Below are 72,089 nucleotides of genomic sequence, written 5' to 3' on the forward strand. Positions count from 1 at the left end.
GCCAACCCCAATCGGCTGGGCTCTCTTCACCATACAGCGAGAGGGCCTTGGCAAACGGCTACTCTAGACTGATCACTCTGACATGGCTACTAATCATTCGTTCATTCATGCTAACATACAATACTCTGCAAGAGTTGCTCATATGAGAGGATTTTTATTAGACTGAATCAAATAATTTCTATCAAATGCTTCCATAAATGCACATACCATATACCTGTAGCCATCTAAATGCTTACTGGCAGAAGAGTTTGAGGTGTTTTTTTTTTTTTGGAGAAGAGGTAATTAGTGAAGAAATGACTTTACTACTCTCTGCATTGGTCGAAATCATGATGTCACTGGAATACAAATAAACCAACACTGTCCACCATGCACCAACAAGTGTATGCCATCATTATTCGCAGCAATATGAATAATGTCTTGTCTCGCATTGCATCCAAGCTTACTGTACATACCCAATATTCATCAAAGCGAGAGGCAAGAATGTCAAATTTGTGGTCACTCCTCCTACAACCATCCCTTTTAATCAACATGCCATACACACCAATGGCACTGCGGAAGAAAACAATATCCTGATATTATTTAAAAAACAACAACGAAACAACTACACATCATCAATATCCTGATATTCTTTAAAAAACAACAACAACACTACACATCTGACATAAAGAATGATTCTTATCATGAGATTGACACAGCATGGAAACAGGGTATGCTAACAACTCTGTACAACACAAAAACATGACTTGTGACATGCACATTTTGCACATTACTCAAAGATCTACACAAAACTTGATTAGAGGGAAGTATCTTTAATAATAATATTATTCATTTTTTTAAATTGTATTGCATCACTATGTCTTTATTTCATATTTAACCTCTACATGGTCCCGCTTCATTGTTGAGCACGGGCAAATGTTCAAAACCACCCTCCGGACTTTTCTTGCCCACAGAAAGTTTTGAAATGGCCAGGCTGAGATCCAATTTATTAGCAACCAACGAGAAACTGATATTTAAGTGCATCATACGATAAAGCCGCACTATGCAAGTCTTGGTAACATTGTGACAACATAAACAAACTGTAACCCTCAGAGTGCACACATTAGCAGTTTATCACACAGCTCCATACAAATGGAAGTTGATTTTCAACAACAAACAAACCACAAGGCTACACAAAAGGAGTTCTTATGGACACAAACAATTCCACACTGGCTGATATGCATGAAAGTTTCAATAAACCAATAAAAAAAAAAAAAAAAAATGTGTAGTGTGAGAATTACAGGAAAAGGAACAATTTCCAAGTTAATTAATCAAAGCACCTGACATTTCCTTCGAGGTTGAGATTCTGACGTAGAGTCCTTTTATGGCAGGAAAGGACAGTTCTAATGAAATCTGGGTATGGTATCCTCACAGAGAAAATGAAGGAGACAAATTCATTTCAGCTTGACAAAAAGAGCGCAAGTTGCGTGTGGTCAGTTTATGTCTTTCATTGCCACTCTACGCTACCTACTACTTACATGAGAAAACTGCTTTTGATGCAATGCAAAAGATTTCAACAAGTTATCTATGGTTGTAGTTTCATAGTCAGCGAGTCATACAGTAAGCTATGACATTATCCAGTTCAAACACGACCATAAGGAACAGGTGGTATTCTCACTGGATGTACTACAGGGAAAAAGGTTACTGAATCCAGACAGTGTTCTTGCTTACTCAATGTTACTCGGTTTTTCTGCAGCACATGTATATACAAGTGAGGGAATGATGGAATCTTGTTCTTTCTTGCATATCACACTGGAAAACATAAAATGATTACATCGACACACACACACACTAAATAAAAAAACCCCAACAACTGATTGTTTGCCGACAAACATGCCTCTGAAGAATGTGGCTTATAGAAGAGCCCACACATGTACTATCAACACTGCAGAATACTGGAAATATCTATGGCAAGTACTAAACTTGGCATTCATCTTATGTTTATAGTTACACCAGTAGCTATATTCAAAAAGCCTGAATTCCCCCCCCCCCCCCCAGCATATCTTCATTCAGCACTCTTTAATTAAAATTCTATATGATTGAGGTGTTTGTAGAAACTTCGAACAAAGTGATGAAAAAACTGAATACTGGTAGGTTCCATGTATGTCGTGTCATGTCTTATTCTGGTCCTATGTTATATAGTCACGATTGCATTAACAAATCTTTACAAACTGAGTGGATACACATCCCGTTTTTCAAAATACCATGATAAGTGACTTAAAGACATACCGATGCTTGTGGACTATGACAGTTTAGGAAAGCCCCACTTTTATCCCACCTGAAATTCAATACTGCCATTGAACAATGCCCAACAGGGAAGATAAAAATGTCTCCTTTATCTTCCTACTATGTCCTTGGTAGTACTTTTGGTGTCTAAAAGTTGCCTTGGGGGAAAAAAGGTGCATATACATCTTATACATGATTTAAATAACCAAGTATCAACTGTTGTAAAATGTTTTATACATGACTCATCCATTTTTAGACAAAAGAGACTAGCCTTTGCTCAAGACACAGCTGTATAATGCTTCTTGCCCGCATGAGTTACAGGCTGTTGTAACTAAATGTCTAGTTGGTCTGGCCTGGTGTGTACGGTAGATCTTCCATGTTACTACATGCAAAAGCACTTTATTTGTATGATTGTCCAAAGTTTGTTGAGCCGTGGATATTCTGGCATGAACCCATACTAACCAATGACATTTAAGAGTTCAATCAAATATACTAAATATGATTACATCATACCACCAACTCTCCACAAATCAAGAAAAAAAAAATCAACGAGAGGAAACAACTTCATTATGGAAAAGAGAAATTAGCATAATTTCACAATACATGTAGATGATTTCTCATTTTGTAATTCTAAGAAATATGCATATAAATTATATCTTTGTATAATAACATTTCTAATTCGCTAGAGCAACGATACTGACTACTATGACTCCTGCAATCTGGCCGTTCCCAGGAAGAATTGTAGAAATCTGTCGATGATGAAAGCAGCTGCCATGTCGCCCACCAGGACTTGAAACACAAGAAATCGGAACTGTTTGAGACAGAAAGATAGAGATAGAAAGAGAAGGAAAAAAGAAATTACTACATGATATAAAAGTGGGATGATACCAAAGAGGTTATATACTCACTGCCTATAGAGGGCATACTACAAATTTGCATGTAAAATGTCTCTGATCACAAGGGGGGGGGGGGGGGGGGGTTTGAGTGCATTCCTTCAGTAGTAATGGCAAACTTCACTCCGCATGTGTGTGTGCTGTGCTCTCACACAACAATTGTACAATGCATATTTGAACTTTTTGAACTTTTAGCTGCACAGCTAGTTGCATGTGCACAAAGAGCAATTGGTAATCTGCCATAGGATAATAGGCGGTGCAGTTATTTTGTTATTTTTCGCGACATAAAACTTCCGCGAATTGTCACTGGCATTCAATGCATTGTTTAGAAATGTGCGCATTTGCTTTCGCAATCTTGCCTCCTCGCGAAATTTGCAAAAGTTTCATGCACACGAAATTTTCTGCAAAATGAAATTCAGCATTTATACTATGAAAATAAGAATTTTCCAGAATAGATAATTTTCCTATTCAAATATCAATGAGTAGGACCTGAGGGATCATCTCTCCAAATTTGGTGTTTTTATCTGCTGTGTAACGGTAATATCAAAATTTGACATTAAGCAAACTGACTATAGACCGTCATACTTGTGGCAAAAATTTTTTGGCTAACATCTCGCAATTTTGTTGGTACTCAAATGAAATTGTGTTATTACAGTGTTATTTCACACATTTCTTAGGCATATGTGAACTGTTTTGCACTTCAAACAAGAGTTATGAATACTCCTTCCTATGTATGTTGCATACACAATGAAGTAACTACTACTACAATACTTACATCAGTAGTCCGTAAACTCAACTATCTCAAACTGGTCGGAGATGTCAGGCACGACGCCGGAGACTAGGGCGAACACGGCCACGGTGGAGAAGAAGAGACTGTAGAGGAGGGGCTTGTTATCCCTCAGGGACTCCATGAATGGATGACCCTGTAGGGGGGGGGGGGGGAAACACACATACCAATTAAAACAAAACAATCCTGACAAGTTACTGTCTCCACTACCCTTATGCAGGGCTGCACACTACTGTAAAAGTGGATATTTTCCGCGACTAATTTTTTGCGCTTGGCCGGGTAAGAAGAGTTTTGCATGTTTTTAATTCTGCGGAATCAAGACATCAACTACTGGAACATACGGCAAGCAAAAATATTCGCATGCTTTTATTTTCGCATTTGTTTCTGGTTGCGCAAAATGCAAGAAAATTTCTATACCGCGAAAATTTCCACTTTCACAGCAACTGGTCCAAATTTTACTGGCACTCTTTTTCAACTGGCTCCAACAACATCATTTTTGTCATTTTACTGGTCATGATGGACAAGTAAATTTATATGGGACCATTGGATTATTGCCAGTGTTCAGCCGTTGTGGCTTATATGTAACTTGTTTACACTGGGGGGGGGGGGGGGGGGCAATTAGCAAACTTGGCAGTGGTATATAAAAAATGTGGATCTGAATGCAAGGTCCGAGAAGAAAAGTATAAAATGCAGGAACCTCCACATCTGAAAATGTGACTGGATGATAGAGATTTCAGATGCAAGTACAAACCACTTTTTGTGCAATAGAGCCCACTGTGATATATATTTTAACTCTCAAGAATAAAAATGTCATCACATATCATCTCGAGATTATAGCAAGTTTGTTCCTCGTACTTCTTCGCTGCCTCTCATGTGTCTCCTTCAATGGATGCGAAGAGATTTCAGGGGAGCCTCCCTACAGAGTCAGGGAGACTTGGCTGCTCTAAATCCCAGAAAGAAACACTTCAAACAGTGAACAAAAGACCTGCTCACCTTGTAGTTTACAGTGAACAAAAGACCTGCTCACCTTGTAGTTTACAGCAAAGGTGCTAATCTGCAACATCATGGACAATATATAGACTGTGCTGTTGACCAGGTTTGGCTCGAAATCCTTCTCTAGGTCAGCAAACTTCTCCTCCCTGCGTGGAAAAAACAAACAAGCACACATCCAAATAGATACAACTTACTGAGGTTATTTATTTTTAACACAAGTTAAAAAAAAGAAGCAACACACACAGAAAGTGACAGGTTATCCAAATACTTCAAAATCATCATTTCACAAACAGCATTAGAAGTCTAAAGTTCCACTGCAAAGTGTGAAATATTTGGTTTCATCGAGGTTTCTTTAAAGATACCCATTTCCAAACATTTGAGCAACCACCTTGTAAATCTTCTTCCCTCGTCCCTAAAAAAAATTTACTCCTGATGCTTTGAGCCTTTTCTGTCCTTCAAGCTACATTTACTTATGTGGAAGTACTTAGTAGGAGCATTTTGTAAAAAGCTATTATATTTGCCTACCCTATCATTAAATACTACAGAAAACCAATGCATTGGGCTGAACTTCTTCTTTTTTCTCATTGGGCTAAACTTGCAAGCAAAAACTACATATGACATGCCACACATATTGTGATGTATGCATAGAGCTAGGAGCATCTTCTTTGAGTTGAATTGTCCTCTTACTATTGTAAAAGATACCTGGTCCACATTACGACAGCAAACTCATTCACTCTACAGGACTAGCGAACATGAAGAAAACTAGAAATAACATAGCAGTTGTATACCTAACTTGAAATCACAGACGTACAGAATTACATTTCATATAACAAGCAAGAAATTGTGCGTTTTTATTTTAGCGCTAGCTTAAATGTTTTGCTAAATGCACAAAAATTTCCTTACAGATGGGGGAAAATGGAACTTTGCTTGAACACTGACCTCTTGGGGGACCTGGCCTTGGCCTCCTGGACAAGATACATGAGGCAGAAGAAGTGGACGGCGAACTGAGACATGACCGTCAGCACTGTGTACACGTTGAATATGTTCGGCAGGGGCCGACTCCTAGATAGCACCTTCAGAGGCTGGTGTGGGGGAAAGGAGCAACGGAGACTATAGAGTTAGACAACAATTATCCACAAGTCATATTTGAGAAAGTCAATATGCACACACATGTAAATACACTCAATAATACACAGAAACATAAAAACACAAACATTTTGATACATCCAATCACAGACAGAAACATATCGATACACACACACATACATACACTAAATCATACTCAGAAACATATGAACACAAATACATGTAAATAAGATCAACCATGCACAGAAACATATCACAATGTGCATACACTCAATCATACACAGAAATATGCAAATCACTTCATCATATACAGAAACATATAGACACACACATATTTTGTGCTGAAGAGAAACAACAATTTGGAGAAGATTTCACTGGATGTGGCAATTTGTCATTACTATCATTAATACTCCAAGTAATTTGACATCATGGCATGAACTAACCTTTGACCTTGAAATAAATAGAAAACAGCCGGCCAATAGGAGACCCTGTAGTGTGGCCTGGGCGTCGCTGAACTTGACCCCGTCCAGGTACAGCACACTCTGGCTGTAGGCCAGGATGAGAGCGTTGAGGGCCAGGATCTTGAACATCTGGAGAGTGGTGACCAGCGTGCAGCGGCCCTGCTTGATGATGTGACACACTGCAGCGAAGAGTAAAAGTGGTGCACACATATGCCAAGTTTCATAGAGATATCTTGAGCCATTTCCAAGATATGGTGAAAACAAGTAAAATCTAGTATTTTCTCTTGACCTTTCACCCCATGGTCCAAAACTTGCCCAAGAGAATCTTTATCTGGTAATGCATGTATACACTAAGTTTCAAGGAAAAATCCTTGAGGCATTACATAGATATGGGTGAAATAGGGAAATTTCAAGAATTTAACCTTGACCTTTGACCTTCAGTACATGCAACTAAGAGTTGATAGGCACAACTTTGTCCATTCATACAACATACATATGCCAAGTTTCATTTGGATTCCTCTAACATTTAAGTTCTGCTGTTCACAAAATTGATTACGGATGGACGGACGGACAGACTGAAAAAAAAAAACCACACACACAAAAATGGAAAACAGAGAAAGAACATACAGGAAAGAAAAGGGTCATGGGCGGAAAATCAAAGAATAACTTAAAAGAAATTGGTCCTCCACACATACCACATTGCACTGATGAGAGTTTGGAGGTAAATGGTGAGGCTATACTGGCATCACCTAGCTTCACAACCTGAGGCTGGTCTTGCTCCTCAATATCCTTCAGAAGGGCATTAATCTTTTTCTGTAAGGGATTGAACATGTGAGTATTAGTACCCAAAAGGTCACACAAACCCTTTTGACAAAAATAAGCAAATAAATCAATGGTTAAAAAAAAATCTATCCATGCATATTTTCATTCTAAAGGCAAAATAACTAGTTTTGTTTGTTAGAAATTGGGAAACTGCACTTAATGATATGTACAATGAACAAAAAACAACATAAAAACACATCTATGTAAAAAAAAAGAGCAACAACATATTTTAATAATTGGATGAAAAGATAAATGGTAAATGGTAAATCAGAGTAGGTATCAGCACTTATCATCATGATCAATCTTGCTCCTAACAGCATACTGTCCCATATTGATCAGTGGTTTCTCACCAAAAATGTTAGAAACCTGAAATTAGGTGTCAACCAAAACTATACAGTCCCTTTAACTAAACTTATTTGTCTGTTTGTCCCCCCCCCCCCAAAAAAAAAATAAATAAATAAAAAAAAATAAAATAAAATATTAAAAAAAAATCTTTTTTTTTTTTTGCCAGAGAAAGTTAAAGTTTCAAATGCTATCCCAGAAAAAAGAGAGATAGTTCCATGAATGAAAGATCAGGCTGTGACTAACCCTTGTGAGGTCTTCTCCCCTAGCTATGGCTCTTTGACGTGCTGCCTTGCCTCCACCAGCCCCATGCCTTCCCCCGTGTGATGGGCCTGGGAGGGCCTTTTCGGGGGCCGCTGAGTTCTTGGCCTGCTTGCCGTCTGTCACCCCATCTCCCATCTGCATTGGCGAGTGTAAAACGTACAAGTTTATGATCTTTTCACACATTTTATTGACACATGCGTATGCAATAAATCACCAGGCCCACCTCTCCCTGAGATTGAGGGAACTATGTAAGTAATACAAGATCAGCAACCAGCAGTTTGATGCATCCTGCACATGTGGCGTAATTGATAGAGACCCAAGCTACACAGGTGTATCTTGCGATGAAACTATTAGAAATTATGACAACAAATTTCACACAACACAGCAAATCTTTTTCTTTTTTCATTTATATTTCTTTTTTTTTTTTCTACTGAATGTTATCCGTGCATCAGTGTGAGAGAAAATTGTTTACAGGCACAAACTTACAGACTGATGATCTGCAAAATGTATTAGGTGTTGAACACACAGACAAACACACAGACAAACAAACAACTAAAATTGTATGGTGTACAAAGAGAGAAGAGAAAACACATTCACATAACTGTTGGACAAAAATAAAATGCATGCAAAAGCAGGTGGAACTTGTCCAGGACTTCACATGATATTTTGCAGATTTTGCCTCTAAAGAAGTGTAATATGACACCTTCCATCCATGCTGGAGCTATATTTTTGCCCACGAGATTATATTTTTCCTAGGCAGGCAGTGCTGAGGGGAAAAAAAAATTGTCTCAATGTGAAATCACAACTCCTATGGGACTGTCAAGTCAATATATAACAGAACAGACAAGGCAATATATATTATATTGTATGGTCTAAATAAATACACATCATTTCATTTAAGCCCCGTCTGCAGCCAGTCAAATTATGGAATTATATTACCTGACGTGACATTACTGCTTGCAATAATCTACAATTTTTATGCTCTTGCATTAGTCATGTGACTGCATCACGACCCAATCAGCAACCAGTATTTATGTCGCGCATTCATTATAAGCAAGTGCACATCAGACAAGCGTGAAACGTAGCCTCAGGTCTAAGCTAACGCTGTTTGGAGCCTTAATGCCCCACTCCATACCTCATCTTTCTGCTTCTTCTTGTCTTTAATCACCCTTCCTGGAATATTGGAGAGGAGAGCCACGCCTTTTGGCAAAGAAATGACAAATGATTCATTCGGGTTAAACCTATGCTTGCAAACAATGACTGTCATTTGATGTATCAAGCAATACCCATCAACTAATTCTGTATCTTTTCATTACTGCAAAGTCTGTGCATAAACAATGTACAAAAAAAGTAATAATAATGACAGCTCGGTTCTTCAAATCTTAGGGCACACTTCGTTGACATATTGACGCAACTGCATTGTTAAGAACCAGGTTATATACAGTCAGCTGGAATGCTTAGAGCTGGAAACGATACCTGTCTACAACAGTAATAACTGAGAACAACAGCCTAACATGCACAATATTTTGTCCTGCAACTGGTCCAGAAGTCTACAGGAATCAGGGCCTTACATTGTATATCATAAGGAATCACAGCTGATAGTTAAGTTGGCTTCTCCTACAACTCTTCATAACTCTGCATTGGAAAATAAAAAATCTCTTGCCAAGCTTTCAAAACGAAAGGGCGAGATCCAGCCTATTTTCAGTGGGCAAATATTTTAACCTTGCCTGAAATAGATAATCAGGATTACTGCTAGAGGTGAATGTACAACAATGATTTCTCTACTTTACACCTCTGTCACTGGCGTTCGAATATCAATATTTGAATACCATCCTATAACAGCAATGTGCGACACATTTTGGATGACTGCACATAGCCGCTGGCATCGTTCAAGTTGGAACCTGGGCAGGTGCCAAGAGAATGCACAAAAAGAACATCATCGTCACCGAAGTCATGACGTGACAGCGCACGCCCATTGACCTATTTTGAATATAAGTCTGCAAAAAGACTAGACATAGACTTACCAACGTGTGCATGTTTGAGGGCACCCACATCATTGGTACCATCTCCACACATGAGGGTGGTAAAGCCTAAACTCTTTAGGGTGGTGATGACGTACTCCTGTTAGAAAAAGAGAAAATGCCATTTATCTGCATCCAGAAGTGAGGCAGAATTAAACTACCCACATATTAACCAACCGTGTCCACACAAACATTTCTGCACTTTGATGCCTGGAATCATTCTATCATGATTACCATCATTCACTGCTAATATTTCAGAAAGTGCACGAAAATTTTTCTCTCATTCTGGCAATAACTTGGTCATATACTCAATTGCTTTTGATACAGAATTTTCAAACCCTTCACGGAATTCATACGTAATACTTCCAGTGGCAACACATTTTTAGATAAAATGCTTGCATTAATTTCTTTCCCAGATGATGCCCCGCATAAAGCATAATAATCAGATAACTTGACAGAAAAGTATCACTATATACTGTACCTTTTGTTTTGGTGCAACTCTGGCAAACACTTTGACTTTTGGCAGTATGGTGTTCAGGAAAGACTGGTTTGTGGCTTGGAGATGTGTGATGGCCTGCAAAGATTGACCAAAAGGGGAAAACAAAAATAAAACAAATGACTGATTACCATCATGCGTGTGTTTGAGTTAGTGGAAAGAATAAATGCTGCATGTCAGTATTAGCCTCTCCCGACTCTCTGCAATGTCATGCATGCCACTACTCTAAAAGAGCAAATTTGTTTGCGCACAGTTCACCGAGACAAATTTTGTGTTCTTGATTTCGCCAAAAATAAACATGCTCCTAATAACAGAACTAATTCACCTAAACAAACTACAATTACATGTACATGTTTTATCATTGGGCATATAAACATATCAACTTCATCAAATTTTACCAAACAGTTAAATTTCCGTATTCACAGAATTTTCAAAGTGGTGTAATGTATTTTAAAACCCAACCTTGGAATTCATGGGCAGAAACAAATTAAGAAAGCATAAATATACTTTCCTAAAGGAACTCTGCATATATTCTTTGCATTCATTTTAGTGCCAATGCATAAATCAAATACATACAGAAGAAAAATCATGATATTTGTAATCTCTTTTAAACAAAAATTAGATGTGTGAGGTGCACAAGCAATTTCAGTTTGAATTATTTTCATTTTCCGGAGAGCTACGTCTGGAGCATACCTCTCCTGTGAGGCAGAGATCACTAGCCAATAGCAGCCGTCTCTCTTCCTGGGAGGGGACCATGGGATATGTCACCGAGTCGTCGATGGCCTGCCAATGCCACTCATCAGACTCTGTGCAAGGGGGGAGGAATCAGGTAGACACATTCACAGGAGTGGCAACATTTACCATATCAGAGAAGTTCCAAGGAGTTATCAGGCAGATACACATGTACCTGCATGTGAAATGCACCCCAGGGGTTAAAAAGCAATGCCCAAATTGGGAAGATTTGTTTACATTTTGTTGTCAAGACATGAGAGGATATTCATGCTTTCAGGAAACTTCCCTACTCTAGATTTGATTCCTTTTGTGCAAATAATAAACAAGCCCAGAAATGGTACTCTCTGCCACATTCCAACAACCTAACAAAGTGGAAACAACACCACTACAACAATGAAAAGGTTTACTATTGCACTAGCAATGATAATCCTTAAGTTTCCACTGGTATAAAATTAAGAGTTACAGATTGAGAAATAAAACAAAATATGTTGCTATAAAAGTAAGAGTCACAGATTGAGTAATAAAATATGAATGCCATACTATCGGAACATATTTCATTAATAGCTGACCATGTAACAAATATTTTGTATCAGCGTCACTAGGCTGTCAGCCCCATAAACCAACTCAATCACAGTGTCTCCATGGTAACACCTACCCGTCTCACAGGGTGGCTTGAGGATGAGTGTGTGAGGTTTCCTTGTAAAGCGAAGCTCCTTGGCCACGTGGCAGGCAGTCAAGGGGTTGTCTCCTGTTATCATGGTAGTCTACAGAGGGGAGGAACAAAAGTTACTCATTTATGTACTTGTATATTATACTGTGCACTCTGATTACAAGGTAAAAGTTTAGGCCGGAAAATTATGTACTTGCAAGTTTTTAATTGTTCATTTGTTTGGTTATCACGAAAGAAAACTGCCGGTCCCATAGACTTCATTATAACACGGGTCCGCTGTACTTACTTTGATTTTGCTTTTGTATTTGCTTTAATTTCATTCAAATCTAATGCATGAAGCATCTGCTCATGGGACCCATGAAATATAGAAATTTTTGCTAATACTGGCAGCTGCAAGTTGTTATGAATTCATAAAGTTTTGATGTTGCTATAGCTGGATAAGAAGACTACAATAGTTTGTGACACCACTGAAGAACAATATGAAAAAATGTAAAGAGAATTCCACAAATCATCATTTTCATTTTTAAAAGAAAAGTACACATTCCTTTGACTTGTTACTGACATGTTATGAGTAATATTATACCCCCTGCTTTCTGAAAGAGGTAAGTCAAATACTTTTTCGTTATGGTAGAAAAATGAAAATGTGTTGAATTCTCTATTTTCTTTATATTGTTGTTTGGCAATGAAGTTGCAAACTGTAGTAATCTGCTCATCCAGTGATAGTGGTCTTGAAACTGAAGAATTTATATGAAACTTTTCAATGGATAGTGCAATTTTCCTCAAACTCCACTGATATGTTCTACAAATAATGCTGCATCAATTCAATCCACATGTACATTTGGGGCAAGTTCCCCTTTGAAGTCTGAATCTCTGAATAATGGTCACATGACTCACATAGTGTGAGGCATGCTGGATCTCCTTGATGGCTGCCTTGGAGTCCACTTTGAGGGGGCAAGAGATGATGACGAAGCCAGCAAAGACGAGGTCCTTCTCTACCTCATCCCGGCTAAGGTCTCGTAGCTGTCAAAGAAAAAAAAAAATGCATAGATGAGTTTGCTGACTACAATTAAAGCTTCACAGAGTTACATTCAAACTTCTAATGCTAGCCCTGTTAGCATACAACACCAACTGTAACAAATCCACACAACTAATGGGCTTGGCATTATAATAGGGTGGTCAACTGCTCCAATATATGGCTGAAAGGTTCCCTCACCTGCTGTGAAGACATATGGCCAAGTTTCCTGTGGCCCAGGGCCAGGACCCGGGCACCCTGTCTGGACATCTCTGAGTGGACCGCATCGTAGTTATCGGGGACAAATGAGAACTATGCAGAAAGGAGAGCAAAAAAAAAAAGAAGAAGAAAAAGAATTTGCATGACACGTAAAGAAGAGCCTCCCGTTCATATCTGGCTGAGCTGGTGCACAGACATATCAGAGCGACATACTCATCGGGCATGAACGAGAACTACGTGTAGGAGGGAGCAAAAAAGGTAATTGTGAGCGATGGGAAGAACTACTCGCTGATTGTATGTGAGCGACACAAAAATACAGACATAAACGTAAAATTTCTGGTCATTACGACAATTCACTCTCTGCATCCGAGTGATACTAGAAACATGGATATATATAAAGGATTATCACAACATTTAGTGCCACAGTATCAATGGTATCAAGGGAACCAACAGGCTACTTGATATACTGAAAATCACATTCATTTTTCACCTTGGAAATATATCATCTTTGCTCAATTCAATGGCATGCCAATTTTGAAATAGTTCACTTTAAATAGAAACACTGATGAACATGGCTATTCCCTATAAAAAGAATCTTATGAGAATTGGCTCCACCTGAAAACCTCATCAGCACAGTATTTTATTCTTGCCATTCCATTGCCCTTTCAGATCAATAAAGCAGATGCAAAGGATTTTACATAATGATAGTCCGATCATTCATACAGATGTACACATCCGTAACTCTGATAATCTTGAATGAGAAACAAATTTCAGTTTATCTTTATCTCTTTTTCTCAAACTTGTACATCTCAGATATATACATATTAAGGCGACATGCCTTTCACATGCTTAAATCAAATACATGTCATGGATTTGCAGACTTTTTACATCCATCTTTGATTTGTCTTTGCTGCCTACCATTGATCGGAGTGTCTCTGGAGCTCCCTTCACCGTTGCCAGGTAGGTGCAGTCGACTGACCCAGGCTCCTGTAGTGAGACGATCACGGCCATGCGCTTGAGGGCGCTGGAGAAGTGATACCGTGTGACGATCTTGAGGGGCTGGCTCCTAAATCGCTGAGGGATCACAACGTCACCTGGTGTGTGTGTGTGGGGGGGGGGGGGGAGGGTGGGGAAGATGTAGTGACTTTAAGAAAATCATGGGTGAGGTATTCAACTAAACTTTTTGCTATGCCAGTTAAAGTGAAAAACCTCCCTTCCATGATCTTTGACTATCTACAAAATCTCTGAATTCAAGCATAGACCATATTTTATGCATCTAGATGTCAGTGATACAGACAGATTACAAAAAGTTTTGCTTTAAAGACCATAATATATATCACTCAGGATTTTCCTTTACATATCCGGCCAAACTGGGATAAAATGCCAAGTGAATTCACATACCACAACAAAAACAGCAAATCTTAAGGGAAAATCAATTAAAAGCATGATTGTATCAATCCTGCTGTATACTTATGTATGTAATTATACTGTGAATGGTGACTCTTTTATGACCTTTCATTCACATGTTACAAATGACTTATTCAGAACTCTTTCACTACAATTGGCAATTATTGCAAAACTGTACAACTTTTATCAAGTTTTGACCACAACTGCTGAAATTCTACAACAGGACAGGGACCTTTGCAAAAGTTGAAAAAGGCACAGGACGCAAACTGTGATTATTTTTTGTGTCTTGCATTGGTAAAACTGACCCTTGGTGAGTGTCCAGTCCACAGCGGTCAGTGTGGCCTTCTCCAGGGGGTCCCCAACCAGAGTGTCATCCAGCTGGGCCAGGGAGTGACATGTGGCCAGGACCTGGACCGTCTCCAAGGGAACGTTGCTGATGGCACACATCTTGTCCCGGCCCCTGGGCAGAGGTTAAAGAGCACACGAAAAGAAAAGAAAAATCAGATATATATATCCAGCATCATAATTCTCTGTTTCACAATCCATGTGCCATCAATGTCCATACCACGAGAGGCATATTTTCCCACTTGTGGGTCGACAACAAAGAAGTTTCTAGTATACCACTGCTACTGGAGTTCTGTTACTTAACATCAACATCAGCTGTTTCCAAGACGACACACCCGGCAAGTACTGTATACGCCATATATTTTGCGAGTCTAAAGTTTTGCGAATCGGGAATTCCCGACGATTTCGCGAGTGGTTAAATTCGCGATCGTAAAGTCCTGCACCGAACAGAGAAATGCACATGCGCACGTCACATTCACATCGGGATCAGAGTCAATATTTTAGCATGTCTTTAATTTCGCAAATAGCACCTGATTCGCGAAATTCGCGAAAATAAAAACCTCGCGAAATATTTGGCGTATACATAATATTTCGCAGAATGAAAGTCGACCAATATTTCACAGAATGAAAATCGACCAATTGAAGAAATATCAAACTAACGGCAATATTCCAAGCAGAGGAGAAAAGAGGGATGAGTTAATAAAACTAGCATGAACCAGATTTCTGGATTTGTCTAGCCTAGTTAGCTGGCATGCACAGGTGTCGTCAATCCACCTCGTAGAAAGCTATGCGCTAAATCGACTGTCGCACTTGAACCGAATGGGGGAGCTAGGATCGTGAAATGCAAGAATTCAAAGCTATGATTATGTGTTTGGGCAGTTTGTAACATGTTGCTGCTGTTTGCTGATAACAACATCACACAGAGGTCTGATAGCAGCAGGCACATTCTACTATAACCAACATACTTCTGTTCCCAAAGTGACCACATGGAAACAAACATTATCAATCATGTCAAAAGAGAAATCGTCAAAGCACCAAAGCCGGACTGAAATTAACACCGAAATGGATCAACCACCATAATCACACAACTGAGAGAATTAGTGAAATAAACCAAAATAATATGAAGTTGTAGGTCTATCATATGAACAAATTAAACAATTAAATCAATGTACTACTTACTGTAATCCTGCTACACCCTCAACCACCAGGTTATCACTGGTCAGTGTACCGGTCTTGTCGAAGCAGCAGATGTCCACTTTGCCAGCAAATGGAATGCGGAATGGCTCTGTGCAGTAGACACCTGCAAGTCACAAAGAATGACTGAATTAGAATTTGTCATTGTCTCCTTGAATAGCAAATGCAATATATTTTTATAAAAATGTTTAGACTAATATCTAATTTCTTTTTCACTCACTGGTACATCATGCAGTGAGGAATATCAACATTGCAGTCTTCCAGGTACTACACATGAAAATAAGAGAATGCTACAAATGCCTTTCTCCAGTTACACTTCTCCATAGTGCATGCAAGTAATATACCCATTTCATCATGGACAAATATATGGAGAAAATGTAATAACACTAATGCTGGGATATCTTGCTCGGTCCTTTGTAGTAATTTGCTTTTTAATACCCCTATACTGTTAGGATGTTTCTACCACTACTAAGGAACAAATACAACAAAATTCCAAACAACATCTTCAGGATTCTTTGATGTAACAGTACCATGTGAGCATCTAGCTTGGGGAATTGGGCAAGGGTTGGAGAAGAGGGAAGGTGAAATAGGAGGGGGGAAGGGGGAAGGGGGAGGAAGGGGGAGAGGGAAGGGGGAAGACATGGAAATAGGGAAGGGGAGGAAGAGAGGGAAAAGGGGAAAGTGCAGAGAGAAAAGGGGAAGGGGGGGGGGAGGGAAACCTGCGAGGGCTACAGGTCATGGGCACAAAAAGAAGAGAGTGTATGAAAGTGATAGAGGGGAGTGGCTAAAAGGGGGAGAGGGCGAAATAGGTATGTGATGCTCATGTGATGCTCTTCATTGGCTTTCCAAACTTGCCTAGCTTCGTGAGGGCCAGCAGAGAAGAGTTGACAGCCAAAGACAGCTCGATGGGGAGCTCCGGGGGGACGACGGACGTCAGTATGAGGGTACACTCCAGGAACAACTTGTACTTGTTGCGAGTCGGGTCCTTGGTGCCTGTGACAAAGTGGAGAGGATCTTCAATACTACTTCATCTAAAAAAGCCATGCATTCCACATTCATTATGATATGAACTGTGGTGGAAAGTGAAGGACAACTATAGACTCTTGTGTCATAAAAATTACCAGTGTATTAATGCTCTGATTCCATGCAGCACCAAACTAGATATATCGCTACGGCGACTGATATGCCTCCGCCATAAAGCATGGTTCTCCTAATAGGTCTATAGTACAATGTCTTGACAATGTGTGATGACAGTTTCACACAAGTGGCAAAATATTAAAATGACAGGTTTGCCACAAATGTGCTGAATGTTCACTTTCCTAGAACTAGGTTCAATTGGATGAATGATTGAAATGTCAGAGTGCAGGTATTTGGGGAACTGATGATTTTTACTTGACTTTTGACCCTTTTATAAGTTTATGCATTGAGTAATTTTCAAGGTATTGAGAAAAAGTATAATTTCAGTATCAAATGGGAAAATAGCATTATCTAAACCTGGCCTTTGACCTTTGACCTCACAGTTCCAAAGAGAATCACTGTTAGGTTGAACATGCATAAATATGTAAGTTTCATGATGATACCTTGAGTTACTTTTGAGATATGGGGGAAAAATTGCAATTCAGCACTTTCACTTGACCTTTGACCTTTTGACCTTTGACCTTTTGGCAAGAAACTTCCCACAGAATATATATTGGGTAATACATGCATACATCAAGTTAAAACAAAAACAAAAACCTTCAGGCATATTGCATTTTAAGGAAAGTGGTGATATTTTGAGGAGTTGACCTTGACCTTTGACCCCCTGACCTTTGACCCATGACCCCAACTTCCCTAGATAATCACTGCCCATCGGTACAAGCATATATACTAAGTTCCATGAAGATATCTTGAACCATTTGCGAGATATGGAGAAAAACATGAAATTTCAAATTTTTTTTCACAAAATAATCTGTGACCTTTGACCTTTGACCCTGTGACCCTAAAATCCACACAAAGTATTATCCCCCAAGGATATACCCTCATACCAAGTTTGATGTAAAACCACCACACGGTTCTTGAGATATCGACAAAAACAAAACGGGACGGACGGACGTACGGACGGACGTACACACGGACGGACGACCCGAAAACATAATGCCTCCGGCCACTTCGTTGCGGAGGCATAAAAAGTGAAATCACCAACGCCAATTACTATATTTCCCTTTGCCTCACCTACACAACAATTAGCTGTGGGCATTTTAATAATTGCCATGGTGGCTGGCTGAAAGTAAAGGGTTGCAGTACACTCTACCTTGAACAGCTGCACACTACAGTGTAACAGTAACTTGGATGCAGGACTTCAAAATTTTCAGGAGCTGAGGTGTATACTGTACATGTCTGCTTCACAATATTTGTGTGGGAAAACACCGCAGGTGTCTCTACTTGAGTTTATTCAGCAATTATGCAATGAAGAACAAAATTGGGAAATATATTTATGAACATACTTTGCAGGACAAAGACAGAAGAAATAAGTATTACAGTATGCATAAGAGCATGGAGATAGTGCCATATAAACCCCTCAAATTGATGATGTCATATAAACCCCTCAAATTATATTTACATCAAGTATCCCAGGGGTTCAAAGATTCAGTCATAACTAAATGCTCATTATTTTAACATTTCAATAGAAATCTGAGAGATGTTTCACTGAATCCACATGCCACTGAGGGACAAGTGGTGTCATGCCAACAATCCCAGACAGAATCTCTACCCCCCCCCCCCCCATGATGGCAGAGACAGAATATCATCACCCCATTCTTTGCCCACAAATAGGTAGAAGTTAGCAATTAGAGCTGACCTTCGATCCAGACGTATGAGGCTGCCGCGATGGCGAAGATGAGGAGGAAGAGGATGAAGAGAAACGTCTCCAGGTTGTTGGCCGTCACCCGCTTCACCCCAAAGAGGATGGTGCTGAGGAGTTTCCCCTAAGATGGCAGAGAGGGAGGGATGCACCACAACATCAGACCACAAAATCCATTCTGAATGACCCATCACTACTTTTGACGTTCATGCCTGAAGAGGTTCCGTTTCAAGTACAGCACAACCTCGTTGTTGAGGGGAGGTCGGATATAACAAAATCCTCCTATAACAAGCTGGTTGAGCAGGTTCTAACACTATACATCTCTTTGTTTCTGTACTCTGATATGGTGAGTAACCAGATATAACAAGATTATTGCCATGGTCTTTAAGTCCTCATTATTATAACAAGGTTTCCTTGTTCTATATTAAAGTCTGATGACAATAGACTTGGCATTGAGGTTTACCGAACATATCTTTTTGGCATGTTTAAATCACTGCGTGCAGGCATTTAGTGTTGCATGTACAGAGCCTATGGGATATTACTATATCTAAGATGGGATGAGTTCGTGTTGCAAGTCAAGAGAGCATTTGTTCCATGGATTTTGCCTTTTCTTTAACCCTAACTAGGCCGGGGGGGGGGGGGGGGCCTCCGAGCCCCCCCCCCTCGACGTTCCGCGCGATGTATCGCTAACGTGATAAGCTATCGCCGCGACGTTTCATGACTTTTTTCTGCCGAGTCTCCCGCATCTTTTGACACCAAATTTGCGATGCCCGGGCGTGCGGTTCCGAAGTTTCGCATAAATATGTACATGCATGTCAGACCAAAAATTGCTCAAAAACGTGAATTCGTGTACAATTTCAATGGAAACTGTGCTTACAGTCAAATTTCATAAAAGCATGATTATTTTGGGGTTTTATTAATTAAAATCAACTAATAACATATTTTCTTGTTCGAAACAATGTCATGGACAAGTTTCATCGAAAAAATAATGAAAAACATAAAGTCGAAAAAACAAAGAAATACAACGTACATAAGAAATTCAAAAAACAATAAAATACTTAAGAAATTTTTTCGGATGGCTCAATTTTTTTCTCTTATATTTGCTTAGGACACTAAAAAGAATATTTACAAAAAAAAAATGTGCCCATTTCGAGCTTTATTTAGTGATTTATACCAAATTGTCTGATTTCATGCATCATTATGCATAAATTAGCATAATTTAGCATAAATGAAATTTTTTTTTTAAAAATCTAACTTCATAGTAATTTAGATTACATTGTAGGCAATGTGTGTGCCAATTTTCGTCGCGATCGCGTGGTCAACGGCCGAGATCTGGAGGGGGGGCCTGGGAGGCCCCCCCCCCCCCCCCCGGCTCTATGATCTACCTAAATAGCCCGGCCTAGTTAGGGTTAAGAATAACAAGTGATGGTATGAAACTTGATCAAATTTTTAGGCCTTTCTAGAAATCAAATCAAGCACTTTCAGCTCTATTCAATTAGAATAATTTACCCGACAGACAGATAATTCTCAAAAGTCCTTTAAAATATGTTTTTCAACAAAACCCCACATCCAAAACATACCTGAGAAGTATTGAAGCCAGTGCGCAAAACGTATGCTATACATCCATTGTCCGTAGCTGCCAAGACAAACAAAAAACATTGGATTCCATGTACACCATATGTTACATTGAGTGTTAAGACAAGCTGGGCAAACTAGAAGAAGCCTTTAAACATAATGTTACAAAGATGAGCGGATGAAGTTACTGTTACATCAAATCTCCTACTTGAAGTCACTATATCTGAGAGGGAAAACTCATATTGTGTGGTCTATTACAATCCAGCTGATTCAATGTAAATATCCATGTATACATACAATACTCTTGAAGTTCCAATGTTTATTCATTCAACTTAACAGTGTGGACATTATTTTTAGGCCTAGGAAACCCAAATTATGTCTCTATGTCTGAAGTCTCTGGCACACATCCTAAGTTCATCAACAGTCCAAAGTATTAAAGAGGAATACTTTTTTTACCTTTGAGTCCCGGAGCCGATTTGCTCGGGGGCGAGTGCTGGACCACCTTGGTGCCCCCAAACAGAACATGCAGCTTGCCGTCCATCTGGAGGTCCAGGACATTGTCTGGGTCCAGGCCCTCCACTGGCTCCTGAAATGGTCAGAGAGATTTTAATGAGGGCCATCTTTGTTTCTCATTTGCCTTCAATAATCAATGCTAAGATAAGCAAATATGGCATTTTGTTTACAAAGAGGTTTGATTGTGATAGTGCACTAAAAACCATGGTAATGCAATTTTCAAAGATACACAAACCAGTGTCCATACATACCGAATTGATTTATTCTCAGTGGCAGAGCATTCCAACTATCACAAGTCATATCCACCAAGACTCTCAAGAGAAATAGAAGTCAGCCATCCTCATTACCTCTAGCACATACATTGTAGTTTATTGGCTAGCACTTGCTAATTTGCCTGTTAGCAGTCTTGATCAAAAAATTAAGAATGGATTTTAACAAGATTTTCAGGATAAGTTCAATGTTGAAGTTGGAACAGATGATTTCTTTTCTACATTCTACACGCATGACATTCAAGAACCACGGCCTTTGTGGAGGTTTGTGCTCATTCAACGCTTCTACTTCCAAATATCTTTGTATGCCAAGATCAAGGGATAGCTTACTTCACAGAGATGGGTTAGGGGGGACAAAGAAATTAACTGCCAGTTATGAAATAAATCACTGTGAGCATTAGAGCAGCTGATGCTGAATAATCCCTGCTGCTGTTTAGATTCTGAAATGTGCAAAACTGAAATGAATATCCCCAAAACATCAGAGGACTGTTTTATATAATAATTTATGGAGAAAACTGCAGTTGTACTTGCTACAAAAGTAGAAAAAAAACTAGAAATGTCGCTATGGCGACTGATGCCTCCGCCATAATGAATGATTCTCCCAATAGGCGTATAGTACAATGTCTTCACAATGTGTGATCCATGCCAGTTTCACATAACTGGCAAAATATTGAAATGACAGGTTTGTCAGAAATGTCTTGAACTGGGTTTGCTATAATTTTCTAAGAGTGCAGGTACACATATTTGGGGAATTTTGGGAAAGTTTATGCAATGAGTAATTTCCAAGGTACGAAGAAAGAGTGTGATGACGGTACAAAATAGATTTTTTTTTTTTTTTTTTTTTTGGGGGGGGCATTGAAACCTGGCCTTTGACCCTTAACCTTTGACCTTCTGGCTGGAAATTTCCCGGAGAATCTCCATTAGGTAATGCATGTATTAAGTTTTGAAACTAATAATGCAAGCATTGCATATACTAGTATATGAGGGAAATAGTAAAATTTTGAGGAGTTGACCTTGACCTTTGACCCCTGACTATTGACCCATGACCCCTAAATTCCCTAGATAATCCCTGCCAGACAGTACATGCATATGTACCAAGTTCCACGAAGATACATTGAAGCATTTGAGAGAAAAGTAATATTGCAACATTTTCACCTAACCTTTGACGTTTTGACCTTTGACCTTATGACATGAAACTCTCTCTGGAGAATCTTTACGCAGTAGTACATGTCCATACCAAGTTTCAAGAAAATACCTTCGGGCATTGCATAGATATGGGGGAAATTGCAACATTTGTAGCATTTGACCTTGACCTTTTGACCTTTGACCTCTTGCCAATGTCACTAAAATCTACTCAACTAATTGTCCTATTATACATCATCCTTGGACCAAGTTTGGTGAAAGCTGCTTCATCCAGTTTTGAGTTATCACGTAAACAGATAAATTTTAGGATTTGACCTTGATCTTTGACCTTTGACCTCTGTCCCATTTCACTGAAAAACTAATCAAGTAATTGTCCCATCGTACATCATCCTCCAACAAAGTTTGGTGAAATTTGCTCCATCCAGTCTTGAGTTATCGCGTAAACGGATACAATTTCATGATTTGACCTTGACCTTTGACCTTCAGCCGATTTCACCCAAAATCTAATCAAATAATTGCCCCATCGTACTTCATACTTGGACCAAGTTTGGTAAAATTCCAGTAAATATTACTCAAGTTATCGCGTAAACGAAAGCGGACGGACGTACGGACGGACGGACAACCCGAAAACATAATGCCTCTGGCACCACTTCGTGGCGGAGGCATAAAAAATCCCCTGTTGTCTTCTATCGGTTCTAGGAACAGTACCCCCTGGAAAACCACCCTCCGGATAACTACCACCCGGATAATTACCCCTCAGGAAAATTCCCCCCTAGGGCAACTACCCCCCGGACAGCTACCCTCCAAGGGCAATTACCCTCCAGGGTAATTGCCCCCTAGGACAACTACCCCCCGGACAACTACCCTCCTAGGGCAATCACCCCCCAGGGATATTCCCCCTTAGGAAAACTACCCCCTGGATAACTACCCCTCGGATAACTACCCCTGGATAACTACCCCCTCGGATAACTACCCCCTGGATAACTACCCCCCGGAGAACTACCCCCTGGGTAACTACCCCTCGGAGAACTACCCTCTGGATAACTACCCCCCGGAGTACTACCCCCTGGGTAACTACCCCCCGGATAACTACCCCCCGGATAACTACCTCCCGGATAACTAACCCCCGGATAACTACCCCCCGGATAATTACCCTCCGGATAACTACCCCCCAGATGATTACCACCAGTATAATTATCCCCAGGTTAACTACCCATTCCTCCGATAACTAGACCCCATATAACTTCCACCCGATAACTACCCCCTCCGATAACTTCCCGTGGATGATTACCCCGGATAAGTAGGCCTATAACTCCCCCTCCCCTATATAACTATCAAAAGGAAAATTACCCCCAGGACAGTGCACCAATCAATTAACTACCTCCCGGGTCATTGCCCCCCCCCCCCAACTTTTACTTTTAATAAAAAGAATATTATTACTAAAGGAAACGAAGTTCTTTGTATCATTTGCCAGGAATCACGGAGATGCCATACTGATACTTCATCTTATGAAAACAACATCTTAAGGATTTACGATATGTATCGTTTGCATTTAGGATGATTTATGTACAAGCTTAATTCCTCCCTTCTGTATTTTGACTCTATGTTCATCAAAAACGAAACTGTCCCTGCATATCCTACCCGGTAATCCAGTAAATGTCAATGCCTTTAACCAAAACTATTTTCGCTAAATCTGTATTTTCTTTTACTGTTCCGAAATTTCGGATTTCTCTTGATAGTAGTATAAAAGAAGTTTTAAGTTTGAATGCCTTTACCATTGAACTAAAGACATTTTGAAGAAATGTTACACTTCACTTTTAGCATTTTTTTTAAAACTACAATCGTCTATCGTTTACCACAACTCCATGTAACACTTCTTTATTTTGAGGAGCTTATATCTCATGCCTCACGTGCCCTGGTTTTGACCCATCATCTTCCTCTTCCCTCTCGCTTTTCTCTGTCCATGTACCGTGAAGGTAGTCTATTCCTGTCATTCATTACTCACCTTTCCTCTTTCTCTCATTACAAGGGATTTATCTCGTGTGTGTTCATGTGCAGTGCACTCCCGTTAGGACGAAATGCCCAGGACCGACAGTTGTTTGTTTGTTTTTGTTTTTTTCGTTTTAGCGAAATATCGTTATAATAATATGCAATGTATAACGAAAAGAAGGAAACCACGCATAAAAATAAATTTTTGTTTGTTGAATCCTCATCATACGCTGGAAAGCTATGTGAAATGGGAGAGTACCTTTTTAATTTCGTTTAAATATTACATTTTAAAAAGAGCATAAAGTTGTTTGTGTTGTCGCACATGTGTAGAAAATGACGGTGTAGGATTTGGTTACAGTTCGATATTCCAAAGGTTATTATTTATTTATTTTTTTTTTACTTAACTACGTTACTCCGAAGGCTCCTTATTCCGAAGTTTTGCCATTCCCGGGATTCCGATGGTTTGTTTATCTGAAGGTTCGCATTTCCAAAGAATCATTATTCCGAAAGTTCATAATTTAAGTTAAAATAATATATTGTTCATTTTCCGAAGGTTCGTTGATCTGAAAATGAAATGAGGTTCGTCATTCTGAAGGTTAACTATAAATCAAAAAAAATGAGAAAGGTTCACTATTCAGAAAGTTCGTTGTTCCGAAGGCTTTTTCATCCGAAATGAAATAAGGTTCGTTATTCCGAAGAAAGTTTGTTAATGAAAAAAAAAGTAGACAGGTTAGTTATTTCGAAAATTTATTCATCTTAAGACGATTATAAGGATTGCAATTCTTAAGTTTTGTTACTGTACTCACCTTTTTCCACCATGGATTAACGATTCTTTTTGTAATGTTCCGATTAACGAACGTTTTGAATTCCTATCATTTTCGGACTAACGAACCGTATAAGAATAAGAATAAGAATAAGAACCATATTTTATCATGGGATTAACGAACCTTTGGAATAACGCCAAAATGTGCTTAATATTTCATTTCCGAACTATTACGGACATTTAGTTGTATCAAAATGTGTGTTTTGTATCAAAGGACTTCGGAACAATGAAACAAACCTTATCTGAATTCAGATTATTGTATTACAATAACGCAAGTTCCCCTCGGAAACTGTGCGTGATACACGGAGTGAACATACAATGATGTGAAGCGTTCGCTCATGCATGCAGAGACGCTATAAAAATGCTTGTTCCGCTACGCATTTTTGAATGCGATCCGCATTTCGTTGTAAAGGAGCACATTTCTTTTGTTTTTCTTTGTCAGTGGCGCTCAGAAAAGACTGCGTGGTAACGAAAATTTTGTTATAACCGTCTTCGTTATAAGCGAATTTTGTACCATAGACTTTAATGGCGATAATTTTGGGACCAGAAGTTTTGCTTCGTTATAACGAAATTTCGTTATAACCGTGTTCGTTGTAACGGGAGTGCACTGTATCTTTACTTGTGTACTTCGTCTCTGTCTTAATTTGCTTTCTTTGCATTGTTTCATCAATTTTGTAACTATTTTACTGTTATACCGTTAACGCTCATTTCAGAATTGCCCTACTGCATCATTGGGCATTAACAACTAGTACTTATCAAGGATGTGGGAAGAGATTGTCACCTCCTTGGTATGATCACCGCGGAGCATTACCTCCCTTGACAATTACTCCTTATTAAAATTAGGCTCCAACCAATCACCCCTCTTACAGTAACTCTCCCCCAGAAAATTACGTCTCTCATTTTTATTTTCGAACAACGTTTGCTATTTGAATTGGAAAAAAAAAAAACAACATTTTTTCATATCGTCTGGTTTTAGTCGAGACCTAACTTCAGGTTTTAAACATCTTTTGGGTGAGATAATTAGAAACCCCTTACGAAATATTAAAGAGCATGTTATTCCAAGAAGGTTTCAAATTTTTGTGAAAAAAAAATACTCTTGCATGGCCGGGATAAAACAGAGCAGCCCTATAATGCAAAAAGGGTTCTGTCAACTACAACTCTCTATAGATCTATTCAAAAAGAGGGTGCAGGACAAAAGACTTCGTTAACAACTAGGGGTGTTTTGTATAAAAAAAAAAGAAAAGAAAAGAAATACCGTTAAACTCGTAATATTTTACTCTTTCTAATCAGACTAACTTATATTTGAACTTGAGTTCAGTGTCGAGAACATTTAATTTGAAAACTAGCACAATTCTACTTGTATGTAAAACAAGCTGTAATTTTACTCTTATGACAGATTAGGGCACCGTTTGATAAAAGTTGCCAGTTATGACATCTTGTTAGTCTCTAATAATTTCAATAAAACCATGGGTTCTGCTTGATTGATAAGCTCGAGTCACTGACTTGTTACCATGGACCTGCTTTGATCGACCTACAACGATTGGTAATTGTGTGGAACTGACAGCTTATCAGGACTGATAACTTTTATAAAACCGTGCCCGGATCCTATCAGAAATTATGGCTTTAATCGAAGGGTCCCTCGCTAATGTTAAGGGAATATGAATTGCAGTGCAATCAACTCTCCTTTTCTTATGTTTATCGTCTAATGTGTTATAACGGTAGAAAATGACAAGCCAAAAGAGTAAATGATGACAGTGTAAGAGAAAGGTGCATCTTCTGATATGGTGTTATGAACTTATGGAAAGATTACAACGGGTGGTAACTTTCGGGGCGGGGGGGGGGGGGGGTTCGGGGTATGGTTAAGGGGGGGGGGGGTAGTAATCCGGGTGGTAGTTATCCTGGGGGTAGTTATCCGGGGGGTAGTTATCCGGGGAGTTGTTATCCGGGTGGTAGTTATCCAGGGGGTAATTATCCGGGGGGTAGTTACCCAGGGGGTAGTTATCCAGGGGTAGTTATCCGGGGGGTAGTTATCCAGGGGGTAGCTATCCGGGTGGTAGTTATCTGGGGGGTAGTTATCCGGGGGGTAGTCATCCAGGGGGTAGTTACCAAGGGGGTAATTATCTGGGGGGTAGATGTCCTAGGGGTAATTGCCATTGGGGGTAGATGCCCTAGGAGGGTAGATGACCGGGTGGTAGTTGTCCTAGGGGGTAATGGCCCAGGAGGGTGATTGCCCTAGGAGGGTAGTTGTCCGGGGGGTAGTTGCCCTAAGGGGGAATAGACCTGGTGGGTAATTATCCGGGTGGTAGTTATCCAGAGGGTGGTTGCCCAGGGGGTAAGTGCCCGGATACGCTTCTATCACATGCACAGTGTGATCAATCAAATCTGGTAAAATGCACTGAAGCTTCAGTAAGGATTTTTTTTTTTTTTTTTTTTTCAGGCTGCAGTTCTTTGCTTTTAAAATGATTGAAAAAACAATGTACTTCAATACCCATAACGTAAATTTTGATGAATACATCACTTTGTTGTCAAGAGAATAGAAATAATATTTGATTACACACCATTCAATGGCTTGCAAAAAAAAATTAGAATTTTTTTCCATGAACTCTTACTTTCATCTGAGGCACAGACTCTCCCGTGAGCATTGACTCATCCACGATGCATGGTCCCCGCAGGAGCAGCATGTCGCAGGGGACGGGGTTGTCGTTATGGGAACGGGTGATCGAGCAGATGTCCCCGGGCACAAGCTCGCTGCTGAGGATGGGGCGCCACTTGCGGTTCCGGAAGACCTACACCAAGAGAATGGAAAGAAAGTCTCATCCGTTCATGAAGGATCTGAGGCTTTCCTTGCGTGGCAGCCAAGACAAGTAATTGAGCTTCAAAGCCTAGAAGTCTTCTTGTTGTTTGAGGTAGACATAAAGTTAGATGGTCTAACTGTAATCTATCTTTTATCACACTTGATGGTAGTCTTTCTGATGGACATAATTCCTGAATTTCTTTATGTGGTAAAAGTAGTTTACAATCAAACTGAGATATTAAAACAAAACAATTCATACACCTAACCCCCCCACCCCCACACACACACACACACAAACACAAAGAAAAAAAAATCAAATAATTTTCTGAATTTCTGAATTCTTTCTTTCTTCTACTTCTTTCTCTCTTTTATACTGTGTGAGAGATTGCTCATGCCCTTTGAGAGTGAGTGGTAAAGGGCATTATAAATACCCCTTATTATTATTAACATTATTATCACTAAACTATGTTCAAGGACAGCTGGAAACAGCTGGAAACCTGGACCAAAGAATGGAAAGTTAGAACATTTCTGGACCACACATATCACTGCAAACTTCATTACCTGAACCATGAAAGGTTTGTTGCCCATTTTCCTGATTTCGGTCAAGTTCCTCAGCTGCTGGTGAACCAAGGTAGCCTCAAACGTGACCAGCATGAAGAGTGTAAAGACACTGCAGTGCAAAGTTAGAATAAGCAAAGTGCATTGACCCACTAAACAGGGTTGCATGGAGAGTGGGTATTAGACATTTTAGCTGTCTGCCATCTACCCAAGAACATGGAATACCTGCAGCAGATGTTAACTAAAATCAAGATCTGACTTACCATACTTACACAGTGCGCTTCCCCCCTAAAATAATGCTGAACTTGACTATCATACAAAGTAACATTGTTGTTGTTTTTTCATGATCTTACACTTGTAACTTTATCAGCTAATATTAGATTGTTCAAAGCAATGTATACATATGGGTAATCAATACACGCATAAACTGCAGCACCAAAAATTTCACATCTTGGCTAGATAGCCATTACTTAAGTTATACAGATCTATCAACTCCTGACACTGGATATCTGAATGACGAATGTTTGATAAAGATGTCAGGATATTTTCACAACAAAATTCTACTTGCAATCAAAATTCACTTGCACATCCCAAATCTTATCAATAAAATTAAATTTACACACAAACATTTATCATTCACTGTCTAAAAGGCACTACCAGTTGCAACAGCTATCACGGTGTTACATACCTGTAATACCAGTACTCATCTAGACACCACAGGGCCACGCAGAAGACTTGGAACACAAAGAAAGGGGCGGTGGCTCTCTCCTTGAATAGTTCCTTGAACTCTGGTGGCTCCATGGTCAACCTGTGGAGTGCAGAAAAATGAATGTAAAGCATACATTGACCAGTGCGTAGTGAGCAACTGTTAACTGATCTAGTTGTCAATCTTTACCAATCTGTTTATGTACACTCATCCATATATCCACATACAAATACAGCAGATACATTATATATTACACATTCTTTGTAAAATGTGTTGCCTGATCATTGTATAATGCATCACTAAACATCTACAATAACATCTGCCAACTGTCTAAGAGAAAAACAAAACAAATCAAATCAAATCAAAACAAGCGCCCCAAAACCCAAGAATCATTTTATTGACTCATAAGACAGGGTCAAGCATAAATATGGAAAAAAACAAACAAACAAACACTCTAAAGTTCCTTTAACCTTGTCAATACCACTGGCAACCCATTTACATATGTTGGCAATGACAAGTTGGGGTTGTGCTTTTTAACTCACTGATTGTCACCAAAAGACTTCTTGGCTGCGGCCACCTCCGTGTCCTCCTGATAACCCTTCCAGGACTGGTACGTCTTGAAGGGGAGGTTGATGGGGAACTCCAGAGCCGTGAAGCGCTTCTTCTCCTCGGCATCGTACACGTACTTGGTCTTCTGGAACGTGAACCACAGGTCCCTCTTGCCTGTGGTGGGATGCTATGTGGAGATGACAAGAGTAAAGTTGGAAGAAAATAATGTGAGGGTACACAATAAATGCTTAAATGTACCACTTCTAATTTCAAATTTCCACAAAAAAACAGGCAACAACACACTCTTGAAGGTATTCCTTTCTGCCACCATTTTTATACATCTCACATTTACCATCACTGATTTTGACTGTAAGAATGTGAGGAAAAGTTTTCATCTCATCATAATTAGAATACTGGTACACTGTACATGTACAAGTTGTATGTACAAGTTGTATGTGCAAATGATGAGTTTTGCGGGGAAGTGCAGTAGACGTAACAAACGTGAAGCATTAGAGATATTGAATCTGATTGTTGATGCATGTACTTCTGATTAAAATGGATTAAATCCCCCCAAAACAAACAAACAAACAAACAAACAAACAAACAAACAAACTAAGGTTGCCTCTAAAACAGGGTTAAGTGCTGTAGGTGTTTCTTGCAAAGTTCATCAAATTTGCCTAGCCAGTGCCATGACCACTTGTGCCATGACAATGAGTCTCAAGAAAGATTTTCACAAATCAACTCTAGCCAACCTTACGTTTTTACCCTTGTGAAAGTTGTATGTGACTTCTTGTTGTGCAGTCGTACCCTGTCTTGTCTGGAATATATGCATCACTTGCAGCACTCAAAATACCCAAATAGCAATCAACAATTTGCTGCCATGACCCTCCCACTGGTCAAAATGCCCCCTTTTAAAATCAAACCGTTTATGGCCACAATATCTAGTTACTCACTTCTACCCCTTTGAGTGGATTTGTGTCGCCTCAAAAATGTCACCTTGACCCAAATTTGATGAAATTGCAATTGCATTTAATACTACACCTCTACTACAATGTAAGTAGAGTCTACTGCAAAGACTTCTGCCCTCATGATCACAATGCATTACCTCTTATTAACCTGTTCAGGGCGGACTGATTTTGCTACAACACGCATTTCCCATAGACACCTGCCGAGTATATTCGGGACTCGTCCTCAATGGGCCAAGTTGTGTGATTTGCCTTACCCGATCTGTGTGAAGCTGAACCAGCTCGGGATAGCCATTGTTTGCTGTTGGGACCACCTTCACCCAGTCAGCATCAAATGGGTTGGATTCCTGCCAATGACACAACACAGAACATGGAGTCACAAAAAGTTAGTGACTAAAAACAATTTTATAGTAAATTATATGATAGTTTGAACAACAACAAATAACAATTTAGAATGGATACAATTGAACATGATTGATAGACTCCAAAGTGGTTGTGACATCGCAATGCAATGCCAAACAGGCAAAGGACAACAGAAAATAAGGACTGACTCTGTGCTTTCAACTTGAAAATTATGTGATGCATTAGTGGAGAGATGGATGTTTGAAAAGAAAAGAGGAAAGCAAAGAGAAAAATATAGATTGAAAACAGAAAAGCACTGGGTAGAATAATAGAACGAGAGAAGAATCAAAACTTGATGAAAGCAAAGATGACTAGGAAGGAAAGAAAAAAGAACGAGATATGAAACTCGTCACACTGAAGACGAGTTAGGTGATACGCTGGGGGTCATCAGATGTCGGTCATCCGTGATCGACAAAGAAAAGAATATAGAAAAGAATATAGCACCTTGAAGTTATAATGAGATACTTAGTTGAACTTTTTTGGGCCTACATTATTCAGATCACATTTGCCGCGGCCAAGGCCAACCTCAATTGCGAGGCCGAGCCCCGCAAGTTAGTCCGTTTACACTGCCGGGCTCGGCCGCGCTTTTGATTCAAACCTTTCAATATTTTGTCGTAGTGGCGCTCTACTTGTAAACAAACACAATTTGGTATTGTCTGGTTTTCAGATCCTTTGCCAACTGAATTCCGTGGCGACAAAGTCGCCGTTCGGGCAAAGGCCTTTGCCGAAGGAGAAAATACTTTGCAGGACAAAACCACCTTAAACTATACTAGTTTTCGACGTTGAAGTGGTTAATATCCTGAATAGCGAAATAGTACAGGCTAGGGTTTGGAAACCAGACTAAAATTGGCCGCGCATTTAGCCCAGTTTCCGTTTACACTGAGAAAAAGGCCGGGCGCGACCGCGGCTCGGCCGCGGCCGAGACCACCTCCAGAGCGTGGCCTAATGCGAGGCCAATTTTGGCCCCGCATTGGGCCTTTTGCGCGTTTACACCGAAATGAAGGTGGGCTCGGCGCGGCCGAGCCGCGGCCGAGCCTCGCACTGTTAACGGGGTCCAAGTGATCCTCGACACGTACAAATAAAACATGACAATTTAGTGTTTATAACCATCTTGGCTTTAACAGTGGCCTTTTAAAACATGACCTTTGACCATTATTTACATAACCAATATGACTCCCTCTAATCTTGCTATCATAATGATCAGTTCAGAGAGCTCTTACAGCTAATATTATATACAAGCCTGTGAAATTTATCAGCAGTAAAACCAATGAAGCCTCCGATACAAAACAAGGGATATCGAGCAAGTGAGTCTGTTTACATGAGAATGTAATTTATCCTGGACGAAAGTGATGCCTCAATTAAAGAGAAAAGGGCAAAAGAAAAACGGGCCAAACGTACGGCTCCAGCGAAAGAGACATCGCCTTTAACCATGTAACTATAGGTCTCCTCCAACTAAGAGTACACTTTGAACGAAGCTTATACGTGAATGATAATTTATGACGATCTCACGTGATCGACACACATTCAAAGGGGACAGTTAGAAGTGGAAGGAGTGCTTAATCGTGTCATTAATTCCTAATCAATGACACCCCTACTATAGGCATATCATAATTTCTCATCTAAAATCAATGGCCTATAGGACTCATGCACCATTACTTGTATCGTGCATAAACTTTGTTTTTTAAGCTTTGAGTGAAACGTGTCATAACATAATTCTGTAATTCCATCAGCAGTGATTGACATAATAAAGAAGAGAGATATATCACCGTATTGAACGCTTAGAACCTAACGGGGGGGGGGGGGGGGGGGGGGGGGTATTATGGCATGATACTCGGTTCTTTTCTGCCCAGATGCCAACAACACCCATCACCCACGGCCACGCATAGAGAAACAGCCATGGCGAAAATAAAACTTTGCTTTCTCATAGGCAGAATGACACAGAACCCCGTCAAACACACTTCACTTTTATTGGCAGGGATGGACATGAAAAAATTCATTACTAATACTAAACAGCGTATGCATTCCATTCATGTGGCGCGAGATACCTCTATAGCAACATAAAACCTGTCTTCAACTCCGTTGATCGAACAATGACAACCTGAAATTTCAAAGAGATGAGCGAGACGCTATATACACCTGGCCTAGAGTTAATCTATTCAGTTCTCATTCCTACTTCAAGTTGGGTTATGTTATTGTAATCATTCCCATCTGCAGTATAACAAAACCAAAGTGAGGGAAAAGGGGAGAGAAAAACGAAAGATGGCGGAAGTAAAACTGCATGCACAACTGCAATCCATATCATTGCATGTGACAAGTGAAGCAAATATATTAGTTGTTATAGCAGTGTTTTATGAGCATAAACAGGCAAATAGACAGACAATGTCAAATATAAAAACCATCAATTTAATGTCAGAGAAGATGGTAAACAAGATGCATTGAAACTGTAACTAAATCGCTGCTCGGTCACGGAACGTCCAACTTTATATTCAACCAAAAAACATGTTAGGGGAAAGAAACAAATTTAGATATAACATTCTTAAATTAAAAACAAGAAAAAGAAAATGTCCACGTCAGGATTTAAAAAAAAAAATGCCGCACGAACATGCATTATATTCTAGATGGGAATACGGTCTTGATGTAAAGGTCAAATGATTGTCTCATTACTTTAAAAGCAATCTATGGTTCCCTTACCATCACCAGTACCACACCACAATGACGTCTCTAAAATCAATGGTAGCACATTTATCATTGCATCGTGCATTAACTCCCTTTTCCTAAACTACCAATGGAACGTGTCATATTATATTGTGTATTTCGATCAGTAGTGATTGACTTTAAAGAAGAAAGATAATGCAAAAAATTGAACGCTTACCACATTGCTTATAGGGCTATTCCAGTTTGGTACTGATCTGTTCTATTCTCCCAGATGCCAACAACATCCCACCTATGGCTAAACTAGTGAAACAGCCATGACGAAAATAAACGACAGAGAACCCCGTCATAATCACTACACTTGGAAAGGTGTTGCCCGAAATTCCTCATTATGAAGCAATATCAAGTCACTTCCTTCCCTGCCTGTCTTTAACTCCGTTATTTGGTCAAACAATAACAACCTGGAATTCCAAAGAGATAAGCGAGACGCCATGCACCTGGACTAGAGTTAATTAATTCAGTTCCCATTCCTGTTAGTTATATAAACGTACACGTTCCTAAATATCCTGCTACAGTATAACAAGAATAAATGAAGAGAAAAGGAAAGAGAAAACGAATGGTGGCAAGCGGGGTACTGTTTCAAGGGGCAATTTACGACATAACGTGTGACAAAATCAAAGAAGCAAACCCAACCTCCAAACTCCAATACAAAACAAGGGAAATAGAGTAGCTGTGTTCATGACATCAGAGTGAAGCTGAACTGCAGAAAAAAAAGAAAAGAAAAAAGAAATAAAAGGAAAAAGTCCTGCGGGACTCGATTAACTTCTCTCCTTCCGGTCGGGCATTATAAACACGCAGCGTTCTAAGCGATTCTGCCTCACGGAAGATCCGAAGATCTTCTGCGAAACTTAAATCTATCTATGTATGCTATACACAACACAAATTTACATTGATATTCAGTTTTTTGGCGATATACGTCAAGTGACTGATAGCGCTATTCAACTTCCCACGAGTGGCCGCGTAGATTCGATCAATATACAGTTGCAAAGATAAATCGGGAATCGTTTCAACCAGATTCCATTCTCATTTTAATGTTAAGTAGCGACTTGAAGTAATATTGAGAAATATTCGTGAAGTCCAAGATTGATACAGTCCTACATAATTCAGATGAAATTGTTTCTGTCATGCAACCAATTGAAAATTTCGTGTGGTGTCGGCGTGTCCAAGTAAGTTGATTGGAAAGGATATGTGAATGAGTATTTACCAATAGGTCTTTATATTGTAAAAGAAAATCAAACATGGCCATGCGGTCTTTTAAGAGTCATCTTCACTTTAACATTTGTAATTTCAAGTCCAAGTTGACAGTCAAAGCAATGTGGTCTCCAACACAAAACAAAGGGATATTGTATGTGTGTGTGTGTGTGTGTACCTGTGTGTGTGTGTACGTTTACATGAAAACGTGATTTCTACATGGACGAAGGTGAATACTCCATAAAAGAAAAAAAGCAAAAGATGTAAGCATTTTGTTTCGGGCTCTTATGGGGTTCGAACCCGTACGTATGCAACCTCACGTCTCTTGTGACGTCGCCTTTATCCTCTCGGCCATGTACGTCTTGACGAGAAAATATGAGGAACGTAAGCTTATATGTGAAAGATGATTCAGGAATCGTTTGGTCCACATTCCATTCTCATTTTCAGTTTTTAGCTGCAAAATTATCAACCTGATGAGGAGATTTGAAAAAAATAAAATGCATGATTACTGCAGCTTATTGTCTGAGCTACCACATACTTAAGTTTCAGAGGAAATGGAGCAAAATCAGCTGAAATAAAGGTGATTAAACGTTGTCAAGTCAATGCATGGTTTAAAAAAAAATCACCTCCCATAGACATAACACGTCAACTTGTCTGATTTTGAGTCTTTACCTTTAATCATAATTTTAAGTATGATGGTAAGTCTTCTCGAACTAAGAGTGTGGAACGGAAGCTTCTACGTGAAAGATGAATCACGATGATCACCCGTGACCGACACATCTTCAAAGGGATCAGTTATCAGAAGTGGAAGCCCTCGTGCCAAGATATTGTCTCAGCAATTCCAAAGCAATGATACCCTTACATTTAGGTATACCATAATTTCCCTCTGAAATCATTGGTATTATTCATGTACAATTGCTTGCCTTGTCCATAAACTTTGCTTTACAAACTTTCAGTGAAAGGTGTCATAACATAATTCTGTAACTCCATTAGCAGTGATTGACTACATAAATAAAGATATATCAAATTGAACGCTTAGCGCGTATAACTAAGGGGGATTTTAGCCTGATGCTGTGTTATTCACTGCTCAGATACCAACGACACTCATCACCTACGGTTACGTATAGAGAAATAGCCATGAGGAAAATAAGGTTTTCCTTTTCTTTGGCAGATAGACACACAACCCCTTTGAAAACACTATAATTGACATGGAGGGACATGAAAAAGTTCATTACTACTACTAAACAGTGATGCCTTCTACTCATGTGGCACAAGATACCTCTATAGCAACATAAAACCTGTCTACAATTCCGTTATTGGGTCAAACAATAACAACCTGGAATTTCAAAGAGACGAGCGAGACGCCATACACCTGGCCTAGAGTTAATTTATTCAGTTGCCATTCCTGCTCCAGTTGAGTTATGTAAATTATTTTCCGACCTGTCTTGTGCAGTGTATAACAGGAACAAACGTAGAGAAAAGGAAAGAGAAAACGAAAGGTGGCAAGCGGGGCACTGTATATATACCAAGGGCAATTTACAACATTACGTATGATAAATGAAGCAAATCCAACCTCCAGCCTCCGACAAAAAAAAAAAGGAACTTGAGTGACTGTGTGTCGTGGGGTAATGACATCGGAATGAAGCTGAACTGCCAAAAGAAAAACAAAGAAAGAGAGAGAAAAAAAAAATAATAGCGTCCTGCGGGTCCCGAACATCTCGTCCTAAGGTAGTGCATAATGACCATGCAGCGCGCTAAGCGACTATAAAGCCACACGGCTGTCCCGAAGATTGGATGTGAAATTCATATCTTTATATCATTTACAACATGAAAAAGTTCATTACTACTACTAAACAGTGATGCCTTCCATTCATGTGGCACAAGATACCTCTATAGCAACATAAAACCTGTATACAACTCCGACATTGGGTGAAACAATAACAACCTGGAATTTCAAAGAGATGAGCGAGACGCCATACACCTGGACTAGAGCTAATCATATCAGCTCCCATTCCTGCCAGTTATCTAAACGTACATGTTCCTACCTATCCTGTTACAATATAACAAGAACCAATGAAGAGAAAAGGAACGAGCAAACGAAAGGTGGCAAGCGGGACACTGTAACAAGGGGCAATTTACAACATTAAGTGTGACAAAATTAATGAAGCAAACCCAATCTAAAAATCTCCAATACAAAACAAGGGAAATAGAGCAGCCGTGTTCACGGGTTACGTATACTTGATAAAATAATACGATAAATGACATCGGAGTAAAGCTGAACTGCCGAAAAAAAAAAGAAAAAGAAAGAAAGAAAGAGAAAACTCCTGCGGGAGTCGAACTTCTCGCCGTCCGGGTATGGAGTTATTAACATCCAGCGCGCTAAGCGATTGCGCCACACGGCTATCCTGAAGATCCCATGAGAAACTTGAATATATGATAATACTATCGTGACACTGCTGATTGAGATGGCGCTATTCAACTTCCCACAAGTGGCCGCGTGGATTCGACCAATATACAGTTGCAAAGAACAATCGGGAATCGTTCCGTACAGATTGCGTTCTCATTTTCAGTCTTTAACTACAAAATTGTCGACCTGATGAGGAGATTTGAAAATATAAAATGCATGATGACTGCAGCTTATTGTCTGAGCTACAACATACTTAAGTTTCAGAGGGAATGAAGCAAAATCAGATGAGGTAAAGGTGCTTAAACGTTGTCAAGTGAATGCATGGTTCTAAAAAAAATCACCTCCCATAGACATAACACGTAAACCTGTCCAATTTTGAGTCTTTACCTTTAATCACAATTTCTAGTATGATGACGTCATCATATTTCAAAACCATCACATGGACTTGAGAGGCAAATGTTCAAAGTACAACATATCTGAATTTGGGATAATATTGAGCTTAAACAACAGAGATACGAGCAAATGAATGTCAGAAACAGTACCTCAAAAAAATCAATTCCACTTTTTTTATTTAAAATGACGATATGATGACGTCATCGCGTTTTACTGGCAATATTGATACTTGGAATGTTATTTACAATTCATATACTTTTGTAATATGCAATAGAAATATAGGGTCAACGGACGATTTAAAGAGCTATGGCGAAATAAACAAAGACATGTTTTTTCACTATATTTGCAGAAAGACGCGCACGCGGAATTTCAACTTTGACGCCAATGCATTCCTTTGTTATAGGTCGAAATCGATCGGAAATCAATGGATATTGTTACTCAAAGTATCAGGAATCCAAATCAGTCAAAAAAAATGCATTTTCATGTTGCTTACGGGCTCTGCGCGCGAAATTGCGCGGACGGACGCGCACGCGAGAAAATGTTTGAAACGCTTAAAATTGTCTGAAACTTCGAGATTTCCCATTGGGAAGTCGTTTTGAGCCTTTTAAAATTTTGACGCGCGCTTACGCGCGCGTAATGATGACCTGTGTAACTAGCGTTAAAAAGTAAGATAGAGCGTGACCTGAACTTCATGTCCACCGAAAATGATACAGAAATGACATGTAGTTATGAAGTTATGATCGATCATGTGACAAGGTCCGAAAATCACAAAATGGCGCCTAGATGACGTCATAGATATGTTACTGTCATGAAAACCTTATTGTGGCTAGATTTTGTCATGAGACATGTTGACTGAAAATGTCATGTTATTTCGTAATGTCATTCTTGAGATATTGACGACACAAAATTGTCCAGAAAGAAAGAAGAACGAGACATGAAAACTCGTCACATTGAGGACGAGTTAGGTGATACGCTTGTGGTCATCAGATGACGGTCATCTGTGATCGACAAAGAAAAGAATGTGATATAGGCACCTTGAAGTTATATTGAGCGTGCATGCGAAACCGTTTCTGTAACCACTCGGCCACGGGTCATCCACGGAAATGGTAAGACAAAAAAAAAAACAAAAACAATGTATAGATATAACAGGGGGAACGTGGCCTGGTGAACATCTATTGCATTGCTAGACGGAGAAGCGGCCCTGTAACGACTGAGGTCACTATGCCATTTCTGGCAACTTGGGAAAAATACGTCCCGCAGACATAAAACCTATAATCGGCTGGTTTTGATACCTTGCCTTTAATCACAATTTTCAGTGTAATGACGTCATCAAATTACAAAACAATGACATCGTCTTGAAAGACAATTGTTCAAAGTACAACACCTCAGTCGTCGTCATTACATACTATGATCGGTTTGACAAAGTCAACCTGCAAAATGTTGCTGCAGTCAAAGCAATGTGGTCTCCAACACACAAAAAAGAGGGATATGGCGTGTGTGTGTGTCTGTGTGTGTGTATAGGTGCGTTTATATACGAACGTGATTTCTACATGGACGAATATGTAATACAAAATTGAAGAAAAAAAAGTAAAATAAAAAAAAATGTTTCGTGATCTTGTGGGGTTCGAACCCGCAATCTCACGTCTCTGAGACGGCGCCTTTAACCACTCGGCCATACGTCTCGACGAGAAAATATGGGGAACGTAAACTTATGTATGTGAAAGATACATGGGGAATCGTTTAGTCCACATTCCATTTTCATTTTCAGTTTTAAACTGCAAAATTGTCAATCTGATGAGGAGATTTCAAAGAATAAAATGCATGATTACTGCAGCTTATTGTCTCAGCTACAACATATTAAAGTTTCAGAGGAAATGAAGCAAAATCAGCTGAGATAAAGGTGCTTAAACGTTGTTAAGTCAATTGATGCTTTTAAAAAAAATCACCTCCCATAGACAATACACGTAAACTTGTCCGATTTTGCGTCTTTACCTTTAATCACAATTTAAGGTATGATGACGTCATCAAATATCAAAAGCATGACATGGACTTAAAAGGCAAATGTTCAAAGTACAACATATCTGAATTTGGGATAATATTGAGCTTAAACAACAGAGATACGAGCAAATGAATGTCAGAAACAGTACCTTAAAAAAATTAATTCCACTTTTTTGATTTCAGATGACGATATGATGACGTCATATTGTAATTATTTAAATAATGATACTTGAAACGTTATTTTCAATTCATATGCTTTTGTAATATGCAATAAAAACATAGGGTCACCTGACGTTTTAAAGAGCTATGGCGAAATAAACAAAGACATGTTTTTTCACTATATTTGCACATAGATGCGCACGCGAAATTTCAACTTTGATGCCAGTGCATTGCTTTGTTATTTGTCAAAATCGATCAGAAATCAATGGATATTGTTACTCAAAGTATCAGGAATCCAGATCAGTCAAAAAATGTGCATTTTCATGTTACTGACGCGCTGTGCGCGCGAAAATGCGCGGACGGACGCGCACGCGCAAAATTGTTTGAAACGCTTAAAATTGTCTGAAACTTAGAGATTTCCCATTGGAAAGTTGTTTTGAGCCTTTTAAATGTTTGACGCGCGCTTACGCGTCCTAGATGACGTCCTAGGTAATAAGCATCAGAGAAAGAAAGATAGAGCGTGACCTGAACTTTATGTCCACAAAAACTGATACAGAAAGGACCTTTAGTTATGAAGTTATGATCGATCATGTAACATGGTCCGAAAATCACAAAATGGCGCCTAGATGACGTCATAGATACGTTACTGTCATGAAAACCTTATTGTGGCTAGATATTGTCATGAGACATGTTGACTGAAAATGTCATGTTACTCCGTAATGTCATTCTTGAGATATTGACGACACAAAATAGGCCAGAAAGAAAGAAGAATAAGAAAAAAGACAGATTTTGACAATCACAATAGGTGATACGCTAAAAGCGTATCACCTAATTATACAGGTTGAAAAGGAAATGAAGAAAAGGATTCATTAGAACGACACATTAGATTAAGAAAAAGATACTGGAGAGAACAGAAAGGAAAAACCCTTGTAATTTGAGGGGGAAAACATGAAGGAAACAAAGAACAATAGGAAATTGAGATAGACAAGAGGATTACTACAAAGAAATGGTTGATAGGAAGAAAAGGGAAATTTAGGTGTAGATTCTACCTGAAAATGAAAGAAGAAAAGATAGAAAAGAAAGAGGATATAAGTCGCAGCACATACTTGGGCACACGCTCAACGGCTTTGAAGCTATAACTGCTAACACAAGACTTGGCTGAGGAAAAGAGAAAATAAAATTCTACTTTCTAACTTTTCAAAGACACCATAGAAAAAGCTGCTGTGTTGCTAAATTCAGACCAAATAATTGACCCTTAGCATGCGCTAAACGTATTTGTACTGTGCTTGTGTACCAGTGTAAAGAGCAGCATCTAATTCAAGCAATCAAGATTTTCCAACAATTTTTCTGACACTTTTTGTATATCAATGTTTAACGTAGAGCCTATTCAATTTTGGACGAAATTGGAGACGCGGTTTCAGATCGATATAGATTCTAGTGACACTAACAGATCAACAATATGATCAGATGAAACTTACAATGCAAATGTGGTAATGTTACATGTAAATTTAATGCGAGTACTTTATTAAGCATGTTTAATAAGGGCGAGTTTGTGCTACTAGCTAGTGCATCATCATCGATCATCAGTGTGTGATCATCGACATACGTAGTGCATGTTCGAATGTTCGGAGATCATTTGGCATGGCAGATCATTTGACAAACAGGTGCGAAAATAACACTCGCGCCTCCACTTTGTCTACATTTACAAGCGGCCCAAATTATGGTAACACGTCGCCACGTCAAGACTCAAGGTCATCGTCATCCGATCCGGCATTAGGCATTAGCGCAACCAACGTAACGCCGCCGCCGGCCGGTCCATGCACTTACCTTTCTGCACGTGAGTGAACATCTCACGTGTATTGACCAATGGCAGAACAAGCAGACCAAAATCTGGACACAGCCGATGCCTGCTAGAACGATCAAGCCTGCCTCTAGGTAATCACTAACTCCATAGACAATGACTAGCAGATATAACCAAGCAATGTAAACGAAAATGAATGGGAATATGTATCCATGGAGAACAAGTGGACGCAGATTGTACGGAGTAACACTCTCGATCCCTTCTTCCATGGACGGTGCCATATTGCCTGAATAAACGCTAAGAGCTGTTGTTAATCTACAGCTGCATCATTAAAATTGTTTTTGATTAAGTAATAAATCACTTTGATAATAAAAATTCATGTCATATATAAGATTTTGTTTTTAACAATTTAAATTTAATGAAAAAGTATTTAAGAAATTGTAAAAACTGTAAACATGGACGTGTCCTTTTAGCCAAATTGGCAATTCGACATTTAGTCCCGCAAAATGCAAAATGGATGAACGTACTGAGATCAACAGTGCCTGGGAACTGGTTGTTCAAGGACTGTCAAATACCACATCTTTCCAAGTGAAGGTAATTTTATAATCTCCACATGCCACAACCTAATGTATGTACCTTTATGTTTTAACAAATTCGAGATTCTTTGTAGGAAGTAAACTGCCTGAATCAGAAATTTCGTTAGAGTTCTGCCACAAGTGAAGTTGATTCTCTGCAACACAACAGATATATGCCTACGCGTCGACGTATTGACAGAGCTAGAGGCCGCCGCGCCGCACCGGTCGGTGTCGACCTGTCGTCGCCCCGCTCATGCTCCGAAGCTCACAGGCAGGCGAACAGGTGTACAGGCACAGCCCAGTCGCTGTATGGACGCTGTATCACACGGCGTCTGGTCGGGCTAAGGCGGACCAACCCCGCTTTTTAGCGGGATCCACGATGCCCCTCTAAACGAATATCAACTATTAAATGGAATATTGTGCCTGCTTTGAAATGCTGGCCCGCAGCTCGTGAATTTGAATAAGCAACACATGAATTTTATGTGCAAATGATGTGTCGATTCAAATACACAGCTCAGTCACATCACCATCATTACATCAGTGTTTAAATTATCTGTACTAGTAGATCATCTAGATACTTAGGTTCCCCCTTTTCATTGTTTTTGGTGACTTTCTTTTGTTTTCATGATAAATAGGGAGACTAACACCTAACACTGAAATGTGTGATTTGCACAAAGTACAGCTAGGCCTACATCACCTCAAGATTCCATTCTAAAAAAACCACCACCAACAAAAGGTAGGCCTAATCGTTTAAATAAAGTTACTGTCCAGCAGGTAGTCTGACCGGACGCCGTTGTTGTACACAAGTGTGTACGTACTGCAACAGGGCTGTGTATGGTTATCCAGCAGGGTGCTGAAATTATTGTGGAATGAGTGAATGGGATTTTTTTTTTTTTTTTTTTTTTTTTTTTTTTTTTTAATGGTGAACATTGAGCAAAAAAAACAAAAACATAAAGAAAAATGGGATTCCATCTGAATTTGGACCTGAGACCTTCAGATGCTATCTGGGTGCTCTACTGACTGAGGCTGAGCTATCTAGTGCACAACTTTGTCCTCCATTAAAGCTACACTTGAACAGTCTGACTAATAATGATTTTCTATGGTCATATGTACAATTGTAAGTTACAAAGTGTGAGAGAGTGAATACTCTTTCAGTTTAAAAATGTTCAATTGCCCAGAATTGTAATTGAGTTTTTTAAAGGTAATACTGGTATGATACTTTGCTGTACAATGTATGTGGAATAAAACAAAATAAAGAGTACTGATGAGCATACCTCATTACTTACATGTAAAAAATGTATCCCTGATATACAGATCCTTTACTTGGTAGTATTAAAAGAGTCTTCTCTTTTTTTTCTCTCATTTCAAAACATTGCTTTTGACCCGTCATGTCTTTTACAGGAAGAGCAGCAGGCTCATGACAATGACAAGCCGTCGCTCAACTCGGCGCTGGAATTCCTGTGCAGCCGTGGAATGGAGCTGCTGGTCACAGAGTGGTTCATGGAGAGCTTCCAGCAGGATCTCCGTACTCGGATAGCCCCGAGGTTCTGGGCAGCCCTGCAGGCAGCGGACTGTGAAAACAGCCGGAGCGCGACTGTCTGCCGAAAATGTCTCGCGCAGGCTGTTCATATCCTGCACTCGGCTGTTATCCCATACGCCAATGCGGCCCAGCTGCTCGACAACCGGCTCCCAAGCACCGGTAGATTGCTGGAGGAGCGCCTGGATGTTACGGTGAAAGCCATTCTCTTCTACCGCCTGCCCAAAGGCTTCCTCGACATCGTAAAGACGTTCTACTCCGAGGTCTTCAAGGCATTCACCGACGATCAGCAGGAAGAAGGACGGACAAGTGAGGATAACGAGATGGACCTTGATGAAAGCACGGACATTGACAAGGATGATGAAGAGGAGGCAGAAGACAGTGGGAAACAGAATGCGAAGGATGAAGACACATCACACATAGAAACACTAGCAGCATTCCATCAAATTAACTCTCAGCTGTAAGTCCGTAGCAGGGTTACTATGATAAAAACATTTTAATGCAGGTATATCTTGTATCAAAATTTCCAAATGTCCATTGAAAATTAGTATTACATGTATATCTGCTGCATTCCACAACAGAATTTTTCCCACAAGAAACTGGGAGAAGAGAACTTATTTTACTGTTTTGTCACTTTCTATTATGCATTTATGTTATGTAGACTTAGTTCTGCTAAGAAATAGATCAGTGTAAAGTGCAAACAATGCTGAATATTTCACCCCCATTTTGTGTTTGTAAATCTTATGTGAGATGACAGAAACCATAACAACAACAACAAAAAAATCATTCATACACTGCAGTTTGACCAAATATCAACATGTACAGTTGCAGTGCAAGTGTCAGCTTAGTTGCAAGTGTAGAAAATATGTCCTGTCTTTTAAGGACTGATAAACCTAGTGTATGACTTTAAAAAAAAAAAAGAGAAAAAGAAGATACACAAAAAAGCATTTGCTGCCAAAGTTTGACAGAAGACAGCTTGATGGTCAAATAGTGTTCATCAAATTGCTTTCTGTTTTGTAGATATATCTGTTTCTTACTTGAAAGACAACTTCTCACCCAACACGATAGCATCATGCGTGAGAGTCTTAGAATCTAAGGGTCTTTGCCGTATCCCATCAAGCCATTTAACAAATTTTGCGATGCAGAGCAAGACTGTTTGATGTTATTCTTTGATCCTTCATCATACTGGCGTAATGGAAATCTGCATAATTGGGACTTAGTGGGTAATTTCTTCCTCAAATATAATGTATAACACCCTTCGCCAATTTTCGATGGAACAGTGGTTCAAAGAGTAGAACACATGCTGTACACAAGTATGTGTAAAGCTTTCAGAAACTTGTGAGAATAAATGTGTATGAGTTGAATCATCGATGCCACTGAATTTCCTCTATCTCGGCAGGTATTCTCTTGGTCTGCTGGAGAGGGTGTGTGGAGAGGCAGTGACGTCTATCATCCACCAGAAGATCAAGCACCACGTCGACCAACTGTGTGCCGGGGAGTTTGAGACCTCCTTCAGCGCACCCCTTGAAAAGGTACTGCAATTGAGATTTTATCGATCTGTCATATTACTATGGAAAATGGAACATAAAGATGTCGTTGCTGCAGTTTCATCAGTGAAAAGGACATACATGAATACCTTTTTTTCCGTGCTTTCACAAAATGCTATCAACAATGTCTGAGCATGACACCTAATGTCAAACAGCATCTGACAATGGTAAACTAAACTTTCAATATCCATGCAGATTCTGAGTGCTAAAGCAAGTGCTTACACTGAGAGATAAATGCTTGATCAGTTTAAGTGCATAGAATGTTTCCTGTTGATTGATGTTAAACAAATTCATGTGGTGAAGCTAAATCTAGTCAGTTACTAATTGCTACCCTACAAGCTCTTTGCCCATAAAGGGCCGATACCAGTATTGTTGTGATAGCGTTGATATTAAAATCTATTTGTTTTGTTTATGTATTTTTCTGTTGTTTGTCCCTTTTCTTCCAGTGGCTTGACAAGAAGGTGATGGGTTGGCTACACCTTGTCTTCTTTGGAAAGAATGCAGAGCGCCCTCAAAGTCCTGTCCTGTCCCAGTCTCTGAATCAGTGGAAGGAGCGACTCCAGTATTACCTGTATCAAACACTGGCTGAATTACGTATACAGGTAGGACAGAAGTATAGCATATTTGCCCTAGTCCATTAGTCATGTCAATATATCAAGTGCCATTTGATGTCAGCCAATTATTTTTTTTTTTTTTTGTTGTGCTAAATGTAGGTGTAAATGTCAAATACTTCACATTAATCCTTCATGCTCTGAATGAAAGGACATCAATAAAAGTGTGTATACTTGAATATTGGAACTGCATTTTGAAAGAAAATATGTGTAATCAATATTAATCTTTTCTGGGATTCTTGATGTAATCCATGAGTAGCATTGTTGCATACTGTATACACTTGTAGAGGTGAAGAAAGGAGGTGGCTGCTATTGTGCTGCCATGTACACTCTTGTAAAAATCTTTAATTGCATAATTATCATGTGACCACAAAGTTTGGTGTATGCCATGTTTAAAAACAAGCCAACACACAATTGCAATAATACTGTCTATGATTCTCCTTTGTTATGGTTTACACATACTTTGTTGCTGTCATTTTCCATTATCTCCCCTCCCCCTCCCCCCAATAAAAAAACCCACCCAAATCTGCAGGAGCTATTCAACATCATTGTGGAATTCCCTGAGTCTATGAGTGCTTTGAATGATCTCAAGAGCTGTCTTGAGAAGACCGACCTTCGAGCCAAGCTTGTCCAGTCATTGCGTGGTGCCTTCGAGAACAGACTGCTACATCCAGGTAATAAGTTACTCCCAGGGCAGAGGATCCATCATAGCTTCTTGATGTTAGATGCCATAAATAAAACTACTTGGTGGAAATTGTAAGATTGATGTCATACACTTTTCTTTCTGTCCTTAACTCTTTATGCGCCATGGTGTAAACCCCCTGTGTGCCACATTATTCTGAGACAGCAACGAATGCATTCTTTGGGAAATACATTTTGGTTTTCAGATCCATGTAACCTTTTATAGATTTTTGTTATGTTGGACATGCAATGAACAAAGTTGTAGAGAAAATGCCAGGCATTGCTATGATGTGGATTTTGTGACAAATCTAAGATTATTATTATTTCTTTTTCTTTTCAAATAACAAAGTAGCTCTCTGTTGTCCAGGCATTAACAATGCATGCGAAACAGAGATAGAAACTTAGAATTTGCTCTCAGATCCAATATGGAATGTTGCTTGATATTGAATCACCACCTAATGCAAGCTACATGTGGCAGGAATAGAATCCTCAGTGAAGCTTTCATTGTACTGCGGCATTTGGCAATTTATCGTTTGGTCTGTGCGAGTTTGTGCATTTGAGCAAAATATGCGAACTTGGCATGTCATGGACTGATTTGGATGTGCGAACGTGGCACATCGAGTTGATGTGACCATTTGAGAATCACAGCCTCAAACATTTTAAATTCATAGACCTGGACCTAAATTTCTTGAATGCAAGGATGCTGCCATGAAGAGGTACTACAATTTTTTTATGCTGCCCACCATTTCCCTTCTGTTAATTAATTCTCTACCTCTTGCACCAACTTTATTTGGAAATATCTAATGCAGGTCATTGGTAAAATGTCATGCATGTACGTCACCAAATTTTATGCCCTTTGCTCTTGGAAGGGAACAAAAGCTTTAAAGGCTCTCGTGTGTACTTCCCTGTTTTATATGGTACAATATGCCTGTTTGGGTTCTGCTTGCTGTTTGATATTGATATGTGTAGAGATTTTATCTGGCAGGTGTATAAAAGGTGTTGTGTAAATTGTTCACAAAAGAGTGTTATGTGTGTCATGTCTGCAGGTGTGAACACAACTGATATTCTGACGCAGTACATCTCATCCATACGAGCTTTACGGGTGCTGGATCCGTCGGGAATCGTCTTGGAGTTGGTGTGTGAACCAATACGCAAATATCTCAGGTCAGTGGGTATTATGTAATGAGTTTCTTTTCTCTCTTCTATCAACTGCCTTCATAAGAAATAATTCTGGATTTTTTTTTTTTTTTTCAACAACATGCAATGTATGTTCAGCATCCAAGTGAAGGTTGAGGTAGTGATTGTTTTATTTATTGATATTTCTAAATATTCCAATCTGTTTTTTTGTTGTTGTTACAGTAAGAATTTTTAAAAGTGTCTGTACACATGGAATTTTTGTCAATTGTAATGATATTGCTATCATTTCAGTGCTTGTTTCAGTGTCAGCATTAGCGTTTGGGTCAAACAGACCAGATTAGTTGATGGCGTCTAATTTATTTTATTTATTTTTTGTTTATCTATTTTTTTTTTTTTAGGGGGGTATTTTTTTGTAACAAAGTCTCATGAATACATTATATACTTTTCACCCTAAAAGCACATGATGATACACTACTCCACTATAATACTCAAACAACAACAACAACAACAAAAGAACTTTGATAGACTCACACAGATGTGATTGAGAGGGACTACATGCAGAATAATATCATGATGCAATTTGTACATCTTGGTGATTCAAGACTAACAGAACCATCAGCTTGATAGTATGGAGTGATTTCTTGCCGACAGGACGAGAGAGGACACGGTGAGGTGCATTGTGTCCAGTCTGACCGATGACAGCTCCAATGAGCTGGCGGATGAACTGGTCAAGGCCCAGCCCGTCCAGGAGGACAGCACCACACCCGAGGGGGAGGAAGGGAACGCCTTTGACTGGCAACCTGACCCCATTGATGCTGACCCCAGTGAGTTGCTTACCACAGTAGGCTTGTTCGCACACTCATGGAATAAACGGTTTATGAATATTAATCTTTGCAGTACGATGTGAAAACTGTTTATTAGTGTGTGTCACTTTGCAGTTTGTGACATTTTTTTAGAAGCTTGCAGTAATTTACCCTAGGCTGTGTTTTGGGTGCACATGCTCAAGGTCAAAGGTCAAAAGGTCAAGGTCAAATACATAAAATTTCACTATTTCCACCATATCTATTGAAAGCCTGAAGATATTTTCTTGAAACTTAGTGTATACATGTATTACCCAATTAAGATTCTCTTGTGAAAGTTTGGGTCATGAGGTCAAAGGTCAAAAGGTCAGGGTCAAATACATAAAATTTCACTATTTCCAACATATCTATTGAATGCCTGAAGATATTTTCTTGAAACTTAGTGTATACATGTATTACCCAATTAAGATTCTCTGGTGAAAGTTTGGGTCATGAGGTCAAAGGTCAAAGGTCAAAAGGTCAAGTAAAAATATTACAACTTCTTTTTTTTCTCCATACCTTGGAAAATTGTTCAAGGTATCTTCATGGAACATAGTATATACATATACTGACTGGAAGTAATTATCTAGAGAATGTAGGGTTCATGGGGTCAAAGGTCAAGTGCAACACTTCAAAATTTTACTATTTCCCTCCTATCATGCAATGCCAGGAGGGTTATTATTTTTTTTTTTTTACACTTGGTGTATGCATACATGTGTAACCTAATCGAAATTCTCTGGAAAGTTTTTTTTTCTTCTTTTTTTGCCTCAAAGGTCAAAAGGTCAAAGATCAAGTGAAAGTGCTGAACTAACTTTTTCATCCATATCTCGGAAGTGGCTCAAGTTATCTTGAAACTTAGTACATATTACGCATGTTCTACCTGAAAGTGATTATCTTATGAATTTTAAGGTCAAGGGCCAGATGAAAATGGTAACAATTTACTATTCAATTCGGAAATTGCACTTTTTCTCCACACCTGTACCTTGAAAATTACTCAATGCCTAAATGTATGAATGGGTCAAAGTCGAGTTAAAGTCCTTAAATCCCTAGATACATGCTCTCCTATTCATCCAATTAAACCTAGGTCAAGGAAGGTGAACATTCAACACATTTGTGACAAACTTGTCATTTCAATATTTTGCCAATTTTGTGAAAATGTAATCACACATTGTCCACATGTACTATCTAGACCTATTGGGAAAATCATGCATTATGGCGGAGGCATACCAGTCGCCAAAGCGACATTTCTAGTTTTAATCCTGTAATGCAATGCGCCTCAATAGGTCCGCACACTTGGATGTATGGGGTCATGCTACGATCGTTGCTGAGGGATATACAATGTGAAGGTTGTAGAGAGAAACGGAGGGCAAGTTATATTTGAATGTGCTAAGCCTAATATTTTGTTTAATACGACTATGATAAGAATGAGCCTTGCTCTGAATTTTGGGTGAATATTTGTCAGTTACTTCAAAAATTTTCAATGACATGTGATTATGTCATAGTGCTTCTTGTAATGAATGTCACATAAATTGTTTTTAGTATATATTGCAGTTGATTAATGAATTACCCTGTTTCCATCCATAAATTAGTGTGAGAATGAGTTACAGTGATATTATGAATATGTTCTATGTACTCATGTGGTATCATAATGGGGTCAATTTATGACTTCTCTTCTAATGTGTCAAGTGAATAGAATTTATTGAAGGCGAAAGTTGAGGAAAATAAAAAAAAAACCTTGTTACACAGTTATGTCCATCTAGGAAAAAAAAAATAGAAAGAAAATAAAGTAATAGCCGGAATGGAATGATGAAAGGAAAAGAAGTTTAAGTTTTCCAGCGTGGGAAATAGTGGAATGTTTACATTTTTTAACATCATGCACATGCAGGCCAGACTTCCAAGAGCCGAAGGACATCGGACATCATCAGCACGCTGGTCAACATTTACGGCAGCCGTGAGCTCTTCGTCAATGAGTATCGCAGTCTCCTGGCCGACCGCATCCTCTCCTCCTTCAGCTACGACACGGCGAGGGAGCTACGCAACCTGGAACTCCTCAAGCTGCGGTTTGGTGAATCGCAGCTGCACCAGTGCGAGGTAAGGGGGGAAGAAGATCTTGTGATCCCATAGATTTTTGGCGTGGACATGTGGAGAGTGATGTGATTTGCACTCGTAGACTCAGCTAAAGTTTACTGCCGTAATTTTTGGTGACCTTAAAATGAGGCTTATGTTACCCAATTGAGAATGTGGAATTGATGAGCAGCGTAGTTCAGTGCATGGTAATTGAATTTTGTGTAATAGTTATTGATGGAGTGCATCAATTGAAATAGTAATCATTTCTTCCCTTGACTTTAGTTTTTTTGTGTTTCATGTGTGACTTTGAGTTTCAAGAGATGGCGAATGTGTTACACAATCTTGGACAATTTTGACCCGCTATAGCTCACTGAATGGAAGAAAAAAATATGTCAGGTGTATTACAGTATGGTCATACACAATAGTTTCACCTTGTTACTCCAGATACCCCAGATGTTAGTCTATTGAAGCATGTGCTTATTCCTCCTGTAAGCAATGGGCAAGTTGTCAATACCCCTGAAAGAAGTTAATTTTTCAGCCATGATTGATACTTTGATGAGATATATAACACTGTGTGTTCCCTTGATTTGCCTCTCCAAGCAGTCCCCAACTTCAAGTGTTGAACCTGAGTCATATGGGGAAAAAAATTATTGATATTGTGGGAATGGCAAATTGTGTGAATTGAAGGATCTTGTGGTCAGGGTTAAGAGGCCCATTGAAAAAATCTGGACATCCTAGGTTTTTTAAGTGCTCTCAGTTATATCTTAACCTTATTTCTGATCATTTGACCGCAATGATGAGTTGTAATGCAATAATAAACTTGAGCCAGTCAGATTTTTCAGAGTTTTAGCTAACCTGCCGACACCTTTTACTTGATTTTTCTGTTTCATCTTGTCGGCACGTCTTCAAATTTAAGCACAGGACGTAATATTGTAATGTTGTAATATTATGGGTTTACTGGGATGTCAGACAGAAATTTCAGCATGCTGGTGCAATATGCTAATAAAATGCTTGTGGACCATCTCGCCGCTGTGTTGCAATGACACATTGCAGGACAAGCTAAGGGAGAGCAAGGGAGTCGTAAAGACCATTTACTGATAAAATTTTGCCGTGTCTTGTCCAGGTGATGCTGAAGGACGTAGCGGACTCACGCCGCTGCAACGCCCATGTCCTGAACGAGAAGGAGAAGAAGAGAAGCGCGGAGGAGAAGGAGGAGGAGAAGCGGAAGGAGCAGGATGGAGGAACGAAGGAAGGGGATTTCCCCGACGGCGCAGACAGTGCCGAGCAGGACAAGGAGAATGTGGAGTTGAACCCAGACCGTGGGGATGAGGTGTGTCTGAAATGGATGCTGGAATTTCCTTTGTCATTACTGTATAAAAATATGTTCACAGAGTACTGTGTGCTTCAAATATTTAGATGTTTTCAATGGTCTGAATATAATGGAGTAGTAGTGATGTAGCAGATACAGTTAGATAACCACATTTCATGTGTAAGAGGTATTTATATGTATATAGGAACACCCTGATTTCTACCTGCAGCTCCCGGGGAAAAAAAAAAAATTACTTGCTCTCTGAATATATATATATATTTTTGTAAACTACCTCTTACATAGCTCTGTGTACACTTGTATGAAAGACTTGAAAATTCCTAATGCTTTTGTCTATGATTGAAGTCTTGTTTGGCATGGGTATACCTGAAGTGTTTTTTTCCACTGGTATTTATAGAAACGGCAAGTGATAGAAGCTGTAGAAGGCCATTGCCACTGACAGATCAAGACTACAGTCATGCCTTTTCCAAATGGAGACCTCATTCTCTAATCATTCATGCATTCATTCATTTTTACATTCATTCATTCAGTCAGTCAGTCCGTCATTTTCATAAGGAGCTGTAACATAGTTATTACATTGTGTATTGTAGTGAAAATTAATTTTTTTACATAAACAATACCACATGACAGTAATGCAACATACGACTCATATGCTGCAATTATGCATTTCAATTTAAAAGGAAAATGCAAATCGATTTAAGACATGTACGCATACATAAGAAAAAAAATCCCTTCTTCATTTTGTCATGCCATAATTGATTGCCCCTCCCCTCCCCTTACAAGGAGCCTGCAAAAACACCTTTCACTATACAAACAAAATACTATGTTATAATTGCTGTTGTTATGATGGTAATTTGTAATACAGGTAATCACTTGCCAATGAGTACGACAACAGTGTTTTTATTTTATCCCCGCCAAACGAAGTCAGCGGTCGGGCGGGCGGTCGGTCCGTTGCAAATCTTGCGTCGCGAACTACTTCCTCAGTTTTCAACCGATTCCCATAAAACTTGGCACAGATGTGTGCCTTGGGTTGTAGATGTGCAAGACATATTTTTTGACAGTACCCAAAAGTACGTTGCCATGGTAACGGCATATTATGGGCAAAAATGGGTACAAATCTTGCGTCGCGAACTCCTCCCACAGTTTTTGATCAATTTTTATGAAATTAGGTACAGATGTTCATCTGAATATGTTAATGTGCAAGACACATATTTCCGCAGTGGCAAAAAGTGCGTTGCCATGGTAACGGCATGTTATTGGTAAAATATAGGGCAAAATGCTTCATGGCAAAACTGCTTCATCAGTGTTCTTCCAATTCTCATGGAATTCATATTGAATGTTTGTCTTAGGATATAGGTGAGCATGACACATTTCTTGACAGTGACAAAAAGTATGTTGCCATGGTAACAGCTCACATATTATGAGCCAAAATGATGGAAAATTTTGTGTTGCAAACTACTTCCTCAGTTTTTGCCCAATTTCCATGAAACTTGGTACAGATGTGTGCCTTTGGTTGTAGATGTGCAAGACGCATTTTTCGACAGTACCCGAAAGTACGTTGCCGTGGTAACGGCATATTAATGGCAGAAGATCAAGGAAAGATCTTGCGGATTTAACTACTTCCTCAGTTTTTTGACTAAAGCTTATGAAATGTTGTTTTGACCAAAGCTTATGAAATGTTGTTTGGCGGGGGTATAACCAGTCGCTGTAGCGACATTTCTAGTTTTGATCTGATCTATGTACTGTAAAACATGATACTTTCGCGGCATGAAATTTGTGCGCCTGGGAGCTGACGGCCTTATTCGCAGCATGAAATTTTCGCGAGTTGCCTGTAACATTTAATGCATATAGTGTAGACAAGATCTTCAGCGTACATTTTAATTTTGCGAAACTTGGCTCTCGCGAAATTTGTGAAATTAAAATGCATGCGAACATTCCTTGTTTTACACTACAGTATTGTTCTAGGACCTCTTTTCTAATAGATGATCGGTGGTCGGTCACAACTACATTCTTTTTCTGGATTTGTTCTGTTTATTCCCCCTCCCCCCTCCAATACAGATGGACTTCAACTGCATGATCCTCTCAGCTCAGTTCTGGCCGAATCTGAAGGAGGAGAAGCTTGAAGTGCCGGAAGAAATAAAGACGTGCATGGAACAGTACACCAAGTCATACGAGGTGGGTAAACTCTGGAGTCTCATAATGTTTGGGATGCCTTCAAAATCAACTTGAAAATCTCTGCTGTCTTCACTTGCAAGCAAGGAGACAGCTAGAAATATGCCTTTCAGTATAACCTCTCATAAGAGGGAAGGCTAAAAGGAAATACTACACAGCCCCCCCCCCCCAGCTGTGCGGTGTATGGGGTGTATAAACCTGACTTTTGATATTGAAGTTTGAATGATAGAGATGAGACTTGGTGTGTCAGCAGAAGGGTCTGAAGAACAATCTGTATGAGAAAGAATAAGAAAGATATTTGTTGGTGTGAGGATTGATTCAGGGGTTGCAGGATGTGTAAGGAGGTTTATGTGGATCACTTTCCAGGGGTCGCACTTAACTTTTTTTTTAACTAGTCAGGTGGACTACTTAGAATCAATTTTGATACTGAAGCGATTTTTTGGCTAGCCAGACGGACTTGTAACTTCAGAATTTTATGATTTTTAGCTAGTCCGACGTGATTTTGGGTGGCCAATGGCCAGTGGACCATCGCCAATTTCAAACCCTGTTTTCATACTCTGTGAAATGATTCTTTTCCTTTACTCCAATTTTGCTCAGGTTCTGAAAGGCATGAGGACGTTGAACTGGAAGACAAATCTAGGACAGGTCAGCCTGGACATTGAGCTGAGGGACCGAACACTTTCACTGACTGTCTCACCGATACAGGCTACTATCCTTATGCATTTTCAGGACAAAGGTAGCAGAAACGTCTTCTAATTTTCTTTTCTTTTTTTCTGATATCATTAAACTATCAAAGAATGTTTCCCAATCTGATATCGGCCAGCCAAATATCGGTAACAAACATGATCACACCAGAGTAGAAAGTTTTGTGATGTTTGCTCACGACCAGAATATTTTCGAATGTTCATTCATGAGCAGAACATTTTGTGGCATTATTGCCATGGTGGAACATTTCTTATAGAGCAGTGGCAAATGATACTAATTGATAGAACAATGGTATTTTTAGTGCAGTTCAAGTAGTCCGGAAGAATGTACACTTATTTACAAACAATAGAACACAAAGATATATTTTGGTATCTGTCACTGTCTTATTGATCTATGGAGCTAGAAGCTGTGGACATTCTTTAAAGTTCCATGATCTATTTGATGCCCCTCCCTACCATCATTCCCTTTCCATCCCCCTCCCACAGAAAAATGGACTATCCAGGAGCTGAGCGAAAAGATGCAGGTGCCTGGGAGTGCTGTTCGCCGCAAGATCGCCTACTGGCAGAGCCAGGGACTGCTGCGGGAGGAGTCCCACGATACCTTTGTCCTCGTGGAGGAGAAGCAGCAGGGCTCCGCCCACCTCCAGGAGATGGTGATGATTGACAGCGACGAGGAGGCGGAGACGGCAACGGCGTCCGCCAAAGATCAGAAGGAGGAGAACTTACAGGTGAATTGAAAAAACAAAACAAAACAAAACAAAACACACACAGAAAGAATACTTCCTTCACAGGGATGCATGTTTCCTTCAGGCAATTGGGAGCTTTGGATTTAGGGATGGTAGGGCATACAGGACGTAGAGTTAAACCACCGCGCCCGTCTTGCTCCGTCCTGATTCGTAGGCTGTTGTGATTATCGAAGACAGGCACACCACAGTTGTAGCAGCCACTGTACTGTGTATACTGGGATAAGCGCGGGGGTTAGACCTAAACGTAACAGCAGCTAGACACGTCATCCTATTTACAGACTGAACACCATTTTCACCAAGAATGGACCTGAAAATCGATAGGATTGAGAAATGTTCACCTTTCCACATGCGCAGATCGATTTTCCATTGTACCTGCCTTCTGTTTGCCTATTGTCCTGAGATGGTCAATTCCGTTCAGTCTAACTTCCCTCTATGAAACAAAATAAAACATTTCCATGATTGCACACATTTCAATCAGACACAAGTGTTATATGGACTTACAGATGTGGGCATTTTTATGATCCCCCCCCCCAAAAAAAAAGAAAAAAGAAAATAAGGGGAAATAGCCAGATTAACTTAATTTTTAGGCCAGCCTATTCTCAAATAGAGAAACATATAAAACAATTTCTCGGGTAATATTGGCTTTGTGTGATAATTAAAAGATATGCCCGAGAAATGAACAATAACACGCATACAATCACACACTTCTCTTCCCTGGTATATAAAGTTACATTGTTCAACATTTGTCTAAAAAGACATATTTTGACATTCTTTTGTTGATTACAATTACAGGATTGGAGTTTTTTATTATCTTGATATTGAGGGAACCTCTGTCATTGCCGTGCTTCACTTGTGCATGATTCCTCAATGTATGTCCTTCATTTGACCTGATTTTGATTTTGAATTTGCAAGAGAGAGAATGTTGGAAACATATTTTAGGACACATTCCGTAAACTTGTAACGCATTGGCACACACATACAAACCGTATTTCCATCAGGCTTGCCATGGTCCAAACACAGCGGTACACAGCGTACGAAGTAGTACGCTATCTCTGCCATCTGCATCAATAACAAATGAAGTAATTGGATACTGAACAATTATTTTATGACTTCTGGTCTATGTTTTACACTTCTCTGGCACCTGCACCTGGACCACTGGAACAGCTGGCTGACAAGGCCAAGCGTTCACATTGTGATCCCATGAGGATAGGGTACATTTCACAAGCATCTGCCTTCACAAAAGAGAAAAGAATACAAAATTAAATAAACACAAACATCGAAAATGCTTGCACACGCCAAACAATCGTATGGTGATTGCGTGTTTGTTCAGCAATTTTGTCGATAATCACTACAGTTGTCTCTCTCTCCAGCAGCTAAATTTGATCACCGGTACGTGCCACACACATGTAATGTTCGATTGATTTCAGAAGTATATTACTTGCTTCTCCCCCTTCAGCTGCTTATAATTGATTAGTTTTGCCTTTTACTGAACAAAGAATACTTCCCTTCACCATGTTGTTGTGTAAAAAAAGAAAAAAGAAAAAAGAAAAGAAAGGAAAATTGGGCCCTAGAGGGCATAATTTCCTCAGGCCAGTACTGATATCTATCTACTATAAGTCAAATCTGTCTATAGCAGCCAAGCGAGGGAGATGAAAAAAGTGGCTGTTGTAAACAGGGTTGTTAACATGGCTTTTCCACTTTGGGGGGGGGGGGGGGGGGGGATTGTGCTTAGTGGTCGCATACGGCAGGTGGTCGCTATAGATAGGTCTAACTGTATCTGCATCTGTCTGCCTGTCCCACATGTATCTCATTGTCACAGAAAGAAAAATAAACTGCTCCATGGATTTCCTTGTTACCTTGTTACATTTTTCCAGCAGTGTTCTCAGCTAGGAATGTCTGTCAAAGACATAATTTCGTAGGAGGGATAGGACTGAATGACACAATAATTTCAATGGAATTAAAGGTCAAAGGTCAAAGTAAAAAGCACTGAACTTTGCCCCGAATTGCTATTTTTGGTCATTGCTTCAGCTTTGAATGCCCAGTCATGATGTAAGCTGATGGAAATGGTAGAAATGAATACGCGTAGAAAGTTATTGCCACGAACTTGGCAGTTGTGATAGGCAACACTGTACACTGGCACTGGTCCGACGGTCCCTGACCAGTAAAAATCACTGTTGTACCAGTAACTTTTTCAGGAATAGACCATTCAAAAATGGAAAAAAAAAATGGGTACCTACTGGTCTGACGGACAGGTCAGACCAGTAGAAAAAAAAAATGGGTTAGTGTACAGCCCTGTGATAGGTCACAGGTAAAAGTATAAGATCATTTTTTCTTTGCTACAAATGCCATTCTTGAGTTGTTATTACATCTAGAAACATCTATTGGTAATGCTAGCTTGCATTAGGAAGGATATTAATGAATCAAGAATTAATTGCCTTAAATGACTGGTCAAAGATCAAGGTCCAAGTGCACCAAAATTGAGATAAAGCTTGAATCACGTACAACACATTTTAGAATATCTTGCAGATGCTCGTAAAAGTTGACAGGCTGTGACAGATTCAGGGATCCACTGGGATTGTAGAAAGTAACAGTAACTATGAGGATTAGTTCTGATAGAAAGAATTCAAAACAAAATATGTTAATATGATCTATTATTTGTAATTATAGAAAATCAATGATATAACACAAAAAAAATGAAGAGAATTTCAACCGTACATGATGATATTTTGCATACTGTAGCAAAAGAAAAATCATCATTAGTTTAGATTGAGCTCATTATGAATGCAATCATGAATTGGGCATGAAACAGTGTAGAAGGCCTTATCGACCTTTATGTTTGTTCTCACATACTTGTAGATACTGTGGTTGTAAGATTCAGAGAGTAAAGTAAACCTTTACCCTCTTATTTTTTCTTTCCCCCGACACAGATGTACTGGTCGTACATTGTGGGCATGCTGACCAACCTGGAGAGCCTTCCCTTGGAACGCATCCATTCCATGCTGAAGATGTTTGCCATGCAGGGCCCCTCCGCCTCCGAGTTCACCGAGGGGGAGCTCCGGCACTTCTTGGAGACCAAAGTCAGGGAGCAGCAGCTCCTCTACTCGACTGGGGTGTATCGACTACCCAAGACCGGCAGCTAGGTGGGGCGACTCCACCTCCCCACATGGGCTGCGACAAAAACTTTCCTCAAACTTTTGTGGATTTTTGCAGTCACTTCAGACCAGAAACAAGAGCAATGCTTTGAGAATGCTTTTCTCTACGCCACCAGAGAGGAAACTGCATGAACGTCGGTTGAAGTGCTGCACTATTCAAAGACATGTCTTTTGACAAGGTGCCGAAAATCAAGGAAGCCATTCTTCACCTCCCAAGGGGTAATGGATGAAGTTGATGTAAACAGTAACTTGGGACAAGGACTGAATCACCCTGCTGGGAATAGTTCCTATTTAAAACATGTCACCAAATGCCATTTCGTAAGTGTCCAAATTTCCCGCTGAAATTTCCTAAAAACCATTGTTTTGCCAATATGAAATTAAGTGGTTGGACATATGATTATGAGATGTTTCACTGGACAGCTATTCATTCCTTCATTTATTTTTTTCCATTTCCAAGAGTAAACATATGAATTTGAAATCAAGTGCAGAAATTAGCATTACTATGCACAACAAACAAATTTTATGAGTTTGCAAAACATTTTGAGTGTATGAAAACTTTCGAGATGCTTCAGTGAAGATACAAACTATGACATCACTGGAGTCATGCCAATAGCAAGGAACAAACTCCAGCACGAGGCCTTGCACTGATGCTATTCACTCGCTATTGTCGGTGCCAACTGCAGCATGAAGGCGTTTGTACAAGGAGAGCATCGCTAAACATCGTGCATAGTGTGTGGACTGAATGCCTGCATATTTCTTATTTTAAGATCTGTACAGACAAGGAATGACAACATGTCAGGTGCATGAAAATAATGATCGACTCACCTCCATTTCACAATAAATTATTAGTCCTACGAGGTAGGATTGCAAGTGAATTAGAGCCTTCATTGTCTATTTTGTGGGGAAGAGTGGTCAAGGAAGACAGCCCAACCTGATGTCCTGGTTGTGGGTCTTGAACCTTAAAGGGATGGTATAGCTTTGGTTGAGATTGGGCTTCAGGTTTCCAAATATTTGTGAATGTGAGATATTGAGAAACCTCTTATGAAATATTCTGAAAAACATACAATTCTAGGAGAAATTCAAACTTTATTTGATGAAAATTTGGTTTGAAATAGCTAAGATATAAAAAAAAAAATCAACAAAAACAGGTCCTTATGAAAGGTGGGACTCACCTTTTATTAGAACCACTTTGTTTTCGGATATATCTCAGCCATTTCAAAACTGATATTTACATCAAATAAACTTTTTAATCTCTCCAAGAATTGTGTGCTCTTTGATATATCATAAGTAGGTTCTAATTATCTCACAAAAAGTTGGAATCAGAATCCCCATCCCAACCCAAACTATAGGCCCAACCATCCCTTTAAACCTTAAATGAATTTTTCCCTTGCAGTAGCTCCAGAAAAGCTGTCCTAGGCTAGTGTGGGATGGTGTGGGATGGCATGTGCAGTGCAGATCTGGTGGCAGTGACAGTATATTGTAACAGTGAATCATGAAAAGTGTTGTGCTATAAGTGGCCAGATAGAGCAATGCAGTGTACCAGAGTATGTCTATTTGAAATGAGGTACAATCATGTCACTTTGAGTGAGTTACTTTTGCATCTGGTCACCTCCCTTTGAAATAACAGAATTCCCTCAATTTCTTTGTCTTTGCTATTTCTAAAGTTTAGTTTTATTCCAGCATGAATGGAATCTTGGTGTGTTACACATGCATGGTCGAAGCAAAATGTATAGTATCTTTGAAGTGTGTGTGGAGATGATGCGTGAATATGTGGAGGGTTGCAGGTACAATGTACTGCAAGGGCAGCGAATTGTGTTTTATTCCTTCACGATATGGGGGGGGGGGGGGGGCATCGTATAGTAGGGTTAAAGGTAGGGAATCCCATTTGCATGCCTTAAATGAAGAGTTGTATAAACACAGTGGTATGTTGAAGAGAGTATCATTTTAGAAACTCCCATAAAGTATTGAAAGTGGAAGGTAACATTTAGTACATTTTTATTGACCGTTAGATTTTGAATTGAATTTTTTTCGGGGCTCACCGTAAATTCCAGTACATTACTAGGCTACCTTTGCAGACCCATGCACTGCATGTGTGTCCATCATGTATATTTTGTGAATAAAGTTCATCAAAACTTACAAACATTTCTATATACATTCTTGCCACACACTCTGTTATTACATCAGCTCTTATACTTTTAGATTTGTGTTTATAGATAAAAAAAAAAAATACAGAAGACTGCAAAAAAAAAGGCTTAAGTGTGGCTGACACACAGAACTACTGAGTAGTTGAGTTTTGTGCATTATTCAAATTGTAGATAACTGTTGACTTCCAAATTTCTAAGCACTGATCTAAACAAGTCCCCTGCGGTTCATATAAATGTTTTGCTGCATTTTGGGAGTTCTGTAAAAGGTATCCCCTACCTTTAAGGGGCAACCACAGCACTGAAGTCCAAGAAGAAAGTGATCTTGGGAGCAGCAAACATATGTCTAACGTAACGTTTGAAGCGCAGCAGCACAGAGAGCAGTATTTGGAATGAAGCTTCTCCGCCCCTCTCACACACTTACACACACTCACCCACACTCATTAAAAAGAAAATACACTGTACCAGTACAGTGCACTCCCATTACAACAAACACGGTTAACGAAATTTCGGTTACTAAGAAGTAAAAATTCAGTCCGCAACATTATCAGCTATATGTTTTTTTTTTTATTGTTTATTTGTTAGGTTTTAATGAAATTTCGATATAACGAAAGAAAACTGCCGGTCCCGAGGACTTCGTTAAAAGAGGAGTCCACTGTAATAAACGCGAAAACTACAAACTCACATCAGTATGCACGCGATCAGTGCAGTCAGATAGTACCAAGCAATAAAAACAGTGAAAGGCCGTAGAAGGAATCAGAAGTAGTGGTCGTCATGCAATTACTTATTTCCGAATTGGGAGTGAATACGATATCATAGTGCAATATCACTAATTGACAAATTCCCATTATTACTCGAGACCTTGAGCTCATATGCCGTGACTCCCAGAGGAAGAAGAAAAAAGTTTTTTGTTTGTTTGTTTGTGCGTTTCATTATACACTTGTAGTAAAACGGCAATATCAGAATACACAGACACACACACACACACAGACACACACACACACACACACACACCACGCTATAAACAAATATGCGCGAGTGTGTGATGTATGCGTGATTGTAGGAAGAGAGAGAAAAAAGCGAGGGATGGACAGAAGTATAGACAGGGAGATAAAAGAAATTGATATGAAGTTTTTCATCCAGCCTCCAGTTATTTGTGAAACCGCTTGACGATCAGGACGAACACCATGCATTTGTTCTGGACGTTGGTCTCCCTCGTTCTTTTAGCACGTAAGTAGGCCTTTAACCCTATCTTACCTGAAAGGGGGGGGGGGGGAGGGGGGGGGGGGCAAATTGACCTACCCCCCGACATTTCATGTGATGATTCCGCAACGTGCAAAGGTTTTAACGCGACATTTCATGACTTTTTTTTTCTTTGAAAATAGCGCAATTAGAAAAGGGTTAAACACCTCAAATATAAGCAATTCCTTCGAGACCGACACTATGCGCCTCGTCCGTTTTGGCATTTGTCTCCTTGATTCAAGTTTTTACATTATTAAACTATTATAATAGTCTACGGTTCTTCATTTTATAGCACGCTTTACACTGATCGTCGTGTATCGGGGAGTATACAATCCATGTATTTCGGAAGTGACCGCTTTGCCGATAGAGATTGAATGTCTCTGATTCTCTCTTATGTTAGCGTATTCCGTTTCAAACTCGATTCTCGCTCTATCATTCTTTTCTGTCATTTATCAAGAACATTTCTTGTGGCTATCAGAAGTGCTAAGATGTACCTACCATATCTAATAGTTCCACGGAATTTCAAAGCCATTATGGAAGAAAAGTAGATAATTTCGTCTTTGAAAAAATGCGCCGAGGTGGGCTTCTTTTCACCGCAGCCGCTGCTAAATACCCTGATGTCCGACCATGAGAAATAGGAAATCATTTCAGAAGAAGAATGATAAGGTTTAGAAGAGATTTGTGAGCCTACGACTCACAGCCCCCGGCTCAGCCCCCCCCCCCCACCCCCGCTGTCTTGCTTACACGATTGATAACATACATCACTACTTTGTAAAAAAAAAACCAAAACATGTAAAACTTTAAAATTCCAGCAATTTTCATTTCGTCATGTTCAATTTGAAGGAATGCACAGAGCTCCCATTTTTTCTCAATTTATGAATTTCAAGTCAACAGTGAATGGCGTTTGACTTTGGATGCTTCTGGCACTTTCGTGATGATTTTGTTGCTGTCCCTTAACGCACGTGTACATAAGCATAAATAACAATCAAATCTTCATGGCTTGTCACAATCGACTGCACATACGACAGAAAGGTATCCTTGCAATCTTTGTTTCGCCTGCGTAAAACACCGTGAATTTCCATATACTGTCAGCACGATGATATCAAAAATATATCGTCATAACGACACTCTAGAAATGCCCTTGACGGAAGAGAATTAGGAGCGCAGCGTGAGCTATTGTTTGCCGTCCCTGTCCTCGGGGATCCACGCCTTCCGCTCTCTGTACCTCCATCCCTAATTTTCGTACTGCTGAATTTCATCACATTAACGATTATTAAGTGTATTTGAAGCAATCAGAATCGAGTTTCCTTTGTTTGTATTTGAAGAACTCGGTTTCAAAAGGTACTACCCTGACTACATCCATTTTTCATCGTGTTCATCTGTTTGTTTGTTTGTTTTCATCTGCAGTTTTTGTTATATTGGACCCCGTTTTTTCTCTCTTTCTTCTTTCTTTAAAACACAACAACATTTTTTTCATCAAACTTTACTTTCTTGGTCTTAATGTACTCATATTTAGGACCTCTTCACGCTTAAACCAAAAAACAAACAAACAATAAAACAAACAACAACAACAACAACTGAATTTGCTAAAAAGTTTTTAAAGATTGAATTTGAAAATCAGTTCGGTTTCTAAAGGTATACTGTACTTCATCCATTTCAATGCCATCGTAGAAAACTGACCAATCAGAGAGCAGAATTGTATTGACCCCTCTACTGACCTAACTGTAAACAATAGAAGTTGGCCATTTGCTTTTGGCTTTCTGATAAAATACCCACTCAAGTCAGAAATTAAAGAAAAAAAAATGAGACTTGCACATGTCTTCATGCGATAAAGAGTGTCACATGTTTTCCAATATTTAATACAGTATTTAACAAAATATTGATATTCTCAGCCAGGTTTAATGTAGGACCTACATGTAAATACCAGTTCCGTGCATTCGGTTGTTATTTTGCCTAATATACTTTTGAGTGCGGGGATTGCAGTTTGGAGTTCTAATACAGTGTTACTCTTTACTCTAAGTTTATACTGCGTGTTGTGCATTTTATGTAACATAATTAAAGCACACACACACACACACACACACACACTCACACACAAACACATACACACGCACATATACGTTATTGCAGTAAGGGAAAAAAATCTAAATAAATTTAGGTTGAATTACGACAATAAGCAATACAACTGTATAAGTGCTCGCTTTAGATCATGACCTGTTTGTAAAACAAGTTAAAACTCCCCCCCATGAACTTAAAGAGGAAATCCAGTCCAAATATAAGTTACAGTAGTCTGATAAGAAAGAGTGAATATTACGAGTTCAACGGTATGATTTTGATAGAAATTGGATGAAAAATAAGGAAGTTATGACATTCTTGAAAGGTCAACATTAATATGCAAATGGCAAAGTGAGCATGTCATTCCGTCACAACTTGCCTTATAGTTTGTACATATATTTTTTTTTAATCCATTTTTTCGGCATTCAAACGCAATTATGCCGGAGGCTCAAATTCTCGCATATCAAACTGATCAATATTCTGAAGTTATTCGACCAGAAATAACATCATGTTTCAGACTTCAATGACAGAATCATTGATTTTTTTTGGTCATATTTTTGTACACGATCAATGGTAAATTGTGAGGTTATGATATGAACTGTTTTGCATAAATTAGCAACATTTCAAGAACAATTTTCATCTAATTTCAGACAGATTTTTACCTTTGAACTCGCAAAATTTTATTCTTTTTTATCATATACTAACTTATATTTGGGCTGGATTTCCCCTTTAAGTGTAAAACCAAAATTACTGATAGATGTTAATTCGTGTAATGAGCAGGGATGTTCATATTCCATTCGTTGTACTAAACAATGAAGATAACGAAACGGGCTTGAAATCAACCTCGAAGAAATTCGTGTTGCTCTTTTTTTTTTTAAAAATCTGTTGTTGTGTTTTCTCATAGAAAACAGTACGTATTCTTTTGCGAGTCCTCCACAAATGGGAGGTGGTACGGACTCGCTGTCAAATTGGAGCCCGTCCCTCCCAGGGGACGACCTACCACCTGGATGGAGATGCGGCGTTGGAGCCTGCGGGGACTCGTGCCGCCCGCGATTCCCCGAAGACTGTCCCGTGGGAGAACTGTGCATTTGGGGTGAAGCGTGTGGCTGGCATTGCGATGACGCGTGGATTAGTACGTCTATTCGTAAAGTGAAAGTCTATTAATTTTTTATATATTTACTAAAGATCATGACAACGTATAGCAGTAGTAAGTGTGATTAATCATCTTCTTTTTTTTTTCGAGAGAGAGAGACGAGATGGAAGGTGATAATTGCACACCCAAAAAAGAAATACGTTTGTTTTGTTTTGTTTTTTGTTTTGTTTTGTTTTGTTTTGTTTTGTTTTGTTTTGTTTTTGTTTTTTTTTTTCATTTTACTTCGGGTGATGTTCGTTATTCGGAAAATTATGTGGTCTCTATTCAGGAAGTTCGGCATTGTAGAATACACAAAGTCCCCATGCATATAGAGGTTTGTCAATCCGAATATTTATAACGTTATTCCGAAGGTTTGTTGATCTGAAAATGAAATGAGATACGTTACCTCGAAGGTCTATCGATCCGAAATTGAAGATTCGTCATTCCGAACTTTCTTCAATCCGAAAATGAAATAAGGTTCGTTAATCCGAATATCAAATAATCTGCGAATTTTTTTTTCTTCCCGATATTGTGTCGATTTAGTGAGTTAAACACGCTTCATCTAATCTTCTCAAATAAAAGGCATTCGTAGAATTCAGAGTTGCCAACTTAAGGAGGATGAAATTATAATGATTTTGTAACTAAATTGTGGATATGCCAGCATATCGTTTTACATACGTCATTTATCACTGTTTCAGCTGGTGCCTCCCACACTAGCATGTTTGGAACGGCCGTAGATTGTGAAAGGCATTGTCCACCGGCTTGTCGCGAAGACATCCCGGGAGATTGTCGGGATCAGGAGGTTTGTACCTGGGATGGAATCTGCGGATGGAGTTGTATCAACACGAGTGAGTTTATCCTTTTAATTCTCATTTGTTTACTCGTTTAATTATGCATTCATTCATTTCCTATATCTACTTTTCAATTTATTACTCCATACTCCATTCCAAACTCTATACCACTATGCAGTCTTGCACGCATGCATGTAAGTAATCATAGATCTCAGGTTAAAATTACATCAACTAAGTTCATTATACAGTGTTAAACATTCATCATGAATCAAGATTGATCAAGGTTTAGTATATATAGTAGAGAGAAAATGCAAAAATAAATGAGATATAAATGTCGTCAAATCAAGTTGCCGAACTGAAGAAAACAGTTATATCAGTTACTGTTATCCAGGTTTCATCAAATTAAGATTCCATTTAAATTGGAGTATCTATCAACAAGGCTTTGTTGGATCAAAGTGCTTGGTACTCTCGTTATCACTGTTATAGTTTATGCAAGCTAATAGTGTCAGTAGGTACTCTTCATCTTATATATCGAACTCTGCCCGAATTGAAGCTCAAGGAGGCTACTGCCCAGAGCTTACCGCCGGCGACGGCCTAGCATCCATCGACTACTCGCCCGCAGATCGCCGCTTCTTGAGTCGGGCGACGTTCGCTTGCGAAGACGGCTACGAGCCGGTATCGGTATACTGGCGGACGTGCCTTAGCAACGGAGATTGGAATGGACAGGTGTTTCGATGTAGACGTAAGGGTTTGTCTGTTCGTATCTTATAGATATTTGTTAAAGTTATAAACGAAACAGAGATATTGGCGTTCAAAATTCAGTCTTGCAACGAAAACAATGTTGTTACAAAGCATGTTTATACTTTCTTACAATTATGGCCCACTTAATTCAGTAAAGCGCAGGGATTGCTCAATTTCAGCTATGTTCACGAATGTTCGCAATAAAAATATCAAGGGAACACGATATCGATAATAATGGTTTTCAGGTCAATTTTCGATAGATCAATCACACATATCCACTGAGCTGCTCGCCTATATACTTGGGTCATTACTCCGATGCCCCGGGTTAAAATGACGTACAACGCCACGGCCAATTAGCAGTGATTAGCAGGTGACGATGGAGTAGGCCTACATCCAGAATTTCTGCGGATTTGCAGAAATTTGTCAGCTTGTGTCTGTTAGACAGAGACGCCCGATTTTGATAGTTTTAGTCGCAAAATGATTAAGGTATGGATTGAAATTATCTTTTCAGTAACCACAAAATAAAATGAAATCAAATATGGTAGGCATAATACTATACCATTTAAAGGGATGGTACAGTATTGGTGGAGATGAGAATTGGGCTTTTAACTTTTTGTGAGATACCAAGAAAACACTTATGATAATATAGTCCAAAGCATACCATTTTTAGAGGAATTTATATTTGATGAAAATCGGGTTTGGAATAACTGAAACATCCAAAACAAAGTAAAACAAAGCGATCGTAATAAAGTGTGGGTCCCACATTTTATTAGAATCGCTCTTTTTTGGATATATCAGCCATTTCAAAACCAATTTTCATCAAATAAACGTTGAATTCCTCATAGAATTACATGCTCTGTCATATTTCACACGAGGTCTCTCATTATCGCACCAAAAAATGTTAGAAACCTGAAATTAGGTCCCAACCAAAACTATATGATCCCTTTAAGGGTGATGACGATAGTTGTGATTAAGCTCAACCTTACGGTTGCAATATTTGTCGTGTTCCTACCGCTACTGCTATACTGCTTCTTCTCCTGACAAGACCATTGGTGGTTGTGACAGTAAATATAGAGGTATTTAAAAAATGAAGATCAATGGAAACCAAATCTCAAGATGTATAAGTGACCTTTATATTGTTATAAAGCTACCGTACAATATATATGCAAGGATGTAGAAGTTCACACAAAATGAACTAAAAAAATCATACAATAATATTCACCTCAGAACTGGTATTTAAGCATGATTTCCCTGTTGATGTTGTTGTTACGAAAGCTCTCATATTAAAGGAAAAGAATATTGTTAGGGCATCACCACTCTGGAATAATTCCTAAATTATACAAGTAATAAGAAGTATAATTAGAATTCTATTAGTAATAATGAAGTATAAGTCGAAGAGGTTAGCATTTCCCAGGTGTTTAAGGCAGTGAAGTCACATAATGAAATTCAAAGTAGGTAAAATTCCAGGCAGTCTCAGTTGGCTATAAATACCCGTGTCAGTGAGCAGTAAGCATATTTTCAAAGAGAATACGGCTTTAAATAGACAGACCAGCAACACCATGCAGTATTGGGTGCAATGCAGACAATTAGCTCACTGGTCCTTCTCATCATACAGACAAGCAATAAATAAAGCACAATCATTGCTGTTGAAAAGGCACGGAGCATTCTTATACGTATGGACATCTCAAGTCAAGCAATAAGCAGAACATCAGCATACCGTATAAGGGCCCACCAGTTTTGACTTCTGTACAGTGTTGTAAAGGGAGGGTTCAGAACTGAAGAGTATCGATCAAATGAGATGCTGGGTGGGAACCTCTTCGACTTATACTTCATTATTACTAATAGAATTCTAATTATACTTCTTATTACTTGTATAATTTAGGAATTCTATTACGTAATACTCGTATAAGTCTTCAGAGGTTAGCATGTTCAAAGTTCCGTACAGAAGTCAGTCTAGTGGCATGAGTGAGGGCAAGAGGACAAGAAGGATGATGGACAGTTTTCACAACAAGGTTGAAACTTTGGTCATGACTCCTCATGCATAGAGAATGTCTATCGATGGTGACACACATTGTCGCAAACAAGAGAAGAACTCGAGCAAAGTTTGCTTGAGAACCTACTAGTATAAGGTGCAAGGCATAGGTTTTGAGTATGATATCATTTTGATACCTTGCGTGCTTTAACTGGAGCAGGATAAAGCATGATAGCGCACAGACAAATTAATCAAATACAATGGACCTCTTGTACCGATTTTCCAATCAAGACATAATCCTAATCATGTTCCTTAATATTCATGTACATTTGAAGGAAGAATTAGACATTAACCAGTTCATAGTCGGCATAGTAATATTGCAGCAATAATTAGAGGCAAGTCCATTGCATTTTGGGTTGATATTAGAGTTTAAATTCATCAGCTTGGTGGACCGAATCTCCTAAACGAGTGGCCGAATAATGTGTCGCCATTTTCCAATGCACAACGTAACGTGATTTATGGTCTTGTGTCTTATCTGACTCGTATTATGACATTGTTCTTAACTGAGATACTAATATACAGGTATACACATACTATCACAATTTACATGTATCTTTCTAACTCAGCAGAACTGAGAATTGTTGAACTAATGTGGAATCAATTGTTAGAAGGTAGAAGATTCAAAATGTACCAGCGTTCGTCCAGTCAGTTGTGGACAAGATTTCATTATGACCTTTATACTTCATGCGCGAAAGTTTAGAAGTTGCGGCGCTTCTGTAGCTATGAGCTGAGAATGTGATACCACTTGCATATTAGCATCCGTGGATGTCTCACCAGACCAGAGTCTGGGATGAACGCGGGATGACTGTGCTCCCAAATCCTTATGTATATGAACACGAGGTACGTCCTGTGGTACCCTTTCATACTGATCTCGAAGACAGAACAAACTCGGTACATGTTCCCATAGCAACAATACATTCATACCTATTGTATGCAGCAGTCAGTACAGTGTACAGGGATGTATACGTGCAGCTATTGACAGTATATTAGTTATATTTTAAGTGTTTATACAAGCAGCTGCGAGGGACTGGCTTTCAGCCTCCGCTCCAAGATGCTTGTCGTCACCGATTTGTTGGGATATTTCGGAGAAATTATGAGTTTGCTTTCTGAACTTGCTCGTTGGAGATGTTCTGTGCATTTAATATACTCATGAAGAGTTGATCGGAACACAGAGTTTAGGGTTGGAGGTAAGAGAAGGCACTTAAATTACCTGGTTAGAGATATACCTTCCATATCTCTAATGTGCAAACGTGGCATCATCTTCCGGTAATGTCATAAGAACTAGATGTCTCAGCATTTGTGTACGTTTTGCCGAAACGAGCTAGGAAAATTGTTTTTGGCTCAAGGCACTGAAGGAATCTATAGTTCATAGGTATCTTGGAACGATAAAAGGTGATTCAAAACAATTGAAACATCCCACGTGTTGTTGTATTTAGGCTTGCGAGGGTCGGAGTTAGATACGCCCGTCATAAGTCTGACTATATATTAGGGGCTGTTTGCCTATGTCATAGCTCTCGGTTTCGGGTAGTATGGAAGACCGAGCAGGTCTATGAGTAAAGAAAATCGTGGAGTGGGCTTTGTTGAAAAGCTATGCTATAGGCTTAGATGTTGACAACGTGTTCTGTAGACGGGTTAAAAAGGATCACAAGATTGTTCAGAATACAGACATTGCTACTGTCTTCAAGCACCCTCATTTGTTTTGTTTATTGGTATTGTCTCGCCATGATGATGAAAGGAGCTTTGCAATGTGCTGCGATGTGTCTGCCACTACCAGCTTGTCATCGCTAGCAGAGAGCACCCATGCAGGCGGCTAGTGTGAGCTGGAGGCTCGTCGGTGGGTGAGGGTGTGGGGCAAGAATTTTCTCTTGGAGTAATAGAGGTGGGGCTATTCGCATTTTGAGCGATAATGAGACCCATGGCTGCCGCCACCATTGGGGCAGTGGGGATTGCTCAGGTCACCTTGTTCAGTTGAAGCTTGTGGAGGACTGAAAACGTTCTAGGGTAAGGAAAAAGGCATCAAAATTCAGGGCAATAAAACTTGGCTTCCATTTGACATGAGGAGTGTTGCTAATCCATATGTAGAGTTTGTGGATTGTGTGGTGAAAAACATGTAAAATAGCAATTAGTTGTTCATGTCTCTGCGAGACAAGCAGAAAACTTCAGAATTATCTACATGTGATTCTGTTGAATGTGAAGCTGATATCCAATTGCTAGACACCAGTTCCAATGTTGGCCGTGAATTCGTTCGGGTCAGGTATGCTACTAGCTGTAGAAATGTCTGACTGAATTATGAATATAAATAAGCACATTTTTTGTACACGAGCCCACAGGGCTTCAAGACCGTTCTGAATTGCAAGAGGTTTACACACATTGCTATGCGGGGAATTCTGTTTGGCACTCCAGACTCTCTGAGCAAAGGAATTGTTATTGTTCAGAGCTCCATACTGAGATGCAAGCATCGCTTGAAATTATCATGCTAATGAAGGTGGAAAATAATTCTTTGTCTTGCGAGACAGCCACCACCAAAGAATGTTTTGTATCGCATGACTAGATAACGACACCAAACTTCGTGTCGATGTCATCTTCTGCTTTACGCAGAGCATTAGTTGATTTATTTTTTCTAGTCCCAAGTGACGAGAATGTAAATTTCTTTGTGGAAGGCATTAAAATCCCGAAATTTGGTTTCGTTGCCATACAAGATTGAATTTCCAAAGGCAGTAACCTTGTCAATCTTGTTCTGAGGAAAAAACTGAAAATCATTTGCTGGGAATTAGTGGATGAGAACCAAGGAAGGTCTCGACGTGCTTTGGGTTGAAACTGGATTTGTCGAAATCCTTACTGAAACTCTTTAAGGGTGACAAGTTGATCATTGGCTTTGTCAAGACACTCTTCTCTGGTGTGAGAAAGAATATGGATATCATCGAAATAGGTGATTGTTCTAATGCCACTACTCACCGAGGCAAAGACAGGTTTCATAACTTTAAGGAAATTCTGTGGGGTCGAATTAAGGCCAGATGGAAGGCACTGAAGGAATGCAGTGAAAATACTACTTAGTATTTCCATTCGAA

General features: G+C 39.4%; 2 protein-coding genes across 2 annotated transcripts; one reads left to right on the forward strand and one right to left on the reverse strand.

The window, feature by feature from the left end:
* Positions 1–2,965: 2,965 nt before the first annotated feature.
* Positions 2,966–42,073, reverse strand: LOC140240800 (endoplasmic reticulum transmembrane helix translocase-like). Its single transcript, XM_072320576.1, has 27 exons — positions 41,819–42,073; positions 30,987–31,076; positions 29,758–29,951; positions 29,198–29,317; positions 28,513–28,621; positions 27,767–27,943; positions 20,877–21,006; positions 20,426–20,481; positions 18,843–18,969; positions 16,862–16,999; positions 15,992–16,112; positions 14,773–14,927; positions 13,979–14,154; positions 13,043–13,153; positions 12,724–12,849; positions 11,815–11,923; positions 11,121–11,233; positions 10,413–10,505; positions 9,935–10,031; positions 9,046–9,110; positions 7,893–8,045; positions 7,178–7,295; positions 6,465–6,661; positions 5,875–6,017; positions 4,970–5,081; positions 3,942–4,078; positions 2,966–3,080 (listed from the first exon to the last, which is right to left on the reverse strand). The coding sequence occupies exons 1-27, from the start codon at positions 42,071–42,073 to the stop codon at positions 2,966–2,968; spliced, it is 3,537 nt and encodes a 1,178-aa protein (XP_072176677.1).
* A 229-nt stretch (positions 42,074–42,302) lies between these two features.
* LOC140240407 (anaphase-promoting complex subunit 2-like) lies at positions 42,303–59,762 on the forward strand. Its single transcript, XM_072320175.1, has 13 exons — positions 42,303–42,386; positions 43,769–44,364; positions 45,304–45,436; positions 45,898–46,053; positions 46,595–46,736; positions 47,790–47,907; positions 48,532–48,704; positions 50,605–50,810; positions 51,910–52,116; positions 54,172–54,288; positions 54,883–55,021; positions 55,476–55,717; positions 58,663–59,762. The coding sequence occupies exons 1-13, from the start codon at positions 42,306–42,308 to the stop codon at positions 58,873–58,875; spliced, it is 2,523 nt and encodes an 840-aa protein (XP_072176276.1). The 5' UTR covers positions 42,303–42,305; the 3' UTR covers positions 58,876–59,762.
* The last annotated feature ends 12,327 nt before the right edge of the window (positions 59,763–72,089 follow it).

Source organism: Diadema setosum, chromosome 17 (genome assembly GCF_964275005.1).
Source record: "Diadema setosum chromosome 17, eeDiaSeto1, whole genome shotgun sequence".
NCBI lineage: Eukaryota > Metazoa > Echinodermata > Echinoidea > Diadematoida > Diadematidae > Diadema > Diadema setosum.

Bases quoted from the DNA above. Each gene is read 5' to 3' on its own strand.
- LOC140240800 (XM_072320576.1), bottom strand. From the start codon at position 42,073: ATGGCACCGTCCATGGAAGAAGGGATCGAGAGTGTTACTCCGTACAAT. The intron at 7,296-7,892 runs GTTAGTCACAGC...AATCCCTTACAG, and splicing joins GGGGAGAAGACCTCACAAGG to AAAAAGATTAATGCCCTTCT. The intron at 3,081-3,941 runs GGACTACTGATG...ATCTTTCTGTCT, and splicing joins TTTGAGATAGTTGAGTTTAC to CAAACAGTTCCGATTTCTTG.
- LOC140240407 (XM_072320175.1), top strand. From the start codon at position 42,306: ATGGATGAACGTACTGAGATCAACAGTGCCTGGGAACTGGTTGTTCAA. The intron at 54,289-54,882 runs GTGGGTAAACTC...AATTTTGCTCAG, and splicing joins AGTACACCAAGTCATACGAG to GTTCTGAAAGGCATGAGGAC. The intron at 55,718-58,662 runs GTGAATTGAAAA...CCCCCGACACAG, and splicing joins AGAAGGAGGAGAACTTACAG to ATGTACTGGTCGTACATTGT.